The sequence below is a fragment of the Rhinatrema bivittatum genome, chromosome 7 (assembly GCF_901001135.1).
Source record: "Rhinatrema bivittatum chromosome 7, aRhiBiv1.1, whole genome shotgun sequence".
NCBI lineage: Eukaryota > Metazoa > Chordata > Amphibia > Gymnophiona > Rhinatrematidae > Rhinatrema > Rhinatrema bivittatum.
In genome coordinates this window covers 291,584,642-291,656,730 of record NC_042621.1, presented here as the reverse complement: position 1 = coordinate 291,656,730, position 72,089 = coordinate 291,584,642, and the positions used below count along the sequence as shown (strand labels likewise).

The 72,089-nt window shown below is 45.5% G+C and overlaps 1 long non-coding RNA gene across 2 annotated transcripts; it reads right to left on the bottom strand.

Moving 5' to 3' along the window:
* Positions 1–17,520: 17,520 nt before the first annotated feature.
* LOC115095980 lies at positions 17,521–67,388 on the bottom strand. 2 transcript variants are annotated; one of them, XR_003857930.1, is made up of 4 exons: positions 67,207–67,388; positions 24,024–24,124; positions 21,370–21,448; positions 17,521–21,252 (listed from the first exon to the last, which is right to left on the bottom strand). It is a non-coding gene; the product is annotated as an uncharacterized LOC115095980 (long non-coding RNA). The 2 variants fall into 2 exon arrangements; XR_003857929.1 differs by lacking the exon at positions 24,024–24,124.
* Between the last annotated feature and the right edge of the window lie 4,701 nt (positions 67,389–72,089).

Below are 72,089 nucleotides of genomic sequence, written 5' to 3'. Positions count from 1 at the left end.
GGGAGGAGCTTAAGGACCTATGACAGAAAACACGCCAGCTCCTTTCCATAACTGCAAAGAGATTTAAAAAGCAAGTGGATAAAAAACACTGAATGACACCACAACCCAAGCCTGGGGATTGGTTTGGTTAAACACCCACAACCTTCGCCATGATTTGTGGGACTATTCCTCATTATCTGGCAGATAGAACCAGTGGCTTACCAGCTGAAGTACCCATCTGTACTCAAGATACACAATGTATTCCACATCTCCCTCCTCAAGCCTATACTCTTGTCATGGCTCTCATGACCACCGCCTAAGCTTGTGGAAGTAATTGCTGAAAAGGACACCAAGTATGAGGTACAGGAAATCCTCGACTCTCTGGTAGACCAGTCACACTCACCCTGGTTGAGGCCCAAAGCTGCCTCCTCCACCCCATGGCAAGAACGCCGCTGTTGCCTGCTCTCCTGACCGTGCTGTGCTGACGCCTAAGGCACACGAGCGCGCCACTGTCTAACCCTAAGAGACCCACAGCAGGAAACCTATAGTGGCACAGCTTGATGATGTCAGTGCAGGCAGGGGATTTAAACCCCAGCCGTGTTCCTAGATGCTGCCTCAACAATAGGTCCTCATCTTTGTGCCACTTTCATGTCTATAACTTTATCTTCACCTTGCCCTTGCCTTTGCCTTGCTGTGCCCTGGTCTTTGTCATGTCTGCACCTTTGCCCTATCTATGCCTTGCCTATCTCTCTTTCTTGCCTGCTCCATCCTGTACTGCCTGGTCCCCTGGTGTTTTGTCTGCCTTGTCTGTCTTGGCCTGACTTCCCGTTTCTGACCTCTGCCTTGGAGTCTGACTTCTTTCTGGTTTGCTGCCTGCCCTGACCCTTGGCCTGGACTTGGACTCTGTCTGCTTGCTGCCTGCTTCGACTCTTGGACTGGACTTGACTACACTCTGCAGGCTGCCTGCTCTAACCACTATCACTACGTAGACTCTCCTTATCCACCCCTTGAGGGACTCTCGCCCAAGCCCTGTTGGCCTCTGGAACCCAAAGGCTGAACCTGAGGGGAACGGGGCTGGTGAAGGTGAGGCTCCAGCTCCTGTTCCAGTAAGGCCATGTCTGCAAGCTGTCTGTGTGCACCTAATGGGCTCACCTACTAGGCTGTGTCAATCACGCCACGGCCTAACTGCTCACTAACCGTGACAGATCATAATGGTTACCGAAGCTAAATATAACATCTGATAGATATTGATTCTGCTGTCTGTCTTTGGCATGATTCTCTACAGCCGATGCCTTTACAGAAATTTAAGCCTTTCTTAGCTGTAGGTGATTTCCAATTGGTACTACAGACAATATCTTGTCTGTATTATTGCAATGCAATATATGCTGGTCTACTATGCATAACAATGAAGGCATTGGAAGTCATACAAAATGCTACTACCCAGACTGCAATGAGGACAAAGGTTCAGAATCATATTTCCCCAATCCTGACCTCCCTGCACTAGCTTCCCATACAGTGGTGGATAAAGTTTTAAGATTTTGATCATCATTTTTAAAGGCTTAAATGGTAATGCTACATCTAGTATTAACATGATTTGAAAATTTACATAACTTCTCATGCCTTGCAGTCAACAGGCTGTAATCTGCTTGATGTTTCTTCAGTGCACATGGTGAGACTGGCGGAAACTCGAGCTTGCTTTTTTGCAGTAATTGGCCCTATTATGCAGAATAGTCAGACAACTTAAGAGCTACAATTCCAAAAGCAGCTGAAAGTCTTGTTTTGCTCAGACTTTTCCAGGGTCATGAAAATAATTTGTTCCCTGAGAACTGGAGTGATTTTATGAGCTTAATAGTAATCAAAACAACTGTAGACTAGACTATTTTTGTGTCTGTCCTGTTTTAAACTTCGAAGTATATTTTGTTCATTATGTGTTTTAATTATGAATGGTTTGCTGTGTAACCTGCCTGAAATGGCAGATAGTGTAGAATAAAAAAAAAATCAAATAAATAAATATGCAAAGTGTGATGCAAATTTAATTCAGTCACTATAAATAATGTATTCTATAAATTTGCTGGCCAATGTGGTATATGTGTGGTATGCAATGTTGCTCACAAGTCTGTAGCTTCAGTGCATGGGGTATCAATCTTCCTGGTCCCACTGGTGTCCTTCTCCCATCATCTCATCTGATACCTACTATCCTGACTTTAACAAATCTTGTGCATCCCTCTTTCACGATAGTCTGTCAGTGTCTTTCTGATTATCTGGATGCCTAGGTGATATGTGATAAAGTACAGTAGAAACAAATGGAAAAGTATGTGTGTCCTTAACTTCTGCTAAAGTTCCCTCCCTCTTTAGTTTGCCTGCTAATAGGATCTGTTGCACTGGTTGCAAGGAAAGAGTTAAAGTTGCCTTCTGGGCAATGATTTTTTTCAGGCACTATTGGACTGCTTTGTAAAGCAGTGGCCCCCTCCCCTTATTAATTTCAGACAAGATGGGGAGGGGCACTGCTCCAACCGTTTTGCATGCCTTGCCTTTTGGTGATATATGGGATCACAGAAGTGGTCCTTCAGCAGGGCAGGGTTCAGATACTTTCACCTTGTCGGGAATCAGTGAAAGCTGCATATCCTGTTGGACCTGGCTCCTTACACTGTTTGGATTTCCTTAAAAACAAACAAACAAAAACCAACAACAACAAGCCGTGTGCAGTTGCAGAGCTGGGAACAGGTGGAGTCAGGTTCACCTAAGAACAAGCTGAATGGGAGCTGTTAGAGAGAGAAGAAGAAGGAGAAGTCAGACAGGTCTTGTCTGAAGTGTTTAGAGCCACAGTCAGAAGGAGGACCAATGAGTCAGCCATCAGAAGGCAAGCCCTTTGTCTCTGGGCTCCCCCTGGTCAACATTCTGCTGATCTGCCAGTAGGCAGGTAAGTTTCTGCCATCAGAGAGGTAAGGCCATAGGGAAAGTGCCTGAAAAAGAGAGTAAGAGAATGAGAGAGAGAGAGAGAGACTCCATTGGACTGGAGATAAAAGGGAGAGGGGGGAAAATTGCTTCCAGCCTCTCTTTGGCCCAGGAAAGACTAGGGGGCATTCCATGAAGTTAGCAAGTAGCACATTTAAGACTAATCGGAGAAATTTCTTTTTCACTCAACGCACAATAAAGCTCTGGAATTTGTTGCCAGAGGAGGTGGTTAGTGCAGTTAGTGTAGCTGGGTTCAAAAAAGGTTTGGATAAGTTCTTGGAGGAGAAGTCCATTAATGGCTATTAATCAAGTTTACTTAGGGAATAGCCATTGCTATTAATTGCATCAGTAGCATGGGATCTTCTTGGTGTTTGGGTAATTGCCAGGTTCTTGTGGCCTGGTTTGGCCTCTGTTGGAAACAGGATGCTGGGCTTGATGGACCCTTGGTCTGACCCAGCATGGCAATTTCTTATGTTCTTATGTTCACTTACACATAATCACACTCTTGCTACCTGATTGGAACTGGTGTGTGGGACTGAGCAGGAGATAGAGCTACTACACAATTGTTGAACAGAAACATTTAAGCAAGCAACTATGCAGTTCAGTCCTATAGTGGCCTGGAACTTGTGTTTCCTTCAACTAAGCCCCAGCATTAAAAAAAAAAAAAAAATAAGACTCAAGACTAATTAAATCCCAAATTCTCCCTATTTCTGTTCTTTAAACATCTTGGGTTTTTAGAACGGAGTCTATTTTCTTTCCATCATTGGGTGTAAGAACCTGATGCAAAGAGAATGCGACAGCTGCAGCCATCACAGAAGTGGTCCAGAGATTGAAAGCGAAGGGAGACCGTGAAGCCCGCACCTCCTCACAGAGTTAAAGAAATGGAGATTTCTGAGGGAATCTGTCAGCTGCAAGCAGTTGTAGTTCACGCACGTGATAGCACACGTGCAGTTAATATCATTCTGGGGATATTTATAATTCTAATTGGAATGAAGGAGATGGACAGGCGAGCTTTGATGTAAAGCAACCTGAAGAAAATAATACAATTCCTCTTTCAAGAAGGGCCAGGAAGTAATTTATAAACAAAGCAGAAAAGAAATCAAATTCTCTAAAGATCCCCTTCAGAGCAAGTTTCAGTGCTCCCCTATGTGGCTCTTCCACTCGTTGCCACTGTAAGCGAGTGTCCATGAGGCTTTTCTTGTGTCAGTCTCCCTCATGGCAAAGTTAAATTAAGCCACCCGAGTGAAGGAAGGAAGAAATGTAGGTCCCTGTGGGTCACGTTCATTCCTTAGGTGGACTCTTTATTCTGCATCCCGTCTGGTGACCCAATGTCTTAGGGTGCACTTCAGGCCCAATAAACCACTTTTAAACATTTTTTTTTGTGGTAGTTCAGCTTGCTCAGGACCCCCCCCCCTCCCCCCATTGCTTATTTTATCATCTGCCTAATTTCTAATTAATTCCCCGGCGGCAGTATGGGGCTGACACAACCTGGTGCCTGCTTCCGGATTTGCAGGCCCCCCAGGGACATTGCCACTTGGCTGCAGCAGAATCGGCAGCGGGACATCAATCCCTCTTGCGCCGCACTGTTCAGCCTTCCCTCCATCGCAGCCCAACACAATAGCAGCAGGAGCGCTCCCACCGCGCTGTCGCTGCTCTTCCCCCCGGCCGGACCGGACCTGCTCGGCTACAAGAGTGGCAGACTGCAGCTTTCTCTGCTGCTACTCACCTTCTGCCGACTCTGCCTCCCTTTTTTTTTACTCTTTGCTTGGGATATTAAAGCCCTAATTTTCTGGGGCTAGTGCATAGCTTAACTTCACGTGGTAGGGCAAATACAGTCCTGTACAGTCATGAGGCACTTGGAGCACTATCAGCACCCGTAAGAGACCTCCAAGAGTATTGGTGTGCCCAACACCAAGCAAAAACAAAAACAACACATTTTTAAATTTTTTCTTTCACTCTGATCACATTCCTCTGGCAATCTACATCTTATTTTTTGCCTAAACCCCACTCCTCCCAATCTTCCTTCTTTTCCTGAGTCTCCTTCCTTTCTCTCCACTGGCTACTGCAATCTTCCTCCTTCCCTTGCTTTCCTCAGCCATCACAATATTCCTTCTTCTTCCTCCCATCATAATGCAAGTTGCAAACTTTCTTTCTCTATCCCATCTCATGCTGGCCACCACACCCATCCCACCCACAGCCACTAAGTGGTGCCGTTGGCAGCTTTATACTGTTGGCATCAAAGGGCTCAGAGTAAATGGAGCTCACCAATGACTGCAGCAATTCTGGAGCTAGCATTGTGTGTGTGTGTGTGTCTGTGAGTGTGTATGAGTGTGTATGTGTGTGTGTGTGAGAGAGAGAGAGTGTGTGTGTGTGTGAGAGAGAGAGTGTATGTGTGTGAGTGTGTGTGAGAGACAGCGAGCAAGTGTGTGTGTATGTGAGAGAGAAAGAGCGTGTGTGAGTGTGTATGTGTGAGAGAGAGTGCATGTGTGAGTGTGTGTGTGTGTGTGTGAGAGAGAGCGTGTTTGTGAGAGTGTGTGAGAGAGAGAGTGTGTGTGTGAGCGTGTGTGTGAAAGTGTGTGTGTGTGTGAGAGTGTGTGTGTGTGTGAGAGAGAGCGTGTGTGTGATTGTGTGTGTGAGAGAGAGACAGTGTATGTGTGTGTGAGAGAGAGCGTGTGTGTGAGTGAGAGAGAGAGAGAGAGCGTGTGTGAGTGTTTGTGTGTGAGAGACAGTGCGTGTGTGTGAGAGTGAGAGAGAGAGAGAGAGTGTATGTGAGTGTGTGTGTGTGTCTGTCAGTGTGTGTGTGTGTAGACAGCATGAGGGGATGCAAAATGTATCATATCTCTTAAGGGAGGGAAAGGAAATAGAGGAAGAGTGAGGAAGGGAAGGAGGGGAAAGAACTAGCCCTAGGAATAACACCAACACAGGGAGGGAAAAGAGTCATGGAACAGGCAAGTTAATATATTGAGAAAGCTAAGCAGTATTGCTGCTGCTACTACTGCTATGTGTGGGGAATGGTTGAAGCATTGATCATAATTAGCTGGTAAGAGGCAGATTTTATGAAACAATAAGGAAAGGACCCAAGGGGAAATATGGAAATTATGCAGCAGCGTCGCAAGCATGCCCTCTGCTTCTCAAGCTTTTAGGCATCATCTCCTGCATTTACTTGACATAATAGATATCAAGGTTTCTGGCAGTTGCCAATGAACATATAGTATTACAGATTAATTTAGAGATTAATAACTGGGAAAACCTTTTTTTTTTAAATATGTTTTTGAAGATTGCTATAGAGGAAGTGTTAGTGTAAGTCAGTGACTTAGAGGCATTTATCAATGTAATTGTTCTCCCCCTTCTTAGCTTAGGTTTCATTTTTAGTTACAGTTGAGCAGGGGTATCATTTGCTCTGGGCACGTGGGGCTTATGCCCCACATCTCTTCCTTGGTGCCCTGAGTTTCCAGCTGTGGGTGGAGCAGAAGAGGCCTGCACGGTCGCTGGCGGGCAGTCCAAGAAGAGACCCTGCGTGGCCCCCCCAAAGTTTCCATCCAGCAAGGGGCAGATAAAGAAGCCCTGCGGGGACACCAATGTTCCTGACCAGCAGGCGGCTATAGGACGAGGTTATTTAACTCGTCACCTGGGAGCCTATCAGACAATGTTGACATCTAGACTGGTGAATGGTAAATGTTTGTCTCAGAGCCAGGGTTCAGTGGTGCTTGCCTTGTACCAGGTAGTGAACCAATATATTACCTATTCATCCCTTTAGCCAGTAACAGGCAAGGGATCCAGTATTGATAAAGATTTATTAATCAATCACACTGTCTCTTTGAAGTCTAGGGTAAAAGGAGAGGAGATGGCCTTTGTCCGAGGGAGGGAGGCAAGGAGAGACAGAGAAATAGCCATGACATGTTTACCTGTGGGCTGCTGAGAACAAAAGACAAAAAATAAAAAAATAATAAAGAAAAGGCATTCCTTTTGTGCAGCAAGGTCTGTTTTTTTAGTGAGCTTAACTCGGCAAGAAATCAGTTTTCCAGATCAGAGATGAGTTCCTTAATGCAGGTAACCTGAATTTAATCTAAACTCTGGTTGTCATTGGCAGGAACGGCTGAGTTCAATTCATTTTTACATAACTTTTGGTTTTATTTCTATTTAGTGGAACAGTGCAAGGATGGTTTCCTACACTTTACTGTTAGGCAAACTGAGTTATAGGAAATAATCAGAATAACTGCCACAATTTCATTTGGAATAGAGAGGGATTTTTTTTTTTTAATTTCATTTCTGGTGAGGGTCAAGGTGATTTCCTGCTCAGCGTGAAAGAAGGTGGAGATGGTAACTTTCAAACCGGCGCATGTGCGTTGGCCTGTGCCCAGGGATGTGGCCATTTTATAACTTGGGCCCATATATGAGCGCGTGCTATCAAATAGCTTGGCGGAGCTCACTTGCGCGCCAAATTTTACGTGGGCGCGTGCATGGACACGCAAATCCTGCTTCTACCACTTAATTCGGAGGATTTTAAAAGTGGCTCTAGCCAGCATCATTGCCAGTTTACCAGCTAGTCCACCAGTTTGCCCAGTTAACATTTATGTCCTCTAAACTCCCCTGGCTTGATAGCCTGCACTCCCCCCCAGTCACCCCAGACCCTTTAAACCCTCAGAAATGGCTCCATCCTTTCATTTTATAACTTACGTATCATCCATAGCAGAAGTAACATCACGCGGCAGGGGGCCTCGACCTGTGCCGGGACGCATCAAGTATTTACACGCGCATCTCTTAGCCAGGTCCCCAAAACATCCACGCCAAGCCCAGAAAACGCCCACACCCCACCCCTTTGCGGAAACGTTTCAGATGTGCGCGCAGCGGGTTTTACACGCATAGCTGGGCGCTTTTTAAAAATACGGTCGGTGCGCGCGAGCCTAACTTCTTCGTGCATCCCCTAATTGCAGGCTTTTAAAATTCACCTTCAAGTCTTTATCTACCTTATAAATGGCCTGTGACCGACGGCCCGCAAATGCGCAGTAGAGACCAGCTCTACCGCGCATGTGCGGGCGAGCACGTCGCTCTGAGGCAGCTTCAGAAAGAAAAAAAAATGGCGGCGTCCAGTGGCAGCAGCGGGCGGCGGCGGCGGTACCGGCAGCGGGCGGCGACGGCGGCAGCGAGCGGCGGCGGTAGCGACGCGGTAGCGACGGCGGTAGCGGCGGTAGCGAGGGAGGGAGAGAGAGAGAGAGGGAGGGACGGACTGAGTGGGAGGGAGACGGAGAGAGAGAGTGGGAGGGAGGACTGAGTGAGAGGGAGGGACTGAGTGGGAGGGAGGGATTGAGTGAGGGGGAGGGACTGAGTGAGAGGGAAGAGGGGGGACTGAGGGGAGGGAGTGGGACTGGGAGAGAGAGGGAGTGAGGGGACTGAGGGAGAGTGAGTGGGACTGAGTGAGTGAGAGGGAGGGGGGAGGGAGTGACTGAGTGGGAGGGCGGGATTGAGTGAGGGGGAGGGACTGAGGGAGTGGGACTGAGGGAGAGAGAGGGAGGGAGGGAGTGGGACTGAGGGAGAGGGGGGGAGGGAGTGGGACTGAGGGAGAGGACGGAGGGAGTGGGGACTGAGTGAGAGTGAGTGGGACTGAGTGAGTGAGAGGGAAGAGAGGGGGGAGGGAGGTGAGTGAGACTGAGTGGGGAGGGAGGGACTGAGTGATAGGAGAGGGAGGGTGGGGAGGAGTGGGTGAGGGAGGGGGTGGTGAAGAGTGAGGGGAGAGAGAAAGAGGGGGAGGTGAGAGACAGAGGGATGTAGCCCGTTTTAACGGGCTTAACGGCTTGTTTACTTATATTCCACCTCTCAACCACTTCAAAGTGGATTACATTCAAGTACTGCAGGTATTTGGAGGGCACGGAAGCCATCGTGGGTTCTCTAAGCATCCGGCAACTGCGTCAACTCCCAAGGACTACAGAGAAGTTCATCTAAAGCAGGGGTGGCCAAACTCCGGTCCTCGACAGCCACAAACAGGCCTGGCTTTCACGATATCCACCATGAAGATGCATGAGGTATGTCTGCATACAATAGAGGCAGCACATGCAAATCTAATCTCATGTATATTTATTGTGGATATCCTGAAAACCTGGCCTGTTTGTGGCTCTTCAGGACCACAGTTGGCCACCCCTGATCTAAACATATTTAGCAAACACGTGAGACTGAACTGAGAAATCATTTACTACTTTCTGGCCAGAATTCTACTGGGATCTTTAGCGACATAGTTTTAACTTGATTGAACTGCGAACTGAAAGGGAATCAGTCATTTTGGTTTTATTAGTTGAAAAAAAATCTCTCTTTTCAATCCTTTCCTTTGATAATACATTTTTCTTTTACTATAAGAACTTGTGTTTTTGTATCTTATAGAGTATAATAGTCTGTCTTATAATTTACTAAAATGTGTAAATTATTGATCATTAACATGCATTAGCAAATGTTTTTGATCAAGTGTAAATAACAAGACAGTCTTGCATTTACTAAGATTCTTTATACAGTGTTAAGATGCACATCATTATTGTGCATTATAACCTTGTAGAGGTTGAGAACTTGCCTAGGTAGAGAACTTGTCTGTCAAGAATGATGCTGTGCAGTGTCTAGCATGGAGAGAGGTATCTCTGTCACTTGTGTGACTGGCAATCAGTATAGGTCTGTAGGAAAGAACCTTGAGAGTTTCCTACCCAGGAGCCTTACATGGCCATACCTGTCCTCTTCAGACTGCTGGAAGAGAGCAGTGTGATGCAGGATGTAGGAATCATGGGTTGACTCTAGGAACCTGAACTCCGTATTCAGAACTGCCCTATGCTTGTGAGGGTGGGGGCCTTATAAAATACTGATTTCAGAATCTTAACTACTACTTCCGCTAAACAGGAACCACTAGTGTTCTAAAATGGACTGGATAGAAGAAAGGAAATGGCTGGCAAGACCTGAGGAAGCCAAATCTTAAAATGCTTCCCTTGGTGCTTCTTCCCACCCATGTACTGGTACAGGGAGCCTCCATTTACTATTCTGTTGCCTGTAATGAGTGCTTGATTCAGGACAGAAGAAATCCAGCGTACACAGGGTTAATCTTCTCGGGGCTGGTGATGTAATACAAACAATGGAGCATGCTCAGGGTTCTAAAGGACATTGCTGATTTTGACTAATTAGTGCTTGCATACTTTTCCAGTATTTTTATGCGTGATGTCAACTGTCGCACGTTAATTAACAATATAGCACGATATTTAAATGCCATGTGAAATTTCCTGTGCTAACATGTTAGTGTAGTTTAGTCAACAGGCCCTTAAATGTGTGGCATGATAGTGAATGAATTGTCTTGTTTTCATTGTTTGCAGTCATAACTTTCCCTGCTGTGGCCTCCCTTCCCTATCTCTGGGCTGTGTTTGCACATATTTTTCCTGCTCATTTTCAAATTGAGGCGGAAATGTTTTACTGTCACCTAGTGTTATAATCTGCTATGCTGATGGGAGTTAGCAATCTGCCCACGTGAAAGGCCCCCGATTCAGTCCCTGACTGGTTTCCCGCCTTGGGCTGGGGATGCTGCAGAGACAGCACTTGTAGACTCTGGGGAAGAGGGCGTCATGGTCATGAACAAGAGAGGTACCTGGTGGCTGGAGACAGAGCCTATAAATCAGGATTGCTAAAGGAGAAAATCACTTACGAGATAGGGCGATAGATAATATACAGTATTTTCCACATGGACATTTCTTGTAAGGATAGTAAAAAAAAATAAATTTCAATATTCCCTTTTTTTCAGAGAATGTAAACAATAAAAGGGCAGTTTTTGAATGTGATTTACAGCACATTTTGGCAATAGTGTAAGCGTTCTATGGAAAAAGCCCCCACATTCAATGCAGTTTAAGGCACTCGTGCATGTCCACAAGGCATGTACAGTATGTTTATCAGTACGGAGAGGAGGTAATCCTGGAGGCATGGTTAGATCAGAGGAGGAAAGGTACACACATGGATTACTTGTTAAAAATCTATGTGGATAACTTTGAAACAAATGTGCATGGCAGCATGTACACATGTATATGTCTGTGAGCAGATATACGCAAGTATTTTATAACCCGTGCATACATGTTTCTCTACCCTACAACATATGCATGTATAATTTGTCCGCTTCCGCGCAAATACATGCAATGCATTGAAAACACGTATATCAATGTATTGAATGCACATTCTTTAAAAAATATACCAACCTATATTTTACTCACATAAGTCAGCCAGTTTTAAAACATGCACTCAAACATGAAATTAACCATTTTACCAATTAGTCCACCAGTTTGCCCAGTCCTCCAGTTCATCGGGACCTTCCTGGTAGGGGTGTGCATTCGTTTTGAACTTAAATGGAAAACGCAACTTTTTTTTTTTTAAATTTAAAAAAATGATGAGGCGTAAACGATCGGATTTCCAACTTATTCAACATAGCTATGTTGAATACGTTGGAAATCGCGATTGTTGATCTAAATAAAAATTTAAAACCCCTCACCCTCCTTAATCCCCCCCCCCAAGACTTACCAAAACTCCCCAAGCTGGCCAAAAGTTCCGTGAGGGTCCCGGGAGCGGATGCGTGGGGAATCACGTGACGTCCGCGTCACTCCGACGTGACGCCGACGTCACGTGGTCCATCGCGGTTCCGCTCCCGGACCCCTCGTTGGGCCCAAAAGGCACTTTTGGCCAGCTTGGGGGGGCCTCCTGACCCCCCCAAGCTGGTCAAAAGTGCCTTTTGGGCCGAACGAGGGTGCCGGAGGGAACTCGCGGGGAATCACGTGACGCCGCGTCACTCTGACGTGGCGCCGACGTCACGTGATTCCCCGCGGGGTCGCTTCCGGGATCCTCGTTGGCACTTTTGACCAGCTTGGGGGGGTCAGGTTTTGGGCCGAACGAGGATCCCGGAAGCGACCCCGCGGGGAATCACGTGACGTCGCGTCACTCCGACGTGACGCCGACGTCACGTGCTCCTTGCAAAGTTGGTCAGAAATGGCGTCCTGACCCCGCTGGACCACCAGGGAGTTGTGGTAAGTCTTGGGGGGGGGATTAAGGAGGGTGAGGGGTTTAAATTTTTATTTGGACATATGGACATATACTCAACTCATTGAATTCTGTTTATGTCCATATTGACCGCAAATGGGACCCCCTTTGGACATATGGACATATGAACTTAAACTTTTGCTCTGCACATCCCTACTTCCTGGTCCTTCAGTCTGAACTTGCCCCAGTTCACCCAGACCTCCTACCCAGTCAGTACTACACAATAAACACGTGTAATCTCACTTACACCAGATAATTAGTAGATGTAAAAATACTCGTGAGCTGACGTGAGTTGGTGTGTGTAAGTGTTGCCCCCCCCCCCCTGCAGGAATGCCTCTAGACTTCCCCTTTCTTGTACACATATATGTGCGCATGAAATTGAAAGTACATGCACATTTTTTACTTTTATAAAACACAGAATATGTGAATATGTATTTATATTTATTTATTTATTTATTTATGTATTTATTTATTTATTTAAAAATGTTTATATTCCGCCTAAAGCAATAAAAAGTGCTAGGCAGATTACAACACACAAATCAATCATTTATAAATGCATTCAATAATAAAATACAAGATAAAATAATACTAAGCATAAAACAATATTTCCTGACATGAGCACGTGAAACAATACTCTTACCAGGGGCAGATTTTAAAAGTCCTAAGCGCACAGAGCCTATTTTGCAAGCCCCGGGACGCGTGTATGTCCCGGGGCTTTGTGAAAGGGGCGGGGCGGGGGCGGGACCGAGGCCTCTGGCACAGTGGCCGGCGCGCGCAACCTTCGCCTGCCCAGAGGCAGGCGCAACTTCCAAAATAAAGGTTGGGGGGGGGGGGGGGTGGTTTAGGTAGGGTTTGGGGCGGGTTAGGTAGGGGAAGGTGGGGGGATGGAAGGGAATAGGGAAATCCATGAGGACTCCCCTAGGGCTCAGCGTGTGCAAGGTGCACAAGTGTGCACCCCCTTTTGTGCGCCGACCACAGATTTTATAACATGCGTGAGCAGCTGCTCACGCATGTTATAAAATCGAGCGTAGATTTGTGCACGCCGGGTGGTATAAACAGTTCAAGAATCAGTCTCTCTCTCTCTCTCTCTCTCCCCCCCTCCAACGGGATTTATAAATCCTGTTTTGGCTGTAACTCAAGGCTGTCACAGGCATAACACTGTAGTTCTTTCTGGTGTTAAATTGTGTTACGTTATTGCACGCAATATTAACCAGCCCTCATTTCCATTTTCTCTGCCCAAACTCCTCCCACTTGAATAAAATTTTCAAATTTGCATATGCACTTCGTGATGTGGTATTTATTGCCCTAACGCCCGCGATAACGCCATAATGCATTTTGATAAATGAATGATGTAATGTATTTATATGTAGTATTGTTTTAATTTGTGTATTGATTGTCATTTTTTATGAGTGTGTTTGGTATGCCGCGTCAAACATGTGATGGATGATAGCGGAATAGAAGCACTGCCAAATAAATAAATAAATCTTAAGCTTGCTGATTTTATCTTAAAGAATTGATGATAAACAACTAATTTTTTTAGAATAATGATGCCATTATTATAATGGAATCATCCATGACTGTACAAATTATACTTTGGAGCAAAAATTTTCAGATTTTTCTTCTTGAATGTTATTTTCATTAATGACGCCTCTGCCAAGTCATGACTAACACCCGATTCTAGTTTTGTTAGTCAAAGTTATATTATACTGGAAAGTAAGAAGCACCTTATTAGATTGTATTTTTAAAAATATAACATGCTTTAATTATGAAATAGGAGACATGCCTGTCTGTTGAAGAGTAGAGTAATGATGGGAAAATGCTGAATTGGCTTGTTTTTATTTTATTTTATTTTTTTGGGCTGTCAGTTTTCTCTTGTTCCATCTCAGTATCAACTGACCTCTTTGGGCTGCAGTGCCATAAGCCTTTATTTGCAACTACCTGGGGGGTTTCTGCTATTTTTACCTTCCTCCCCTCACACTCATATCTAGCCCAGCCATCACACTGACAGCCCTCAGCCAGAGGCCATATAGATGTTATTATTCCACGTGGTGGAAACTCTCGTCCCCGCTAGGACAATAAAATGCTGAATTGACTTTAGAGAGTTAACACACTGATTTTGACTATGTGAATATCTAGATCTATACCTATTACAGATATATATATATGCACAAAGAATATTTATTTATTTATTTATTTGGATTTTTTATATCCCACCTTTCAGCCACTTCAGAGTGGATTACAATCAAGTACAGTAGATATTTCCCTGAACCCAGAGGGCTCTCAGTCTAAGCTTATACAGTATGGGCAGGATTTTAAATGCCCTGCGTGCCAGCGTGCCTATTTTGCATAGGCACGCCGGCGCGCGCACAGCCCCGGGACGTGTGTAAGTCCCGAGGCTTCGTAAAAGGGGCGGGGAGGGGGCATGTCCGGGGCGTGTCCAGGGTCAGGTGGCGGTTCGGGGCAGGACCGGGGGGCATGGCACCGGCCCGGGGGCGTGGTCGAGGCCTCCGGACCAGCCCCTGGGTCGGGTGATGGTGCGCCAGCAGCCTGCAGGCGCGCGCAGATTTACGTCTGCTTTCAGCAGGCGTAAATCTGCCAACAAAAGGTAGGGGGGGTTTAGATAGGGCCGGGGGGGGGGGGAAAGAAAGTTCCCTCCGAGGCTGCTCCGATTTCGGAGCGGCCTCGGAGGGAACAGGCAGCGCGCGCCGGGCTCGGCGCACGCAGGTTGCACAAATGTGCACCCCCTTGCGCGCGCCGACCCCGGATTTTATAAGATACGCGCAGCTACGTGCGTATCTTATAAAATCCAGCGTACTTTTGTTCGCGCCTGGTGTGCGAACAAAAGTACGCGCTCGCGCAAATTTATAAAATCTGCCTCCCTATAGACTTGCACTATTCACTCCAGCTCAAATTCGTTTTCAGGTGAAGGGTGAACAGTGGTACATATTTGGATTTGCCAAAAAATAATCATTGTAGAAGAAAACATTCAGAGGATATTAGACAAAATAAGAAAATATTCATTATAGAAAGGGCATTTACATGCACAAATCCGGGATTTATGCGCGTAAATCCTTAAAGGTGAATTTTAAAAAGCCTGATGCGCATACTAATTAGAGGATAGGCGAATATGTCGGGCTCGTGCGTGCCAAACGGATTTTAAAAGCCGCCGAGATATGTGCGCATTTCCTGGAGCGTGCACATCTCGGAAGTACTCAAAAAGGAACGGGGCATAGCCATGGAGTGGGCGGGGCGCGGGCGTTCCAGGGCGGGCCGAGAGACGAGTGAGTATCTTTTTACATGCCTGGGCGTGTGATCGGGTCTAGTGCTGCGTAGCTTTACTTGTGCTAGGGACCAGTTGTAAGTTTTAAAAAAGTAAACATAGCGAGATCTGGGGTGTTTAAGGGGTCTGGGTCAAGCTGGGGGGGAATGCAGGCTATCTAAATAGGCCTTTTGGCATGACCTAGCTCATAACTGGGCAAACTGGTGAACAAACTGGTTAAACTGGCCATAGCCTGAGCGCACGCCCCTTTTAAAATTGCCCCATTTATGCAGTAGGATTGGAATTTGCATGCCCATGTGCACGCCCACTTAAAATTTGGCATAGATGGCTGTGTGGTCAGCCTATTTTATAACATGTGCGTGTATGTGTGCGTATGTTATAAAATTGCCAAGTCTCTGGGCGCGCGCCGAAGCCCACGCAGCAGTGTGCGCGCCCGTGTACCTGTCTGAAACTTATCGTCCCTATGTTAACGGGGCAAATTTAGTATAGTAACTTAAGCGTGCTGAAAGCAAGGCTCTGAGAGGATGGCGCGATCTTTGTATGAAGTTTGTGATAGCTGTTTGTCCTGGAGAATGGTGAGGAATTAGTTCCAAGATGCGACTAAAAGGGTTCATGTAGATGGTGTGCTTGGTAAAATAAGTGAATGGGCTTAACTGAATGGATAAGGGCTAGATTTTTAAAAGCCCAGTTGGATTTACGCGCACAGGGGGGTTACGCGTGCCGAGCCTATTTTGCGTAGGCCCGGCGACGCACGCAAGCCCCGGGATGCACGTATGGCCTGGGGCTTGAAAAAAGGGGTGGGGCATGGGCGGACTGGGGGTGGGGCAGGACGGGGGTGCGCCAGAGGCCTCCGTAGAGCCTCTAGGAGGCAGGTGCAACTTGAAAAATAAAGGTATGGGGGGTTGGAGGGAACGGGCAGCGCGCGCAGGCCTCGGCGCGCGCAAGTTGCACAAATGTGCACCCCCTTGCGCGCGCCGATCTCGGATTTTATAAGATTTTATAAAGTCCGACGTACTTTTGTTCGCGCCTGGTGCGTGAACAAAAGTACGCGCGCACGTAGATTTATAAAATCCACCCCTAAATTTGTTAGCAGTACTTTCAATAGATAACCGCAATACCTATAACCGTAATAACTAATTATTGCGGTTATAGTTAACTAATAACCGCAATAACTATTGAGTGACTTTCAGCACAATGTAAATAATTGCTCATCCTACTGTTAAGTTACTCTAGCTTTGTCTTCTTCTTCCCCCAGTTCTCGCACCCTTGTTTTATTGTAACTTTTTTTGCTTCTCTCCACTTGTTTAATGTTCAAGGCTTTTACACCCCCTGTTAACTGTAAACCAGCACGATGTGATTGTATCATGAATGCCGGTATAGAAAAGCTCTAAATTAATAAAATAGATAAGGGCCTCTGCTATGAAACTCACATTGCAATTTATTTTTTACTGTGCAAGTAGATAAAAATGTAATGTGTACAATAAAACACCCGTTAATGTGCTATGCAGTCAGTTTTACTGATTGCACGTTAAGCATTAGACACACTAGAGTGCACGGTAGCCAAAAAAAGCAATGTCATGCGCACTAGCTACCTGCTCAGATTCGCCATGATAATCAGCCCAACAGGAAAGGACTGGTTAGCAGGAGGGATTCCCCTATCCCCAACACAATAATGGGCCGATAGAGTACAGTGCGCACTGTTAGCCCGCATTTGGACGCGCTAGCTTTACCCCTTATTCAGTAAGGGGTACTAGCACGTCGAAAACACGTGTCCAACCCCCCCCCCCCCCGAAACTAATAGCACCGGCAACATGCAAATGCATGTTGATGGCCCTATTAGTTATTCTCGCGCTATCCAGAAAGCAAAATGTGCAGCGAAACCGCACATTTTATTTTAAAAAATTAACACCTGCCCAAAGGCTGGTGTTAATTTCTGCCGGCGCCGGGGAAGTGTACAAAAAAGCAGAAAAAACTGCTTTTCTGTACATCCTCCGATTTAATATTATAGCGATATTAAGTCGGAGGCCCCAAAAATTAAAAAAATTTAAAATAAAAATTTAAAATCAGCCTGCAGCCCGCGGGTCGGAAGATGGACGCTCAATTATGCTGCATCCATTTTCCGAACCCGTGGCTGTCAGCGGGTTTGAGAACCGATGCCGGCAAAATTGATTGTCGGCTGTCAAACCCGCTGACAGCCGCCGCTCCCGTCAAAAAAGAGGCGCTAGGGACGCGCTAGTGCCCCTAGCGCCTCTTTTTACCATGGGCCCTCATTAGCATATTCTTCCCTCCTGAATCGCGCGCACAGGAGAGCGACCTTTACTGTATCGGCCCGTATGGAAGGGATCTCTGAGTTCCTTTGGTGGGGAATGTGGGTTGAAGGCCCTTATTCTTGGTGAAAGGCAGGGTTGCGAAATGCCAAACATTTTTAGAGCCCAATCACCATATCTAGCCCAAAAGTAGCCCAGAACTCAAAAGTTGCAAAAACAATTTTTATTACGCACGATGGTACACAGATTCATGCACTGCATGCTGACAAGTTTACAGAATTAAATGTATATTAAAAAGTTTAAAAATATTGCTAGAAAAGTCTACAAAACAAGGCTGTCATGTTCAGTGTTGCCCTAACATAAGGCTCTTCTGAGAGCTGCGCCATTCAAGATGTATTAGAAGCAAGTCCAGGTTGGGGACTCTACCCCCCCCTAGGGCACTAAATATTCTTGCCCCAGCCCTGCTGACCCCTGCACATTCAGTGCAATATTTTAAAAGCAAGTGCAAGACATAGTTAAAAAAAACATGTATGCACTGTGCAGATGGCAAATTCTCGCACACAGTTTGGGTTTGAAAAGCGTGTGGACAAATATGGGGCATGGGCAGGAGATGGTTGAGGCTCAGCGGTGGCAGTCAGTTCTTGAGGTATAGAAGCACTCCCTAAAAATCTAGGTTGTCATGTTCAGTGTTGCCATTACATCTGTACATATCGAATGTAAAATGAATCAGCATAGATGTGTTGGCTCGAAACTGTTACAGCACAAATTTTTTACCGGACATATATGCATGAATGTGTAATATAGCCGCCAGTAGTTCTTGTTGCATCCTGTTTCTCAGTTTTGTTTTGATAAGGTTCATCTGAGAAAAAGTTCTTGCAACGGCGGCATTGCTGAAAGGCAATGACAAAAGTGATAAGGCAAAATGACTTGTTTCATATAAGTCATGTTCCTCTGCTGCATCTGAATCGTTGATGACATCGGCCCAGAATTTTTCTACATTCAAATCATGATATTAATTGAAGTTTATTCCACTGTTGTTCAAGTAACCCAAGGTTTTCTTTTCTAGTAGACAGTGACAAAAACGAGAGCTTAGACAGAGTTGGTCTTTTCAGACTGAGAACCAATGATGGGCTCAAATCAGCTAAGGATTCCAACAGTTGGACATTTGGGGGAAGTCTTTTCTGCATCTGCCTCAATATTTCAATGAGATAGGCTCGGCATCTTATCTTAATATCCTCTGCTACTGGAGACTGTTCCATATTCATGTCCACTAACATAACATGAAATTCAATCCCAAAATTAACTGCACCAATTGGTAGATGATTGACTTCGTGTCAATATCATAAGCTAGTACTGCTGTCAAGGTATTAACAGCAGCTAGCCGCATCACCCGCGCCATAATAGTGCGAGGCAAGCCTATTCATTCTTCAATCAATTTAATCAAAATACTTTTTTCAAGTTCGAACAGTTTGTTCACTCCTGACAGCTGGTTTAGTATCGGTCGTAGAAATACAAGATACAGCTTGTTTTCGGGTGCACAGTACATCTGAAATAGCAGTTCTGCAGTGTAATTCTTTTCTGTATCTTTCACTAGCTGAAAGTGAAGCTTTAGTTCTTCATACTGGTCTAAACGCATTGAACACAATGAGTGATTGAAAGCCATCTTGTATCAGACAACTTCAAAATCTTCAGGGCTCTTCGCCAACTTCTATGCTTCTTTTGGCGAACAGTACTAAGCGAGAACCAGTTGTATGTTTCAGATACCATGAATTTGACATTGCGAGACATTATTTTAAGAGCATATGAAGAACATAGCTGTATGGAATGGTAAATACACTTGATATGAACAACTATAGGATTTATCTCCCTGAACCTTGCTATGACTGAACTTGTATTGCCGGACATTGTTTTACATCCATCTGTTGCAAGCCCTATGCACTTATCACTTGATAGTTTCTTATCATTCAGGAACTTGATTAATGCTGTAAAAATTACTTCCGCTGTTTTGGTCTCTATCAAAATCATACCAATAAAAATAGTTACAACTACACGCATTCTAGAACTGTAGAAAAGAACCATGATGCATAGTTGTCTGCTTGTTATATTGGTACTTTCATCAATGATAAGTGATTATAGTACATCATTTAATTCCTGCAATAAATCTACCTGTATCGATGGACTGAGAACATGCTTAATCAAAGATGTGCATTTTGTATGATGGACTGTTAGGTCTTTTCCAGATATATCACTAACTAATTCCTCCATGTGATCTACTGTTGATATACTTGAATGGCATGCAACGTGCATAGCTAATTTAAGATCAGAAAGTTAATGCTATTATCAGTTACTTTATGATGTCAATGTTGCGGCGCAGACCCGTACCTGGCAATCGAGAGATCCCTCCCGTCATGATGCTCTTACTCCTTGTGGGCAGCGGTGCGCAAATCAGCTCGGCAAAGCTCCTCCCCTTACGCTGACGTCTCCCGAAGGACCCTGCGCCAGCGTGGGAAAATGGGTATTTAACCCGGCGTTTCAGCGCCAGCAATGCCTCAGCTACAGGCTTGCTTGTGCTGGTGCTTTTGTGGGAGATTCTGTATTTTTCTTGAGACCCGGACTGTTCCTTCGGATTGTTTGTCTGCTGCCTGCCTCGGACCTGGACTGCCCTTAGGATTGTTTGCCTGCTGCCTGCCTCTGACCCGGACTGACTATTGTATTCTGCTTGCCTGCCCCCTGCCTCTGACCCGGACTACGTATCGAATTCTGTGTCTTGGCCACCTCGGCCGAACCTCGGTGTGTACCTAACTTGGGTAAGGCTGTTATACTATCACGTGGGTCCACGAATCGTAACAGTCGATCCATATCAAAAAGATTTTGCATGCTAGAAAACACTACAGTGCTGCATTGCGGCGGTGCTTGTCATTTGAGCTGTGAGATGTCAAGTCCGTCCTATGAAGTACAATTTAAGATCTGCGTGCATGTGCACGTGTGTGTGCATTAGCTGGAGCACGCACATGGACACGCCGATTTTATAACATACACGGGTGTTACAAAATTGGTTATCTGCGTGCACGTGCTTGCATGATTTTATGTTGACGTGTGCATGTGCACACGAATGCCGTCTTGAGCGCATAAGTGGGGGGAATTTTAGTAGGTACGAGCAACGACGCAATAGACCTTTTTTTTTTCCCAGTTTGCCCCCAGTTCTCCCCAGGGATGGAGAGGACTTCCTAAAGCCCCTAGCTAACTTGCCTCTCTTTTACCCTATTAGCCCCTAGCCTTAAAACCTCGCTGAGCGGCCTCGTTTGTTTTGTTACACGACTTACACGCCGTCCATAGCAGAAGTTATGCAGTTGGGGGAGCCCGCAGCTACTTACACGCTGTCTTCCTGGTGCAGTCCCAGCCTGCCCATGTCCTGCTCACGCCCTGCCCAGACCTCATCCACGCCCCACCCCTTTTGGTGAGAAAATGTTTCATGCGTGTACCGGGAGGTATGCGCGTACCCCCCCCCGGCGTGCGCCAGGCCAAGCCATGCCCTTATCTCCCGGCTTTGGTGGGCGTAGGGCTTTTAAAATCGATCCGTGTGAGCATGAACTTGGCATCGCGGCATTTGCGGCACGCTTTTGGAGCTTCGCCTGGAACTTTCATGATCCGTCCTTTCAATGCGTCTTCTCTCTCCCAAGATTCACAATAACGCCTCTCGTAATCTGACCATTTTCCCACGAGAGGTACACTCAGCTAAAATAATAAAAAGAAAGGGTTAAATAAGAACAGTTTAGAAATTGTTTTGAAATTGTCAAAAATCGTACACTCATAAGCACTTATGACAGTGACATGAATCACAGCAGCTATTACCTCTCGGTTTTCAGTTTTCATCCAACACCTCCAAGTACTTCTTGCATTTTGACCATTTATCCTTGAGAGGTACACTCAGCTACAACAATAAAACCAAACAATAAATAAAGTGAAATAACAGTTTAGAGATTTTATTTAAAAATTATACACTCATGTAAGCGAATTTCTGTAAAGGTAGCAATAAATGGTGATCTGGTTGCTTATGCTAAAGAAATCTACTAAGGATTATCAACACACTTATAAAACGTTTCATGCTATTGTGCCTGCACAAATTAAAGAAAGGCTAAATCAAGTACAATATTCTGCAGACTGGAACTAATGGGTATATATATTGACTGCTGTGACACCTATATAACAATATATAACGTGACATGGAATTTTCATAATATTGTTAACTTCATACATAGGGGCGGACTTTCAGAGCCCTGCTCGCCTAAATCCGCCAAAACCGAGCGGATTTAGGCGAGCAGGGCCCTGCGCGCCGGTGAGCCTATTTTACATAGGCCTACCGGCGCGCGCAGAGCCCCGGGACTCGCGTAAGTCCCGGGGTTCTCCGAGGGGGGCGTGTCGGGGGGCGGGCCCGGTCGTCGCGGCGTTTCGGGGGCGTGTCGGCAGCGTTTTGGGGGCGAGTACGGGGGCGTGGCTACGGCCCGGGGCGGTCCGGGGCGTGGCCGCGCCCTCCGTACCCGCCCCCAGGTTGCGGCCCGGCACGCAGGAGGCCCGCTGGCGCGCGGGGATTTACTTCTCCCTCCGGGAGGCATAAATCCCCGGAGAAAGGTAAGGGGGTGGTGTAGACAGTGCCGGGCGGGTGGGTTAGGTAGAGGAAGGGAGGGGAAGATGAGGGGAGGGCGTTAGAGGATTCCCTCCAAGGCCGCTCCGATTTCGGAGCGACCTTGGAGGGAACGGGGGGTAGGCCAGCGCGGCTCGGCGCGCGCCGGCTATACAGAATTCATAGCCTTGCGCGCGCCGATCCAGGATTTTAGTGGATACGCGCGGCTCCGCGCGTATCCACTAAAATCCAGCGTACTTTTGCTGGCGCCTGATGCGCCAGCAAAAGTACGCCTATTCGCGTTTTTTGAAAATCTACCCCCAAATGTACAGAACATTTGACTAAAGAAACATATACAAAATGTTTTTTTGCCAGGAGTGTTGCGGTCCCAGTCGCGGCAGCCGCGACTAGGCCCTTACCTCCTTGGTCCCGGCCCATCTCCGAGGGTCTGCGCCCTGTTTTGCGGCATCCCCGCGGGGAGGACGCCACCGAGAAGCCCTGCCTGGACGCCTTCTCCCTAGGCGCGCGCGTGCAGTCCGCGCTTATGAAGGCCGTTTCTCGCCACGAGAAGCTCCGCCCTATCCATGACATCAGAAGCCGCGGCCTATGTAAGGCTGCCGCGGAGCCCAGGACTTTGCATTGCAACAGGGTTCCTTGCGGTTCTCAGTTGCTCCGTGCCCCGGAGTGTGCTATTGCATTAGCAGCTCCGTTCTTGCCTGAGACTTGTTTCACTCCGTGCCCAAGTCTTGCTTCTGTCGGCTTGCTTGCAGTAACCTGTTCTGCTTCAGTTCCAGCTTGGTTCAGTAGCCAGTCCTGCTTCAGCTCCTGTCTGGTTCCAGTAGCCAGTCCTGCTTCAGCTCCTGTCTGGTTCCAGTAGCCAGTCCTGCTTCAGCTCCTGTCTGGTTCCAGTAGCCAGTCCTTCTTCAGCTCCTGTCTGGTTCCAGTAGCCAGTCCTGCTTCAGCTCCTGTCTGGTTCCAGTAGCCAGTCCTGCTTCAGCTCTTGTCTGGTTCCAGTAGCCAGTCCTGCTTCAGCTCCTGTCTGGTTCCAGTAGCCAGTCCTTCTTCAGCTCCTGTCTGGTTCCAGTAGCCAGTCCTTCTTCAGCTCCTGTCTGGCTCCAGTAGCCAGTCCTGCTTCAGCTCCTGTCTGGTTCCAGTAGCCAGTCCTGCTTCAGCTCCTGTCTGGTTCCAGTAGCCAATCCTGCTTCAGCTCCTGTCTGGTTCCAGTAGCCAGCTCTGCTTCAGTTCCTGCTCGCTTCAGTCCTTGCCTGCTTCAGTTCCTGCCTGACTCCTGATCCCTGCCTGCCTGCTCCAGCTCCAGCCTCCATGATTTCCTAAGTCCCAGTGGCCGGGCTCCTCCCGGGGGAGCACCAGCTTCCAGAGTGAAGCTCACGTCCAGCTCCTGCCTGGTATCCGCCTCCTGACCTGTCACTCATCAGAGACTGTAGTACACCTCTCCCCAGTCTCTCACAGGTCGGCCCAAGGGTCCACTAAACCGTTCACTCACAACAAGGAGAGTGTCACCCATCCTTACCCCAGCATTGAAAAACCAAAGAGCCCCAGTGCAGTCCCCTGGAACGCGGGATCTCCAGGGAACAGGCCTCAGCCCCTAGGCCCTATCCTACCTGGGAGGCTCCGTGCTAGGTCTGACCCGGCTCCACTTGCACTGCTAAGACAGGCTTCAATGGCAGCAGCTACAGAGTAGGGAAAGGAGCCCCGAGAATTGGCAGTGATGAAAACTTTGTGAGAATACACCAACACCTGAGCACTTTGGACAACGGGTTTGATAAACTGACTTTCAGAATATGACTGGGAGAGGAGAGATTATTACTGTTTACTCTGTTCCTGTCATGAAAAAAATAAACAAAAAAGCCCCCCTTTGTTATACCTTGTCTCTTGTATGACATTACTGCAAGAACGGCGGCAGAGGTGGGGGCGTCGTCCCTCGCTGACCAGCACCCACTCTTCTTATACTTTCTGCTCCCACACCTGTGTAAAAATACAAGCAAGATGGCAGACGGCACAAGCGCTCCTGCTTCCTCTCACCCGTTTCCCGCCCGTTTCGCGCTATGCCGTCGCCGCCTGTCCCCCATGCTGTGGCTTGTGACGCATTAACGAAAGGGAAGCACTTCCGGCTTTAAGGCTGTTTGCCCCGCCCACTCTGATCCCCTTCCGGCAAGTCGCCCCCCCCCCCCCCCCAAAAAAAACCGCACACGCCGAAAAAAAAAAAAGTCCAAAATCCCGCAGCCAAAAAGATTTCCTGTACACGCTCAGAAAAAGTAGGCTAACTGCATGTGAAAACAGCCCATATGGTAACACTGGTGGCAGGAAGGCTGGAGCTCAGAAACCCCTTTTTCTTGGGGCCGGGGGTGGGTGGGGTGGATGGGTTGGGGACATCAGGACTCAGAGCCCCTTTCCATGTTTTGCTGGAGGGTGGGGATATCCCAGTGCTAGACTTTCCTTTTATTTTGGGCTAGTTAGCATGGGGATTTTTGGATGCAGTTTAAAGTTTTGGCATTAATGAGGCCATGGCGACTAATGACTGCGAAGAGCAAATCATGCTATTTATCATGTACAAGATAAGGCCTTATTTGCTCCCTCATTTAAGCTGGTTATGCACTATTTTTAGTACATACATATTAATGTGTAGTCTCCCCTTAGCAATAGGTTCACACTTCACAGGTTGCAGAGCACTGACCTATTCAGGCCTGAATTTGTACCATGGGGAGCCTGATTATGTAATTCATGCTATGATGAGCAGGGGCCCAAAGAATCATGGAACAAATACAGTCCACACGACAATAAAGTAAACCTTCCAAACCAGTATATAGCACTAACTGCCAGCACTCAAATAGTAACAACCCTACATATGAAAAGGCAACACAGCAAATATTACACTAGACCCTATAAGATCAGTACACCGCCCGTCAGGAAACTAGAACAAGCCAAATTGCTATAGAACTTGACATAGAAACTACATGCTAGCAAAATACTTTGTCTTGGTCACACATACAGAACACAGACAAACTCTCACCAAACACAGAATAAAAAGACAATAAAATATAAAGAGAAACATGCAGGCAAACTCAACTTGAATCTAGAACAAGCCAGACTTTGTATGCAGTGCAACAATGGAATAAAGCAAACATCAACATTCCACATAAAACATAAAAAATATAAAATATATAAAACTATACTCAGAGAAGGAATAAACATTCCAAAACAGCTGGCAAAAAGAATACCCAATAATTTAAAACTCTTATAAAAATTTTAAAAAATGTCCCAAAAAAAGAAGAAAATATTTCATAGAAACATAGAAATGATGGAAGAAAAGGGCCAAAATGATCTATCCAGTCTGCCCAGCAAGTTTATGCCAGTATCTGCTGCACTGTGCTGGTTAGCCCCATACTTATCATTTTCCCAAACAGTAAAAGTCAGGGTCCTTCGATGCTGCCTGAATCCAATTTCCCATACCCCTTGCTGTGGAAGCAGAGAGCAATGTTGGAATTGCATCAAAAGTACAGGATTAGTGATTAAGGATAGTAAAAGCTGCATCAGCAAGTTACCCCATGTTTATTTGTTCACCAAACCGTAAAAGTCGGGGCCCTCGTTGGCTTGATGTCTGAATCCAATTCCCCCTTTCCCACTGCCATTAAAGCAGAGATGGAGTTGCACTAACAGTATCAAGGCTTATTGGTTAAAGGTACTAACAGCTGCAGCAGCAAGTTACCCCCATGCACTCTTTTCTTTATTTCCATCCTCTAGCCTTTAGGGATCCACAGTGTTTATCCCATACCCCTTTAAATTCCTTCACCTTTTTCATCTTCACCATCTCCTCTGGAAGGGTTTTCCAGGCATTCACCACCCTCTCCATAAAGAAATATTTCCTGACGTTGGTTCTGAGTCGTCCTCCCTGAGTTTCATTTCATGACCACAAGTTTTACTGATTTCTTTCCAGTGGAAAAGGTTTGACGATTGTGCATCATTAAAACCTTTAAGGTATCTGAAGGTCTGTATCTGTTGCGTCCGTCGCTCTTCGACAGCTTCGCCCCACTTGTTGCACCCTTATCTCAGCTTCTCCCGCTTACCTGGGCAAGATGGCTACCGCAGCGTCGTCAAGTCGACCTCCCTGGCATCTCCGGAACAGCTATGGTGCAGCCATACGCCATTGCTCCTCCTAGTTACCTGCTAGGGTGCGCCCACTCGCGCAACCCATGTCTAAGTACGCCCAGTGGCGCGAACCTCGAGGGCGTTCCCTCATCTGACGTCACGCCAATTCGGGTATATCTACTTCTCAAGATTGCTAGCTCATTGAGTTGGCAAAGGCTCGAATAGACTCGAACTGTTCCTGTCTGCGCTACTCTGCCGCTTCCCTGCTGCCTGCAGGAAGCTCTCCTTCTGCCCTTCGGAGTTTTACTACTAACTTGGGTACCCACTCCTCGGGGGCCCTCTGTTCTATTTTCAGGTGCCATTCAGGGAACAGGTACTTGCTCCTCGAGGGCCTGCTCTCCCTGCCTCAGTGCCTGTACCTAAGACAGCTATCTGGTGGAATCGCATCCATAACAGCTAACACCGAGTGAGTACTCTAATATCTCATCTGTCTCATCCACAGGAACTCCTTGCTGTGGAACCCACTGACGTCACCAAGGAGAGAAGGGCTCCCTCTGCCGAGGTCCCTGAGACTATAACTCACCACTGCCACCTGGTGGCTCTCTTCAAGCTGTATAATAAAAGAGTTCAATTCTGGTGTTTTGTGTGTGGAGTCTAGCCCGGGGCTGTGGCTCCTCACGGAGCTCCTCCCCTGAATGGCACCTGAAAATAGAACAGAGGGCCCCCGAGGAGCGGGTACCCAAGTTAGTAGTAAAACTCCGAAGGCCCGCAGGTGTTTTGAAAGGGAAGCTCCTTGCTGTAATTCCCTTTCAAAATGTGGACCAGTGAGGAGCAGGTGGTTTTTTTTAATTCAACACTTTGCATGTTGCTTTGAATCCCAGCCCTCCTCTCTGCCCCCTTCCCCATGGCTGGTTGAAAACTGATGGAGCTATAGAAGGGGGGGAGGGGGAAGTCTGTCTGAGCTGGAAGCCCAATAGGGCAGGAAACTACTAAGCCCCAAAACAAAATGGTTATAGTGCCTCACTGTAATTAAGTCTTCGGTTTGACTCCACTAATAGTACCAAACTTGGTTATAAAGAGAATTAACCAGTGCATCAAGCAGTTTACTAGGGATGTACTATGGTTTCAAAGTGATAGGGAAATAACAACATTTGCCATATCATTCTGTTGTTTCTCATCCTAAATGATACAAAAAAACCCACCAATTAAATGTCATTTTGCTCTTTCCATTTTATTTATTTATTTATTTATTTATTTATTTAACACATTTATTTCCTGTACCTTCCAGAGTTCGAGGCATGTGCTAAAATGACAGAAACAAAACTCTCCCACCACAAAAAAAGAAAAACCACATGGAAAATAAAACTAAAAATGATAACAGTTTATATGGGGGCTATGCAATTGTAGCTTAATATTAAGAGGTTGCGAAGCCTCTTCCATAAAGGAGGACAATGCAGCATTCTCCATTTCAGGCATGACGTACTGAGTACCCATCTACAGAGCGGCCACCGATGCAGGCACTTCTGGAGGCAGAAGGGGCCCAAAACAGAAAATATTAAAGTCACATTTTCTCAGCGTGCTAAAAGGGTTTTTGTTTCCAGGGTCTTAGCACTGAAAAGGTTGAGGAACAGAAGAGCTTCGAGATTACTGAAGCAATTACCCATCTGGAAGCGTCTGAAGGAGGGAATGGAAGATGGTGCTTGACAGCAAAGAAGATGATGCCGCTTAACTTGTTACTGCGAAATAAAAAATCAGGTTCAATCAGAGCCCTGACACACAGTGAGAAGCGTGAGTGCGGAGCTGGTAGCATGGTGAGCGCAGCACAACAATTATCCGGCCTTCAGGGCCAAGAAGTGACAACTCTTGTTTTCTTGTTTCTTTTTCGATGTATTTATAAGCCACACTTTCGTAAATTCCAGGTGATATACAGTAATACAAAAATACATATCAGGCCTGCTTCACATATAATACAGTAATGGACTATGCAGCGAACTGTTCTTGTGATCTTTCATCTCCCACACCTGCCCCTTGACTTTATGAATCTTGTGCTCACTCGCCAACATAATTAATCTGCCTTGTTATTTGCTTCACTCAAGATTATAAGCCTAGTAAACAAACGAGCTTTCATTTTTATCTTGAATGATTGAAAATCAATAAATGTTCTGATATCATCAAGAAGTGTGTTCCACAGCTCTGGGTTTGCCAAAATAAAAACTCTACTACGGGTTTCCTCTAAATGAACAAAGTGTGTAGAAAGAATATTGGGCAAGTTTTGGCTTGAAGACCTTAGTGTTTAGAAGTTTTATATAATTTTATGTATACGCTCATATATCCTGGGGTATTCCTGCCTAAAATCTTATTGATTGTAGCCACAATATTAAACTTATATCTTGAGGCTATAGGCAGCTGTTATATGGTCTCTGAGTCGAGCCCATTCAAACCCTTGCTGTGGTGTTTTGCATTATCTGTAAATGCTCTAGAATCGGGTAAACCAAGTTACATGGCGTTACAATAATCCAGTCCCACTAGTACTGGAGCTGAGGCCAAATATGGTTTTACTTTACTTAAGAATTGAAGATTATAGAAGGCATTCTGAATTACCAATTTTACTTGCCTATTCAAGAAAGACTAGGTTCCAATAGGACAGGGGTAGGCAAACCTTTTTCAAAACAGGTCTGGGAGAAGGTCCCGGAGATCCTTGAGCGGGGAAGAGGGATCCAGGGAAGAGGTCATGGCTATTGTATACCTATTTTAGTCATATTTCAGGAGCGATTTGCCCTAAAATGTAAGGTCCTATTTTTCTATTTATTTTCTCACACATTTAAAAAAAAAAAAAAAATATCAACACAACTATTTCCTTTGTGCCCCTTCCCCCTAATCTCTATAAGGCCTGGATTTTCTAAGGTCGCAGAACTTAGAAAATCCGGCGGTAACGGGGACGGGCCTGCGAAAGCTGGCAGTGATCGCACCTCTGCGGTGCTATTGCTGCCGGCTTTCGCCCCCAATAGTGCCACCGTGAAAGGTGCTGCTATTGGGGGCGATACTGGCGGCGATAAGGAGTCTTACCTTTCACCGTCAGCGAAGTCATCGCGGAGTCCGCCCCGAGGCCGTTCAGACTCTTCCCCTTCAGGTGTGGACTCCACCCTGACTCCTCCCCTTTCAGTGTGGTCTCCGCCCCGATCTAGATATCGCACGCGAAAAGTCCCTTTTCGCGTGCGATATCGTTGGAAATGACCCCTAAATGTCTCTGGTTGCACGGTTGTATAGAGAAGGACCTTCTGCTCTTGCGCTGGTTTGCTTGGGCTGGAATACAAGAGGGAGCCCATGAATATGTCAGGCAACACTGGGAAAGAAGCCACTCAGAGCTCAGCGGCTAATCCTCATGCTGCTTACCTCCCTTGATATGCTAGAGATTTAAATTTACTCTATCAGTTAACTATAGCATCACTTTTCTTTCTTTCTTTCTTTATTAAAATGTATATACCACAAATCAATATTTCTAAGCAGATACTAAAATTACATTCATATAATCATAAAACAATAAAAACATAAAACGGTAGAACAAGGCATGAGTAGAAATGACATATAGGTAAAACAAAACAAAATGAACAACTCATAATAACAACACAGTGAGCTTGCACATTCTGCCATACTGCAATTTACGCCATATCTTCGCTACCAAAATATTCTTAGATGATTAGGCAAAAACCATTTTAAACTGGCTTCAATCCAGTAATACCAATGACATTAAAAGAAAATCTGAAACAGCTCAAACAGAACCCATATAAACTAATTATCAGCTTGCCATTTTAGCAGCCAGAGATCTCAGTTAAAATGTATTTTTAATTAAAAGCCTGTTGAAAAAGAAAGCCTTTAACTAATTTTAATAAGGACGATTCTTCTTTTACAGGTCTTGGCAAAAGTTTCCAAAGTTCACGACCTTAGGGCCAATGCAATATCTGTGCGCAGAAAACGGGCGCGCAATGCTGAGTGCCTGTTTTCCTAACACATGCCCAGCCACCTCTCCTGGGCACTCGATGCAATATTTGAATGATGGGTTGCGCTAAAAAGGAGGCGCTAGGGAAAATCGTACATCCCTAGCCCCTCCACGGCATCGGGTGCCCAGGAGAGGTGACTGTCAGTGCGGGTTGGGAAAACGGACGCTCAGTACGAGTGTACGTTTTCTCCTGCTGTTGCGTCCGTTTGGTCTCAGGCGGCTTCGACCCTTGTGCCTCACCTTTTTCTCTGCTCTCCCCACTAGCCTTGGGAAGATGGCCACCGCCGCGTCTGCAAGCCGCTCTCTCCGGTGTCCCCGGAACGGCTATGGTGTTGGCTTCCGCCATGTTCCTACGAAGGGCCTCCTAGGGTGCGAGCGCCCGCGCTACCCACGGCTTTATTCCAGCTATGGCGCAAACCTCGGGGGCGTCCCCCTCGAGTGACATCACAACATCCAGGTATTTAGCCTTCACTTGTTTGCTAGCTCGTTGAGTTAGCAAAGATTGGATTTGTCCGGTCTACGCTGCTCTGCCGCTTCCGTGCTGCCGCTGGAAGCTCTCTCTCTCTCTGGCCTTCAGGGTAATTGCTAACCTGGGTACCCGCTCCTCGGGGGCCCTTCCTCTTCTTTCAGGTGCCTTACTGGGATCAGTTACTCGCTCCTCGAGGGCCTGCTCTCCCTGCCTTGGTGTCTAGAACCATCTATTTCTGCCTGGTGGAAACCTTCAACATTACAGCTACCATCTAATGAGTAATCTATTCTCAGTCTATCTCATCTACAGCTTTGCTGTGCTGGGGAACCTACACTGGAACCTCCCTATATCATCTTGGTGAGATGGGTTCCCTCTGCCGAGGGTCCCTGGACTGCTACTTCAGGACCTGCTCACTACTGCCATCTCTGGTGGCCTACATCTCTATAATAAAAGACAATTCAGTATTTGTGGGTCCTGAGTCTAGCCCAGTACTGTGGTCCTTCACGGGGCTCCTCCCCATGGGCGTGGTCATCGTCCACAGTACCCAAGAATCCACTCAAACACTTCAAAACCATAACACTGGCACAATATACACGCACAAGATACATGACCTGGACCGTGCGTTTATATTGTGCGTTTATAGAAAAACCCAACAGGATAATTAACAACTTTGACAATTCCTCAATTTTACAATCTCTTTTAAAATGGCAGGTTATTCTTTTATTTTCCACTGTTAAATTACTGTTAATTTACTATCGCCTTTTTCTCCATTCCAAGTTGTATTATATCCCTGTTTTATTGTAGCTGCTATTTTTCTCTTAGCACTTGTTAATGTTCTTTTCATTATTTTCCTTTTTGCCACTCCTTGTTATTTGTAAACCGGCATGATGTGATTCCCATCGTGAATGCCGGTATAGAAAAAACTCAAATAACTAAATAAATAAATAAAATATTGGGTGCCCAGAATTATTCTTTTTTTACCCCAGACTTTTTTTTTTTTTTTGCCAGAATCTGCTGAGGATCCTCCTACTTAGTATCACTATGATACTAAGAGGAGGAATTACAGAAAGCAGGATTTTTTGTTTTTACCAGTAAAGCCCTTGAGCATGGCATAACGTTATGCCAGCACATCCAAAACGTGCGCCCAATCACATGTTAAGCTGTGCGCTAGCTGCAGTGCACGGTATTGCATCCACCCCCTTGTATATAAAAGCAACTGCTCCTTTGATTCGTCCAATATAATAACGTCTAATAAAATCTATGATTTGGATCTCAAGGGCCTAGAAGGATGATAAAACTTGAAAAAGGCAATAAAACTGGCAGGCACAAGGCCACAAAGACCATTGGAGATCAGCATCAACAATTTATATTTGACCCTTGTCAATTGTTGGATGTGCCGAGGAAAAATATTCAGTTGGGTTCATTCACTCATTTTATGGGCACCTAAATTTGTTTCACTAGTTTCAAAATGAAAAAAAAATGTGTTTTATTTGTTCATTCATTTGCCCTTAAAGTCTATGGGGGGAGCATTGCAGCCTATTTTGGGCTCCAGAACTGGGGTTTGCTCATCAATTCTAAGGAAACCTTTGGGAAGACTTCAGAAAGAGGAAAGAACTCCAAGGCACTGAGACTGTGGCAAAGTGAGACCAAAAGTGGCATGAATAGCCCAAGGCACCATAAAGGGGCAAATGGATGCCAGCAGGGGCAGGAGTTCTCAAAGGTACTGTCAGAAGGGCAAAGAAGCGGGAAGAAGGGAAGAACATCACAAGGCTTGAAAGGAGGGCATCAATAGCAGTGGCATAAACCCTAGAAGGCAGCACGAGAAGCAAAGTGGCATCAAGAGTGGCATCAACATCCTAAGACACCATGAAGAGGGGACGAAGTAGAAAAGGTGTCAGGAAAAGCCCAAGGCACCAATGAAGGGACAAAACAGCACAAAGAGTGACATCAACACTCCAAAGCACCATGAAAGATGCAAAGCAGTATCCCATAGTGAGAAGAGCACCCAAGGTGTAGAGTCTGGGATATGACAGCAAGGAAGAGTGACAGCAAGACCCTCAAGATGCAAAATACTGGGTTTGGCTGCAATGATGAGTGGAAGACAGACTCCTAAGATGAAGGATAAGGGGTATTGCAGTAAGGTAGAGTGGCACTGGAGATGTCTATCTTAAAGTGGAGGCACTTTCCACTTGTCTAATGTAGTACAAGAGAATGATCTTTGTCATTATCACTTTTGATAGAAGAGCCTTTATTTCATTCCCTACTTGAACTTCATCTTGCTGCTGGGTGGAATTTTGGGTTTCCTGTGAAATTTGCTTTCTGATTAAAACTTTAGCCACAAACTGAACGTGAAAATGGTCTCTCCACAGTTTGGCTTTCCTGGTAACTTGTAAAATTTGCTTTAAAAAAATGTTTTCCCCATAATCTATAACCAATTACAGTTTCTTTCCTTTGTTTATTTTCTGGCATTTTGTTCTATCTTCCTTCTGAAACCTTTACCACATTCTTTTTCTCTGAATGTTTTCTATTCTGCCTGTATTTCTTCCTTCTGTCTGAGGGTTTTTTGTAGATGAAACACCCCATTATAAGCAAGAAACAAATAGAAAAGAGGAAGGGAAGGAGAAACTTGTATTTTTTTTCTGTTTTCAATTTTTTTCTGGGGACAAAATAAAACACCTCAATATAAACAGCAAAGAAAAAGAGGCACCAGAACTCCCATTAGGCATGGCAGATAGGCATATAACAGCATGACCCCCAAAGTGGTATATCAGGGGCAAGATAGGTAGGGAGAGTGGTAGCAACAACATCCCTGAGGTGGTATAAGGGGCATGGTAGGTAAGCAGATCAATAGCAGCAAGTTAGCTGGATAATTTTAATCAGAGATATTCAGCAGAAAGTTTATCCCACTGACTATCTGGGACAAGTTATCTGGCTAGATTTGGCCGGCTATCTTGTGCACCCCCCTTGTAGCAGGCTTGAGCATTATTTGGAAAATACGCTAAATGACTAAATTAAATACATTTTCTCTTTTTCTGTCTGTAACCTTGGGGGATATAGTGATTTATCACTATGCTTTTCCCACCATATTTCTTTTGTATGCAAAGTCCACTGTTGCCAAATATTTTCTTGCCCTGGTAGTTTCCTCCTGCTCCTTTGGGATTTTGGCTCAGCTGGAAATGAATTCTATTGGGCTATGTGGTTATGAACCTTCATTCACACTATCAGGACTCCCCTCCTGCCCCCATTTTGTAACCCCAGCTCCTTTCATGTAGCTTAGCCGTCACATTAGTTATCCTCGGGCAGCAGCCCCAGAATTGAGCTTCCTCTGGAATCGGGAATGGATTCACCCTGAGTCCGACCAGTAAGAGTTTGCTGTTGAGTGATGGCCGATATTCCTTTCCATCTCCATTCCTGGGGGTACTGCGGGCACAGTGTCTGCAGCATCCCTAACCCCTAGCCAACCTGACAAGCAAAATCCAAACTCGGGAGTCAAACCCAAATTTCCCAAATGGCAATGCGCGGAACAGCAACTGAGAGACGGGGCTGGCCACGTTGTCTCCTATTTAGAGAGCAACTTGCACAGTCGTTTATGTGGCTAAATAGTGATTTAGCCCATGTAAATCAGCCATCTGAAAACTCTCCAAAACAGCTGAAAGTGTGAAAGGAGGCATTGCTGATGGTATATTTAGGTTGGGGGGTAGAAAATATACACTATAGATTGCATTTTCAACTATTAAAACATACATTTTCAGCCAAATTTTACATGGAGGCACCATACTGATACATTTTAGGAAGGGGAAGCATGCATATTAACAGTAAGACCCCTGAAGTGATATAAGAGGCATGGCAGGGAGACAGAGTGGCCGCAGCGAGACCCCTAAGGTGATATAAGGGGCATGGCAGGGAGGCAGAGTGGTAGCAGCGAGACCCCAAGAATGATATAAGGAGCATGGCAGGGAGGCAGCGCAGTAACACCAAGACCCCTAAGATGATACATTGGGGGATTCAGAAATTGTGGGTGGGGGAATTGAGACATAGAGAGTGGAGACATAGAGAGAGCAAAGGTTGGAGGACAACAAGGGGGAGAGGGAGGAGAGAGAGATACATTAGGAAGGGGGAGAGAGGAGGTAAAAATGGGGAGAGTGCTGTAAGCAAGAGGTGAGAGCACAGGGAAAAAGAGATGAGCCATGCTGAGGGAAAGGATTGGGAATGTGGGGGATCGTGAGGAAGATGGATAGAGGACCCAGGATAGGAAAGGAAGATGGAAAGGGTGAGGAGAACCAGGAGAAGGGTGGGATGGCGCTGGGTTGGGTGAAGGAGCATGGGGGGGGGGGGGCAGGTATGGCAGGAGATGGAGAGGGAAAGGGGGGGGGGGGGATCAGGAATGAAGCCAGGGAAATAATGGAGGAAGAGGGGGCTTGATGAGTGGAGGAGAGAGGAATGGGGAAAGGAGAGCAGGCAAGCAGAACAGGAAAAGGATATGTGAAGAATGGAAGAAGAAGCAGGGAAGCAAGAGAAGGGGATATCTGCCCCTGCTTCACAGTAAAGCTGACAGCGATTGCCGTTGGTGTGGATTGCAAACCTCTCTCATCAGACTTCCCTTCTCATCTCCTTCTGCTTCTTCTTTGGCCTCATTGGCTTTTTTTTTTTTTTTATTTTTATTTGTCCTCAGACCCCTTTGGTGGCAGCATCTGCTTCTTGTGCTTTCCCTTTCCCCCGTAAGAAATCCTCGGGCCTCGTCTGCTTCCCCTCCCTGCCTTCACGTTTTTCTGTTCTTTTATTGCTTTCTTTTTCCATAAGCTGTTTATCAGTTTATCCGCTCTCATCCTGCAGCACTGTGCTTCGAAAGTGTTTAATAAACACCTAATAAAAGAGGGGAAAAAAAAAAAAGAAAATTAAATTATAATGCCGAGGCGTGCGGATTTTCAGCTTCTCCGATTCCCTCTCCCCCCTCCCCACCCCCTGAAATTTCCTGTTAATAATCAACTGTTCTTGTTTTATTTAGGGGCTGCGTGACAGAAAATAGGCAAACAGAATAAGCTAAACCTAGAGGCGTCGTATACGCTTTATCGAGACCGAGAAACATTTGTTATTAAGATCGGGCCCTGTGCAGCACACAGAGAGAGGGGGTTATCGTCACGTGGCTCCAGGTACAGGCTGATCCAGTCCTGGCTGCCCCATTGGCTCTTGGGAATTGGAGTTCTGCTTTTCTTCAAGAAAGGGGAGGAAGCGGGGGGAGGTGTTGTTTAAAACCAGCAATGGTTTAGCCTGTCTGTAATCTGGTAAGTAAGAACATAAGGAGATAAGGAGTTGCCATACTGGGTCAGACTGATAGACCCAGCGTCCTGTTTCCAACAGTGGCCAATCCAGGTTACGAGTACCTGGCAAGTACCCAAAACATTAAACAGATCTCATGCTACTCATGCCAGCAGCAAGCAGTGGCTATTCCCTATTGATTAATAGCAGTTTATGGATGTCTCCTCCAGGAAATTATCCAAACCTTTTTTTAAACCCAGCTACGCCAACTGCCCTAACCATATTCTCTGGCAATGAATTCCAGAGCTTTATTATGCGCTGACTGAAAAAGAATCTCCAATTTGTTTTAAATGTGCTACTTGTTAACTTCATGGCGTGCCCCCTAATCTTTCTATTATCTACTTTCAGTTTTTTCATTCCTTTTTATTTATGCTTTTTTTTTTTCAAGTTGGTGACAACTGTGAATTCCTGATCAGAAGACTGGCATCAGCAACACTTGTCTGAAGCAGTTTTGGAAGCTATAAGGTTCTGCTTGGGTGTTTAGGACATCAGTGGACAATGTTTACCAGTGTGCTCTGCTGTCTATCGCTCAACCAATTTCTAATCCAGTTTACCGAGTTGTGACCTAGCAGCAGGTTGTTTGGCCTGCTTGCTAGCCAGTTCAAATCTTTTCTTCAATTTAAGCATGCAGGCCAAATCCAGCACTTCCCCCTGATCCGCTAACTGGTTACCCAATCAAAGGAATTGATGAGATTTGTCTGAGATTGATCTTTTATGTAATACGAAGATCGCTGTTCAGTGCTCTGGTCAGGTTTGGAATCGGAGTGAGCAGTTTATAAGAAACTGTAAATAAGCAAACAGAGGCCAATTTTAAAAGCTTTGCTAGCGCAAAAATGCCCGCACGTGCGAGTATGTGGTCCACATGCGAGAAATGAGGATTTTAAAAGCTGCGATTTATGTGCGTATATACCCGTGCGTGTGCCAAAGATAAGGGGGCGTAAAAGGGGAGGATTACGGGCAGGGCATGGGCGAGGCACTGGGGGGCCAGGGGCATTCCGGGCTGGGGCCAACACTTACACGCGTAACTCCGTATTTTGAAACCGGAGGCCGCAGCTCGTGTCGGCTTGTTGATCAGGTAACGTTAATGCTGCTCCCGATGAGGATCAAGTCTGTAGATCTCGAGTTTTAGGGCTTATAGGACAGGCTGAGGGATCCGGGTCAACTGGGGGGCGCGCAGGATGAAGAACCAGCGGGGTCTGGAAGACCTTGATATTGACTGGGCAAACTGGTGGACTAATTGGAAAAAGTGGGAATGTCTCTCGCATGAGCATGTTATAAAATCTGCTTATATATGATTGTTAAAGCTGGCAAGATCCTATGGAAGATACGTGAAACATAGAAATGAGGGCAGAAAAAGACCAATCGGCCCACCCTGTCTGCCTAGCAAGCTTCCACACTTATTTTCCCATACTTATCTGTTTCACCAACCATCAACTTCAGGGCTCTTGTTGGTAACTGTTTGATTCAAATTTCCTGCCATCCCCTGCCATTGATGCAAAGAGTAATGTTGGAGTTGCATCAAAGGTGAGCATAAGGCTTATGGTTAAGGGTTGTAACCGCCGCATCAAGCAAGTTACCCTGATGCTTGTTTACACAGATTGCACAGATCGATGCCTTGTTGGATGATGTCTGAATGTAAATCCTGTTTTCCTCACTTCCCCCTACCGTTGAAGCAGATAGCAACGCTGTATATGCTTTTAAAGCAATGTAGCAGGCTTAATTGGTTTAAGGTATTAACCGCCATAATAAGCAGCTACCCCCACGATTGTTTACCCAGATTGTGAAGTTCTGTCCTTGTTGGTTGTTGCCTGAATGCAAATCCTGTTTTCCACTTTTCCCCCTGCCATAGAAGCAGAGAGCAGCACTGTATATGTATTCAAAGTGATGTATCAGGCTTAATTGGTTTAGGGTAGTAACTGCCGTAATAAGCAAGCTACCCCCACGTTTATTTGTTTACCTAGATTGTGAAGTTCAGTCTTTTTTGGTTGTTATCTGAATGCAAATGCTATATGCTATATGTCCTACTTTAGCCCCAATTCCCAAGGCCCTTTGCCAATACCATGGTCTTAACATAACCATTCTCTACCAGCCATGTATCATAGTTCGATATATATATACCCTGGTTTGTTTCAACAGTTCATGATCCTAGTTCTGTATTCCTCTGTTTTATGTAATTGCACTATTTGAGGCACTGTTATTGTTATTATGTAAACCGTTTTGATTTGTACCCTGTTACAAGAAATTCGGTATATAAAACTGTTAAATAAATAAATAAATAAATAAATCCTCTTTTCCACATTTCTCTTTGCCATTGAAGCAGAGAGCAATGTTGGGGTTGCATTATCCGAGCAAAGGATTTTCTTGAGTAAGGGTAATAATCACCAGGTAGTAGTTAACATTCCAGCAAGCCACCCCTATGGCTCTACTCTTCATTCCCATCCTCTAGCCTATATGGATCCACAGTGTTTATCCCACGCGGCTTTGAAATCCTTCACAGTTTTAGTCTTCACCATTTCCTCCGGAAGGGCGTTCCAGGCATCAACCACCCTCTCCGTGAAGAAATACTTCCTGACATTGGTTCTGAGTCTTCCTCCCTGGAGCTTCAAATCGTGACCCCTAGTTCTACTGATATTTTTCCACTGTAAAAGGTTTGTTGTTGACCATGAATCATTAAAACCTTTCAAGTATCTGAAAGTCTGTATCATATCGCTTCTGCTCCTCCTCTCCTCCAGGGTGTACATATTTAGGTTCTTTAATCTCTCCTCATAAGTCATTTTATGAAGACCATCCACCTTTTTGGTCGCCATTCTCTGGACCGCCTCCATCCTGTCTCTGTCCCTTTGGAGATACAGTCTCCAGAACTGAGCACAGTACTCCAGGTGGGGCCTCACCAAGGCCCTGTACAAGGGGATCATCACTTCCTTTCTCTTACTAGATATTTCTCTCTCTATGCAGCCCAGCATTTTCCGGCTTTAGCTATTGCCTTGTCACATTGTTTCGCTGACTTCAGATCGTTAGACACTATCACCCCAAGGTCTCTCTCCTTCTCTGTGCACATCAGCCCTTCACCTCCCATCAAATACGATTCTTTCCGATTTCCACTCCCCATATGCATGACTCTGCACTTCTTGGCATTGAATCTCAGCTTGCCATATCTTCGACGACTCTTCCAGTTTCCTTAAGTCACGACTCATTCTCTCCACTTCTTCCAGCGTGTCCACTCTGTTGCACATCTTAGTATCATCGGCAAAAAGACAAACCTTACCTTCTATCCCGTCCGCAATCTCGCTCACAAAGATATTGAACAGGGCCCGTCCCAACACCGATCCTTGTGGCACTCCACTTAACACTTCTCTCTCTTCAGAGTAAGGTCCATTTACTGTTACGTATTGTCTTCTGTCCATCAACCAGTTTTCAATCCAGGCCACCATCGTGGCACTCACTCCTAAGCTTCTCATTTTATTCACAAGCCTCTTGTGCGGGACCATATCAAAAGCTTTGCTGAAATCCAAGTAGATGACATCGAGCGCTCTTCCTCGATCCAATTCCCTAGTCACCCAATCAAAAAAGTCAATCAGATTTGTCTGACAGGACCTTCCCCTGGTGAATTCATGCTGCCTCTGGTCCAGTAGGTTTGCTTCAGAAATCTCTTAAAATTAGGAGCATACTTATGTGCAGAAGGCGTATTTTAAATCATACGCTCACAAGTGTGCATATGATTTAAAATTGCAGCTTATCTCTGTTCATGCGCTGATACATGCGTATATGGGTGCATGTGCATTCATTTCAATAGTAGCCAGATAGTGTATTTGGACTTTCAGAGTCAAGACTCCGCAGGAAATTACAAAGTCATTGGACAGGAGGTAGTGTTCTGTTGTGGATCGCTAACTAGTTAAAAGGCTGGAAACAGGACTAAATGAATGGTTACTTTTCCAAATGAAGAAAGGTCGTTAGTGGAGCACCACTGGGATCAGTACTAGATCCTGTGCTGCTGTTTAACATTTTCATGAATGATCTGGAAAAGGGGATGATGAGTGAGATGATCAGATTTGTAGATGATAGAAAAGTATTCATGATACTGTTAAAACGTCAGCAGATTGCGAGGAACCACAAAAGGATCTTGTGAAGATAGGAGATTGGTCAACTGAATGGCAGATGAAATTTAATGAGGAAAAGTGCAAAGTGATGCACATATGGAAAAATAATCCCAACTTCAGGTACACAATGCTGGGTTCTGTACTGGGAGTCAGTAGCCAGGAAAAAGATCTTGGAGTCCTTGTGAACAATAAGTTGAAAAGCATGGCTCAGTGCACTGCGGCAGTCAAAAAAAATGCAATTTGAATGTTAGGACTCATCCAAAAAGGAATGGAGAATAAAATGAAAATGATCATATTGCCTCTGTATTGAGTCATGGTGCCTCTGAACCTTGAGTATTGTGTGCAAATCTGGTCACCCAACTCAAGAAAGACATAGCATTACTAGAAAAGATGCAGAGGGCAAAAAAAAAAAAAAAAAATGATAACGGGGATGGAACATCTCGCCTATGATGAGAGGCTATGCAGGCCAGCACTCTTCAGCTTGGAAAAGAGATGCTGAGAAGGGACGTGGTAGAATTGTATAAAATCACGAATGGGGTGGAGCAGGTACTATAAATAAAGAATAGCTATTTACCCTTTCAAATAATCCTAAAACAAGGAGATGCTCCATGAAACTAACAACTGGCAGATTCAAAAAACTTGTAGAAAGCATTTTTTTCACTCATCTGTTTCTAGCTGACGTGATCAAGGTGACGAGCATAGCAGGGCTTAAAAGAGGTTTGGACAATTCCTGAAGGAAAAGTCCATAACACATTATTAGCCAGGTAGACTACAGAAAACTATTGTTTTCCCTGCGAGCAAGTAACAGGAATTAGATCTACTTTATGGGATCTACCAGATACTTACGATATGGATTGGCCACTGATGGAGACAGGATGCTGGGCTCGATGGACCTTGGTCTGATCCAACATGTTCATAGGAAATTCAGTGGGTGTATGTGAAAGCTATCTGAGTGACAGGGGGCTTCGGGGATGGAAAATCTGGGGGCTATAATCTTCCTCCCATGAAGCACAGAGTACTGTATTTTGGGGAGTTGTTTTGAGAAGTCTGGGGAAGTTCTGACTGAGGAAGTTTTGTGGAAAGATTTTGAAGGAGCTAGAATTTCAAACTGTACTCAGAAAGGTCGTGAAGAAGTGTGGAGCTGAAGCAAGCGAGTGGGGGCTTATCTAGGGGCCAGAAGGATAACAAGAGGCCGGGTTCCTCCAGTGCAGGAACTAAAAAACCTGAAGTAAGGTGAAGAAGTTGTCTTGGGCCATCTCTGCCAAGGTTGTGAGTAAACTGGGAATTTTCAAGAGAGGCTTTGCTACTGAGTTACTGGGACTACGGAAGTCCTGGGACAAAGGAGCAGAGGACTAACTTTGGGAGTATACAAGATCTGAATTTTGGAGACTAAGTGGAGGAGGTTTGGACTGTGTACTTTTGTACCTGAATTTTCCTTCTGTTTTGTTGTGGATGCCGTTTTCTTCGTACTGGCTGAAACTAAGTATTTTATTTCAAGTAGATCATTTTATGTTTGGAGCAGCAATTTTTGTGTGGACATTGAGCTAGTTGCCCGGTTGGCCTTGCAGGAGGCCCTGCTCCCGATCCATGAGACCTAGAAACTGGTCCCCCACCCTCACCACCCTGGCTGGGCAAATCCATGCACTCTATGGCTGGGAAGGTGACCCCTGGCCGAGAAGGCGTTATACAGAAGTTCAAAATGTAAGTAAAGCAGTATAAAAGTTCAAACAAACAGAGGAAACAGTTCTACACCTAAACCAAGTCAGACAGTCCCAATGAGTCCATAGCAAAAAAAAATCTCAAGGAGCCCGTTTCTTATGCTGTTCAGTGAAACAGGTGGGAATTTGTTTTCTAATGGGTCTCCGGGCTTCTTTCCTCTCCAAAACCTGTTCCAAACACAGAACTCCTTTTCTCCCCAGTAGCAGATGGTATTTCTGTATCTGGTTGTTGCAGTTAGGATCTAGCCCGCAGGGCTAGAGAAAGTGATCCTCCTGAAACCAATGCAGCTTGATCTCTCCTGGCACCCACTCCGACCTCAAAACGCCACAGGCAGGAAGAACCCACACAAGTCCTCCCAGAAGGAGAGGAAGGAAATCCCCCCTTCTCCTCTCCAGGAGACTCAGAACCTCACTGCCTCTCACTTGCTTTCTCTAGTGCCTTGTGGAGACACTTCTATAGAAGTGGACCAGTGACTTAACCTGTAAGGGATGCACCTAGAAAAGAAATCACAAACATCTATTCACCCCCTGGAATCTCCCACTGCTTGCATTTTCCTAACTTTTCTCTCTGGCGAAGGCTTAATCCAACCTACTCTAGTATTGCTCCTTTGAGAAGACTGCGTGGCTTGCTGAGGTCTGCCAGACGTTTCTTGGGCCCCCAGAGTGATGCCTGGCAAGAGAGAATGTCCTGCTATGCCCTGCAAACCTGCTGTACAGCAACCATAAGTGGCACAAGAGAAAAAGAAAGGATGTTTGGAAAGGGGATACCTAGTGGACCGTTAGGCTATTCCTTTCAGCGCCTACGTTGAAAATGTATTGAACAGCTATCGCCTTCATTTCAAAGTGTCTGGAAAATGTGTTGGGGATGGAAAGCAAAACTGAGGCACAGACTACGGATCGAGTTTTTAGTGTTGCCTCTTGAAGCTGATGAAACAATCCAGTGATGGCATTTTCACGGGCTCAAACACACAGAATTGAAAATGAATCAGGAGAATTAAAAAAAAAAAAAAAAAAATATATATATATATATATATCTTTATATATATAATACATAGTGAAAAGTAGACTTGAAATATCTAAACTGTCAGCCGAAATATATCCCTGCTATTATATTTTTAGATGTGATTTGGAGAAATTCTGCTTAAACTGCACGGTCCTGAATACCTAAGCTGAAGGAAGCTCAAGAAAGGCTTCAACTGGGCAAAGAGGCCTCCGAGACATCTGCCAATAAAACTGATTGTCACAGTCAAAAAAATGAGCCCCTCAATTTGGCGTTTCATGGATCTGTAATAAAAGATGATAAAGGCCTTAAAGAGGATATTATCTACTCCTTCTGGCCCAGGTTGCAGGGCATGCTGCCACCAACAAGTCGCAAAGTAATTACATTTTGGCATGAACTGATCACTTGTTGTTATGACAGGTATTAAAAGCATCATTTCAAGTAGCAGAGCGAACATGTATCAGGCCAACATCGCTGGTGCTTCTTTTAATTTCATTTCTGATTCCTATTCCATCTTTCATGACTGGTCAGCTCAGTGTGCTGACAGATAATCAGCTTCGTGGACCCTTGGTGCTGTGGTGAGGTTGGCTCAACCTGTAGGGAAGACCCTGCAGGTCCTCACTGACAGCTGGTGGAACTAGGCTAGGATGAGACAAGGCAGGAGCTTCAACTCTACCAGCCCCTTTCCCCTTAGGTTGAGCCCTTGGGCCGGCAGGTCTTAGGCAAGAGTCTCTTAGGTGATGCAAAGGGCAGAGATCCAGAACCAGGCTAAGGTCAGAGTTAGGTGGCAAGCAAGGGTAGACGAGGTCCAGGCTATGGTCAGTGGCGGGTGGCAAACCAGAGTAGTTTAAGTCCAGGTTAAGGTCTGAAGTGGGTGGCAGGCAAGAATGGTCAGAGATCAGGCGTGGGTCAAATCCAATAGTCAGTCTGAGGGGCAGGAATGGGAGACATGGAAAAGGACTGAGACAGCAGGGCAGGATGGAGCAGAGTAACTGGATGAGAGAAGGCTGGAGAGACAAGACTGGAGAGACAAGGCAGGAACAGCAAAACGAGCAGCAACTCGCTCTACAAGGCTGTAGACGACCCATTGCTGAGGTGAGGTCTGGGAGACTGCAAGGTCCTTATAAGGGCTGGAGGAGATTTATTTATTTATTTATTTTGAATTTTTTTCTATACCGGCGTTCATGTACCAACCAAGTACATATCACATCGGTTTACATTAAAACGGAAGTTGCATAAGAGCAATACATGGAACAGGGGATAAAATGGAACTTGGGTCCAAGAATATAATATCTGGGTTAAATACAAATTGATAAAATAACATTCAAGAATAGCGACATAACGATAGTAACATCAGATAATGACAATAAATTAAACGGAATAATAATAGCAAAACAAGCAAATGATAAATATTTATAAAAGAAATCGGGGCGTACTTTGAGCTGTCGTCAACTCTGGAAGGAGCAGTAAAAAGTCCAGACCGAGTGTCGGTTATGAGAGATAACAGATGTCTAAGGCGGGTGAAGGGAGAGCGGGTATACAAAAGAGGAGAGATGTTTATTTGGAGTGGTCAGGGAATTTCAGTCTTTATATGGAGTAGGGATGTGAATCGTTTTTTGACGATTTAAAATATCGTCCGATATATTTTAAATTGTCAAAAATCGTTAGAGCCGCGATACAATAACAATTCCCCCGATTTATCGTTAAAAAATCGTAAATCGGGGGAAGGGGGAAGGGGGAGGGCGGGAAAACCGGCACACTAAAACAACCCTAAAACCCACCCCGACCCACCCTCCCGAACCCCCCCAAAATGCCTTAAATTACCTGGGGTCCAGAGGAAGGGTCCCGGTGTGATCTTTACTCTCGGACCTCCGTGCGTTGTAGAAATGGCGCCGGCGCTACCTTTGACCTGTTGACAGGTCAAAGGTAGCGCCGGCGCCATTTTGTTTTTTTGTCCCCCGACGTCAGGAGCGTAGGAGATTGCTCCCGGACCCCCGCTGGACCCCCAGGGACTTTTGGCCAGCTTGGGGGGCCTCCTGACCCCCCCAAGACTTGCCAAAAGTCCAGCGGGGGTCCGGAACGACCTCCTGCAGTCGAATCATGTTGCCGTACGGCCGGCGCCATTTTGCGCAAAATGGCGCCGGCCGTACGGCAACACGATTCGACTGCAGGAGGTCGTTCTGGACCCCCGCTGGACTTTTGGCAAGTCTTGGGGGGGTCAGGAGGCCCCCCCAAGCTGGCCAAAAGTCCCTGGGGGTCCAGCGGGGGTCTGGAACGACCTCCTGCAGTCGAATCGTTTTTCCATACGGAAAAACGATTCGTGGTAGGAGATCGCTCCCGGACCCCTGCTGGACTTTTGGCAAGTCTTGTGGGGGTCAGGAGGCCCCCCCAAGCTGGCCAAAAGTCCCTGGGGGTCCAGCGGGGGTCCGGGAGCGATCTCCTACGCTCCTGACGTCGGGGGACAAAAAAACAAAATGGCACCGGCGCTACCTTTGACCTGTCATATGACAGGTCAAAGGTAGCGCCAGCGCCATTTCTACAACGCACGGAGGTCCGAGAGTAAAAGATCACACCGGGACCCTTCCTCTGGACCCCAGGTAATTTAAGGCATTTTGGGGGGGTTCGGGAGGGTGGGGGATTTATTTTAAAGGGTCGGTTTTAGGGATGTTTTAGTGTGCCGGTTTTCGATTTACACGATTTACACGATTTACACGACATTTAAAAAACCCAAACTGCGACGATCCGATTCCCTCCCCCTCCCAGCCGAAATCAATCGTTAAGACGATCGATCACACGATTCACATCTCTAATATGGAGTAATGATGTCATTTGGGGCCCCACAGCCTGTTTCCCACCGCAGGCCCTTTAACTCCTAGAGGGAGCAGGGCCAGGCGAAGGATGGTGGCGTCTGAGTCGCAGATGAGAGGGTTGGCATTGGCATTGTTCTGCCGCATGGAGTGGGTCCAGGTTGTATTCGGGTGCATGCGCCGGCTCGAGGGGGCCATCCTGTGAGCCGGAAAACATAACAGGCTTATTCAATGTGAACATTTCTTTTGCAGCACCGTGGAGGGAGTCGAGAGCCGACTCTAAACATCATGCTGAGCCACTTAATGGCGCGCACTCTCTTTATTACAGACAGAAAGTTGGAGGGAATCCAAGAAGGAGAACTTGGTCTCCGGAGCGACTTAACGTTTTCATGAAGGTCAGGATATTTTTTCACGAGTTATTCCAGAGCATGGTTAGATTTATTCCAAGAGAAGAAGTGGTATTTTCAATTCCCAGGCTGATTTAGGAGGGGATTTAAAAAAAAAAAAAAATAGGACAGACAGGATATATTATTATGTTATAGTAAGAAAAATGCTTCAATAAGAGCAAAAAAGTGAATATATTTGATCTTGTGCCATTTAATTAAGCACTTAAAAGGCTCAGACTAGGGGAAATGTCAGTAATATTTCTTGAAGGTATAGTTAAGCTCTGAAAAGAAAGGAACTAGGAAAAAGTGAAAAGGGTGTTACCATATGTACATCGGAAGGAGCACTGAAAAATGTTTATTTACTTCCGCCAAATATACACGGTGGCCTGAGAGCAATTTCCTATGTAGCCCCACCTTCGAGCGCTGGCTACGCCTGGGTGGGTCCATAAAAAGAGAGTGAAAGTCTCTTAGGGGACTGGAACTACTCCTGGCTTGGCTCTTTAACCTCAGTCTCCTTTTGCCAGGGTCCGGGTCCGTGGTTGGGTGAGGGAAAGGTCATCCTCCTTTCAGGGCCCCGAGTGCTAAGGGTGCTCTCGCCTCTCTAATCTGTATCCCTGGGAGAGACGCCTCCTTTTCCTTCGGCTCACTGTGGTCTGTGTGGCCCTTCCTTACAGTCTCTTCCCCTCGATCGGGGCACAGGGTCTCAGACACCAGGAAGAGGGAACGTCCCCCCCCCCCCCAGGGTTTGAATGGGTGGGATCCCTCGCTGGTGGAAAAGGGGAGCACCCCTTCCAAAACTGGTAAAACCGGCAAAGCAGTCACTGCGCAGAGAGTCCAACCCTCTTTCCCCCCCAGGGGATGCGAAGACTCCAGATGGGGGATCCTCCAGGCTCTTAAACCTGCTCTTTCTCACCTCTGTTTCCTAGGCATGTCACAGCGGGGCAGTTCTTCCCTACCCAGGTCCCCCCCCCCCTCCCAAAGAGAAGTGCCCCCCAGACCTCTCCCCGAACAACACCCTGGGCACGCACAGTCCTCTTTACAACAAAAGGTAAAAATCCCCCCCCCCCCCAAAAACAAACCAGAGACTACCACCCTGCTGCACCTAAGGAGTGGGTTGCAGGAGTGGAGACCCCCGACCTGATCTAAAAGATCCCAGGCAAAGTGGAGCCCGGGCCGCCAGGTAGGCCAAAAACTCTTAACGCAGAGGAAAAAAACTCTCCAACCTCCTCCAAAACTCTCAACTAATACCGCCCTGCCGAGCTGTCTGCAGAGAACTGCTTATAGACCCACAGAGGGGGGCCGTCCATTCCAGCATCCTCCTCAGAGGGAGGGGGCTGCAGCGAATGGATCCTCCTCCAGATGTTCTCTCTGACTGCACTATCTCCAGCTGAATAAAGGAGTTTGCCCAGAGCCAGCTGGTAGTGTGACCGCAGGGTCCGTTACACCTATGAAGTGCGATACGATGAAGCAAATGTATAGCCACGTGCCACCACATTCTGTCTGTCACCCCTGTTCCCACCGGGGCCACCTTCCCAGCCTTGGGGAACACCGGGGTCGCTCTCCCAAGGTAGGGGAAAAATTCCCCGGGGCCGTGAGCTTGGGGGCAGGGTAACCTGCAGGGCCAGAAACTGGGCCATGGACACTCCCAAGGAATAAAGCAATGGCCACTCAAAAGCTGTGCCCCAACATAAAGTTACTTTACTGCATAAGTTTCGGAATAAAAGATAATGAGGCAGCTTCACAAATGGCCGGTCCACTGAAAATCACAATGCTCTTCAAATCTTCTCTCCCCACGTCCTGCAAAATGACCTATTTTATCTTTGGTTTTCTTTTCTTACACAGTATCTTCTTTGGCCTAACCTGGCCCTGTGTTTCTTTCCATTCCCGGTTTTAAATTACTCGCAAGATCTTGTGTCCTGATCAGCTCAAGGCATTATCCCGATGAGCTGTCGACAGCATTCTCCCAAGCCCCGTGGCAAGATCCTGCTGGCACAGTGTAGTCTCCTGGGCCAGGCAAGTTATCCCAAGCAAATAATAAAAAAAAAAAGACTGTCCTTCAGGCTTCCTGAGAGTCTGGAAGAGAATCTCTGCCCAGCTCCTGCTTCCATAACCCCTGAAACGGTGGGAGAGGATCGCAGTTACGTCCTTTGTCTGTACCTTCACTCATAAGAGTCAGGGTTTTTATAACCTTCTCCTAAACCTAGCCCAGAGGGGCTGTACTCCCCACTGTCTATCAAACTGTGCCTGCAACACCCCCTGATCAAAAGATGACCCTTCTTCAATGCAACCTTCTCACGTCCTCACTGCAACCTTCTCACGTCCTCCTAAGGGAAATCATATAGGCCTAACACTTAGGCCTATATGATTTCCCTTAGGAGGAAAATCTCCACTTTAAACACAGTACATCCTAATCCTATACACACTGCGCCGTATCCACTCAGTGGCATAGGAGTGCCACCTGTGTGTCTTATCAGCCGCGTGGAATGCTATTGAAATCGCATTGGTTAGAAATTGCATGACTGTAAACATTCTTCATGAATTGTTTACAGCATGGGAAGTATTTTCCCAATAGAATTCATACCCTAATTAATGTCGTAAACATTACTAGCAAGAAGACAGGGGATTTTATGCCAAGTTTATTGCAGCAAGAGTCTACACACCATGAGGGGATTTTTCAAAAGACGCACACATAAAAAAAAAAAAAGCATATATGTGAGAAAATGCTATTTTAAAAACCGCAACGTACACGCATAAATCAGGGGCAGTGAGTAAATCTGTGCATATAAACAAGGGGTGTTCCGGGGAGGGGTCGGAATTTATGTGCCTAAGCAGCTGTTTTACAACCTACCAAAGTGACGCGCGTAAGTCTTTTATTAGAGTATATTTACTTCTGCTCGATATCTGTTGTAAGTCAACAAATGACTGCGTGGGGGTCTGGGTGACATGGGGGGGGGGGGGGGGAATGGGAGGGACTACAGGCTGAAGGGCATGGCGGACCTTCACGAGCTGCAGGTGGACTGGGCAAATTGGTAGACTCATTTGTAACACTGGGTATTTCATTGTCGTGCTCATGTTAAAAAATCCTCTGACTTACGCATGTAAAAGCCGACTAATGGGGGATGCAAATGTGTCTAAATAAAGTGAGAAAAATCTATTTGCGCATCCCTTTAAAATTCATGCGTATGTCATTGGCGCTCACTTATCCAGCTAAATTCTGACTTATCTGGCTAAGTAGAGCTTTTAGCGCTATTAGGACAAATGTGAACTTATTCAGATAAATAGCAGTTTTTTTTAGACTTTTCCAACTATTTTACATACCCGGATAAGTTTGAAAAGTGCTTCTTAGATGGACAAGTTGAGTTTTTCGGAGTTGTCCGGCTATCAGCCATTACTTTGCCGCATAAATCGGAACTTATCTGGATAAATGCCTCTACTTTTCCGGATCATTCCAAGCTTGCGTAGCTCATTGTTTTTACAAATGCGACCATGTTTGCTTGCATATGTACTTGGATTTTGTAACCTGTGCATATCATGTGCATGCAGGTTATAAAATACTGTACAGTAGTAAATTTCCATGCGTCCATACACGTGCTTAGGGGTGCACACGAGCAGTTTTGAAAGTTATCCTCCCTATGCTCATCCAAAAATAGAAAAGTTGCATGAAAATTTGATAACTTTTGCTTCCAGTTTTCAATATATTTTGAAAACACTTCCAGTTTTCTCATCATTAAACAAAGTCTAAATATTGTGAGATTCTTCTAATCAGTTCAGGTGGGAATTTTATGTAACATAGTTGACTGTGAATTTCTTATATTTCTTTAATATTTGATGATGACTTTACTGTCATGCATACTTCAGCTTTAAACTTTGCAGCTACTAGATTAGTTGGCTCTCTTTATACACAGGATTCTGTCATTGGAGATAATAAAAGACAAATGGAATGTTAAGAGCTTACACACGAAAATATTTCTATTTTCTCTATACGCTGTGGAATATATTTGGTGGAAGTGACTAAAAAGTTTTCGGTAGTTCTTCCACTTGGTGCACTAAAAATCCGAAAGGTGAATTTTAAAATTCTGACACGTGCCAAAATTAGGGGCTGCGTGAATATGTTCCACCCAGCACACACTGAGCAGATTTTAAAAGCCGGCCGGATACGCACATATTTGCCGCTGAGTGCACAATTGAAATGTTTTTTTAAAAGGGGCGGGGAGAGGTCATGGTCTGGGCATTCCAAGATTCTAACCTTAAAATTTTTAAGTAAATACTTACGCACACTGGTGCACACCGGGATCCCCTGCCGTGTAACTTTACTTCTGCTAATGGATGACATGCAAGTTGTAAAACAAAAAATTCTGTCAGATTAGCGGGATTTTAAAAGTCGGGGGCTATCAGGGGAGAAGGGAGGCTATTAAACTAGCGGGGTTTAGAAGTCCCTTAGCTGGACGAACTTGCAATGAACTGGGAAAATGGCCAACGGCGTCGGCACACGTGCCTTTTAAAATTCTTCACTTACGCGGTAGAAGCGGCATTTCCTCTTAAAATTGAGCACATGTGTGCGCGCAGTCAGGCTATTTTATAACATGCACGCATATACGAGCGTATGTTATAAAATGGCCGCGTCCCTGGGCACGGTCCAATGAACGTGTGCACATGTGAGCCCGCGCATCGCATTGAAAGTTACTATCCCTGTGCCCATTAGTGATTTGGGCATTAATATCTCGAGTAATATTTATTTATTTATTTATTTAGAGATTTTTTATATACCGCGGCACGTTAAAAACATCACCTCAGTTTACAATGAACAATAAATCAGCAACAGGCTTTACAATTAAATGAAATTAAGAGGAAACATTATAAATCCCACATAAAACAAAACTATTAAACCAATGATAATCATATTCTACAGTTGAGGCATGCCTAATAAGGAAGGGAGATCAGAAACAGGTACAATAAAACTTAGCAACGAGCAATTCATTAATATGGTGTGTGGATATGGATCTGAAAAACAGACTTTACAAAGGGTGAGTGTAGAGAGGACATTTAGATACAATAGATGAGCAGGATTTATGGCAAGATTTCTATTTGAAGGCAGATAAAGAATTTTGAGTGGAACAAGCGATCAGCATTTCTGAATAGGAGATGCTTATTGAGTGTAAGCTTGTTTGGATGTTAAAATCAGTATTTAATGCTTCTAAGAGTCTATGTCTCTTATGTTTTCCTGTTCTACTTCCTATCCTCTCAGTTAAATCTTTCTATAGCATTTTATTGGTATGGAAGAAGTGGTTTGCTAAAATGGGAACCTTCTAGAATTTGGTGAGGTCAAATTTAGCAAAACAAACAATACACTTCAGCGTTCAGGTTCTGCTAACTTTTGTTTTCTTGTAGTTGATACTGGTGAAGAAAAGAGCCATGATAAAACAATGGAAGATCACTCTCAGTGGCTTATTTATCCTTCAACAGCCTCTGACTGCTCCATTCTCTAGACATTTCCTCTTCATCTGATGTTAGAAATGGAAGATAATCCAGCAAATAGCATAAGTCGGTTTCTGGCTTGAAGACGGCTACCATTTCCAAAAGTAATTATCATCAAGTAGTGGCAGCCGATGAACATGTCTATGTAGAGTTACCACCCGAGTCTATTTTTGGAGGTCAGATTGATACAGCCCTTGTTTTGCTCTGTTGCATGCAGGGGCTTGGAATTTTAAGTTTCCCATTCATTTCCCTAAGAAAATCACAGCTACAAGTTCATGCATGCAGTGAGGCAAAAACCAGGACCGGATCAACCTGTCCTCCAAAGGTGGAGCCAGTAGGGAACCCTTATGTCCTCTCAAATTCTCTGGAGTTTTTTTGAGGGTTATTTCCAAGGTTGGTAGGCAGCCTCCAGGTCCCACAGACACCAATCCGCTTGGGTTTTCAGGCTATCCCTAATGAATATGCATGAATAAATTTGCATACAACGGAAATTAATGCACATGTAGATCTCTCTCATGCAAATTGATTTGGGATATTCCAAAAATCCGAGCTGATTGGTGTCTATGGACTAGAGGTTACCTATCCCTCCTTATTACAGATAACTGAAATACCACATATAGGATGCTAATACTAAAGTTTTCATGCAAGAACAAGTCACATGTTTCATAAACAGTAAGTGCCACATGGCAGTGTCTGCAATAGAAAGAAATATTTTGCCAGTGGTTAATTTATATGTTGTTGATAACTGACAAGCTTTCTCCCTCATGAGCTAAGAGAAGGTGAAAAAGCAATACCTTGCTGACCCTGAATTATGGACTTTTTTTGTTTAAGTATTTCATTAAAAAGAGCATGTCACAAATCTAAACACTGAATGAGAAGCCATTGTTCTTTTTTTGTTTTGTGCAAGCAACTAAAGTCCAGCGAAGCGCGCGAGGCGAGAATACATTTTCACACAGCAGTCAACCTCGGCAAGCATTTGTTGTGTGGCCGCCTCTTTCTCAGCCTCAGCCATTAGCATGCGGCTTCCACTAGGCTGAGTAATTTGCTCTCAGCACGCATTGCTTTCTCCCAAACTGGGAACATCCTGGAGGACACTGCGAAAGATGCACTGTGGTGGGGCTGAAAGAAGCCTCCTGCAGTGCGAAAGGGCAGTGCTTCAAGGGGCTTGCTCTGCCAGGCGGCGACGAACATCTTTACTTTTAAACTTATTATTCTGTTTTTAAAATGTCCTGGGCAGCTTCTCTGTGGCTATAGAAGCTACCAGGATGGCACGCGTGACAGTCCACTGAGACTGCTTTCCGACTGGTCTAAGCCAGGGGTAGGGAACTCTGCTCCTGGAGCACCACAAGCAGGTCTAGTTTTCAGGATATCTGCAATGAATATGCACAAGATATATTTGCATACAGTGAAGGATTTATTATGGTGCCTAATGAGCACATGCACATTGCATAATTTGGCATGGTTATTTTATTTACTTATTTGCTTTATACTCTGCCTTTCAGACACTTCAGAGGGGATTACGTTCAGGCACTGGTTAGACTTTTGCTAACCCTATTCCAGGTTAGAACTGAGGAGTGTTAGAAAACCTGATCAAGGAGGCCCTGCCATGTCAGTTAATGCTATAGTGCTGTTAATCCCTCACTTTCATGAGCACATATTTATTTATTGTCAAACTTTTAAACTTCCTTCCAACAAAGAACTTAAAGATATATATATATATATACAATGCAACAAAAAAATACAAAGTTAACACTTTACCCTCTGTTACATCAGGTACACACAGGGACGGTAACTTTCAAACCGGTGCACATTTGCACACCTGTGTCATCCCGTGCTCAGGGATGCGGCCATTTTATGACATTTGCATATATGTGTACTTATGTTATAAAATAACCTGGCCGTGTGCACATTTGCGCCAAATTTTAAGCGGGTGGGAGCATGCGTGTGCAAATCCCACCCCTACCGAGTAAATCGGTGGATTTTAAAAGGCGCGTGCTCACGCCATTCCCAGTTTAACGGTTCCTCCGCCAGTTCATCTCCCCCCCCGGTTGGATAAGGGTCTAAACTCCATCCTGTTACCCCAGACACGTTGAAACCCTCAGAAATGGTTCAAGCCTTTTATCTTTTTAACTTGCACGTCATCCATAACAGAAGAAACGTTTCGCAGCAGGGGACCTATGGTGCACGCTGGGACGCGTTAAGTATTCATGCCTGCATCTCTGGCTCACCCCCCGAAAACGCCCCCGCCCCGCCATGACCAGGCCCACTCCCCACGCCTTTTTGAAAAAAGTTTGGAGCCGTGCGCACTGCGGGAGGTACACGCGCATCCGGGAAACTTTAAAAATCCGCTCAGCGCGCGCGTGGCTTAACTTATTCGCGTCTCCCTTAATTAATGAGAGCGCTGGGCTTTTAAAATTCACCTTTTAGACTCTGGGGACAGTGAAATAACTACAATAACTACAGTACCTGAATGTAATCTGCTTTGAAGTGCCGAAAAGCAGAATTAAAAAAAATAAATCTAAATCTATAAAAGTAACAAAATTAACATAGTCGAATTACCAACTCATAGACATCCAAAGTGATAATCTGGCCAGAGACTTAAAAACAATTCAGTAAATTTCCAACACAAAGAGAACTCATTCAAATTTCCTAATCAGGATTCTCGTAAACGGTAAGTATACCTGTTCTTAAAACACAATAACTAACCTAACTCCTTTCCTAAAAAACTGCTCTATGAAAACCTAAGGGCTGGATTTGAAAACCTGTGTGCACGGGGTACATTTGTGCGCGCTACCCGACGCGCACAAATGTACACCCGATTTTATAACATGCGCGCGCAGCCGCGCGCATGTTATAAAATCCGGGGTCGGCGCGCGCAAGGAGGTGCACACTAGTGCACCTTGCGCGCGCCGAGCCCTAGGGGGAGCCCCGATGGCTTTCCCCATTCCCTCCCAGGCCGCTTCCTCCGAGGCCGCTCCGAAATCGGAACGGCCTCGGAGGAAACTTTCCTTCCGCCCCCCAACCTTCCCCTCCCTTCCTCTATCTAACCCGCTCCCCAGCCCTACCTAAATCCCCCCCACCTTTATTTTGTTATTTACATCTGCCTGCCGGCTGCCAGCACCCAATCCCCTGGCACGGCCGCTGTGCCAGAGGCCTCGGTCCCGCCCCCGCCCTGCCCCTTTCACAAAGCCCCGGGACACATGTGCGTCCCGGGGCTTGCGCGCGTCGCCGGGCCTATGCAAAATAGACTCAGCGCGCATAACCTTTTAAAATCCGCCCCTAAGTGAACTACATTAAAATCAACATACCCTTAATTTACCTGACAGGCCAATATGCTCATTCATAATTACAACATAATAAAATACTAAAAATAGTATAAAATGATGCAAACATTATTAACAGTACTGAGAATTATTTGTTTGAAGCACAAGTATTACATTAAGCAACCAGTTAATGATCTTGCCAAATCATTATGCACACCATAGGTTATACGTTAATAGGGACCTTCGTTTTCAGTTTTTATTTTATTTTCCTCGGGAATTTCATTGTTATGACACAAAAATCAGTGGAAAAATGACTTGGTTGTACTAAACAGGAGAAAAATGAGTGGAAACGTCATTTTCAGTTATCCGTCTAAGGGCCTCATTTTCCAAGCTGCTCGCACGCGATACCAGGATGGGGGCGGAGTCGGCCCCGGAAGAGGAGGAGTCGGGGCGTCACCGGGGCCGACTCCGCGACGACGGCGCGCACAGCGAAAAGGTAAGTGCCTTTTCGCTGCCTATTTCGCTCCCAATAGCTACACCTCCTATGGTGGCGCTATTGGGTGCGAGACCGGCAGCGATCGCACCGTCGCGGTGCGATCGCTGCCGGCTAGCGCAGCCCCGCCCCCCGATTCGGCCCCCCGCCCCTCATCTTCTAAAGTATCGCAGGCCTGAGATACTTTAGAAAATGAAGCCCATAATGACTTTTGAATCAGCCTCAGAATATATAACAACTAACCTTCCATGAAAAACAAATATCTCCCCTGACTAGTAACATCCATTAAGTGTCACTGTAACCTAGCAAACCTGTTGTGACACAAAAGTTTTTCCTCTGAGACATCAATATTTAATATAAACATAGGTAATTAAAATTCTTTTGTTTTTCAAAACAACATATGCTTACCTCCATTTGGTATTCCTAACTTTCAAAAGGAATTGCATAGAACGGTCAAATGTCCCTTTGGCTTTTTAAGTCCGCTTTGTTGAGCAAAGTAGACAACGATTTTGAACTATAACTCTTTGTTATCTTTATTCTTGCTGCAGAGGAAGAAAATAATCTAACTCAAATACTTTTAAGTCACTGACAGACCGATGCTATACCGTGATTTAACCCATGATTGGACGCGCGTTTTGGATGCGCATCCATACTCCCCGATGCAAAATGTAGGTTAGCATGTCCAAAACATGCATAGATGACAGTGCTCATCACATGCAAATGCATGTTAATGAGGCTATTACGGATTTCCCCTCCATGCAAAAAAAGAAATTTGGGCCAAAGGTGCACATTTTTACTCTCAAAAAAAGTCTTGAGGAGCCCTGAAAGTGTACAGAAAAGCAGAAAATACTGCTTTTCTGTTCTTCCTCTAACTTAATATTGTGGCGATATTAAGTTGGAGGAACTAAAAAAATGAGAAATGTCCCCCAAAAAACAAAAGTGTGCCAGCGGTCAGGTTAGGAAAACAGACACTCTACAATTGAGTGTCCATTTTCCTAAGTGGCTGACAGCCACTTTCTCCCAGGCGTCCACTGCCGAGGAGGCACTAGGGGTGTGCAATTTCCCCTAGTGCCTCCTTTTTACTGTGGCAGCCCATTTGCATTTAGCATTGGGCACCCTGGAGAGGTGGGTTGGCATGAATTAAGAGAATGGGTGCTCAATCATTAGCCTCCTGGGTGCTAAGGTGGGACAAGGTGGCAAGCAGACCAGATGGAGGACAAATCATGATGAAACATCTTATTAATAGCATATAGCTGTTATCTGGATCAAGTGATGCTGATGTCCTTCCACTGAAAGGTATGTGCATGTGCAAGAAACTCTCTATTTTATCTCTAATTGTTTGTAGAGAAGAATCTGTTTGAGAAGCCCTCTCAGAATTTGAAAAAAAAAATGATTTTATAACATTGGATTTGACACTGGTAAAGGGCTGCTTCTAATTTTTTCTGCAGTGGTTCTCATTCACTGTGACAGAAAGACAGAGCCAGTGTCACAGCACTTTCTCTATTAACTAAGAGCTAAGAGAAACAGATAAGTATGAGAGAAAAAATGTGTGAAGCTTGCTGGGCAGACTGGATGGGCCATTTGGTCTTCTTCTGCCGTCATTTCTATGTTTCTATGTTTCTATGTAACTGTGAGAAAATAAGAGCATGGAAATTGAAGCAGTGCTTTTCTCTCAGTCTTTCTGAGTGTCTAGTGCAATGCAGTGAGGTTAGCACACTGTGAAGTGAAGATTAAGAACAGTCTTGCCAGGTTGCCAGACTTATTGGTTCTGTTTAACTTTCTAACAGTTTTTATTTTGTGTACATAAAAAACTGTGTACACATTCAGTCAGCAGTGTACAGCATACATATATACACTGTATGGGCCGGATTTTCAAAAGGTTACGCGCGTCAGGCCTATTTTAAAAAGGCCCGGTGACGCACGTAAAGCCCTGGGATGCGTGTAAGACCTGGGGCTTTACTAAAGGGGTGGGGCATGCGTGGTCCGGGGGCGGGGTCAGGCTCCCGGCTCAGCAGCCATATTTGCTGCTGTGCTGGGGATTGTGTGCTGGCAGTCAGCCGGCAGGCGCAAAAGGTAAAATAAATGTCGGGAGGGGGGGGGGTTAGAGTAGGACTGGGGGGGGAAAGGTTAGGCGAAATGGTGGGAAGGTCAGGCTAGGGGAAAGGGAATGGGGGAAGGCAGTTCGGCTTGGCACGCACAAGGTGCACAATTTTGCACCCCCTTACATGCGCCAACCCCGATTTGATAACTTGCGCGCGCAAGTTATAAAATCGGGTGTACGTGTGCATGTGCCGGGTAGCACGTGCACATGTACACCCATGCGCACACTTTTAAAATCTACTTCTATATGTATCTGTTTGTGTGTGTATGTGTGTGTAGAGTCAGACATTTCTGAACACGGTAGAGAGGTACTGTGACCATTGGTACAGTATCAATAAATAGATTCCTTTGTGATATCTAAATCCCCAGTAAGCACTTCAAATTCCATCATGCTGCTGAGAGGCAAAGTCAGCTGAGGCAATGGAAGCCTTGCCAAGGGTATAGGATTTCCTGCAGAGCCAGCTCAGCATAATAGCAAAAGGAAGTCCTATACCAAAATTGAAAAGAGACATTTTTAGCTGAAGAATCGCAGGAATGGAAGACAGTTCAAAGCAGAAATAACTAAAATTCGGGGAGCATGTGCCATCACTACCTGTTCTTCTTCCTCTTGTTTTGGAGCAGAAGGAAAAGTCAGGAGAGCCATCCAAGGCTGGCAGTAGCAGGGCAGGAGTGTGGACTGGGGCAGAAGAAGTGCAATAGCCAAAATCAGTAGCACACTCTTCTACATTGGATACTGCTTCTGAGGTATTATAGGTAGTATTTTCAACAATTGATTATGAGGAAGAATCTTGTCTGGAATTCCCTGAGTCAGAAATTGAAAAGCTAGTAGCTAAAGAAAATTTGGGAGGTTTAGTCAGTAGCATTTTAGCCTCTTAGTGCAGTGATGGGAGAGATAGATGATACTGACAGTGCTGAGAAACCCTCCATGAAGAGCAGGTAACACAGTCAGAGAGTGTGGGTGATGCCCCTGCTATTTTTTTACAGGGTTCACCCTCAATTTCAACTCCAGTGCCAGCAACAGTCACCAAGGATACAGAGAAGAGATCACAAAACACATCCCTGACTTTAAAGTGAAAGAAGGCTCACGTTTGCTCGGTGGGTCTTCAGTTGTATCAGTTGATATGCAGCATCACCTGCAGAAGCAGCATCTATTAGCATTAGTATCAGGGGAGAGTGACAGTGCTAGCCTGGGGGCCCCTTTGCCACTCCAAGTAAAAGCAATAGAGAAGAAATTGAAAAAGGGAAAGCTTTTTCCCAAGTTGATCCCAGGGCTCCTTCTAGTAGCCAGGTGGCATGCCAGTAGCCCCCAGCAATGTGTCCACAGTGGAAATCCACTACAGAGAAAATGGGATGGTATTCTGTATCACTATCCCAGTGCAAGAAGCAGGCAGCATCAAACATAGTAAAAAGGAACATCAGGGAAATGATTGCCCTGGATGGCTGCAGGCAATGGAGAACATGGACTTTAAGAGTCCATTGCATGTATTAGCCCACATTTACAAAGGGTCCTTCAGGACTACATTTAGTAGGCAGGTAGTCCCCACCCTGTAAAACTAGTGTCACAGTCACATTCAGGCACAGCAGACTAAGGCAGAGGGGAGTAGCATGCATTTCACCAGCGACATCTGGATCAGCACAAATGCTAGGCATGCGTACCTCTCCCTAATGGCAGACTGGTGGGGCCAGGCTGAGGCAGGGGAAGGCAGCAGTTCTAGCAGGGGACAACACAAGAGGGTGCAGACCCAGGTAATAGATAGCTACTCTACCTTATGTAATATTCAAACAGGCATAAGAAAGATGCTGAAGGTTTGGCAGCTAGACCGGAGTTTCAGAAGTCTTCAGACAGGTTTCTTAGTGACGGTGTGAAAAATATGAAACGGGCAACAAAGATAGGGGCTTTCAGGGTATCTTTTGCTTTGCACACTTGCTGATCCTGGTAGTGAGGAATGCCCTGGGACTGGTGCTTAAGGACCATGGGAATCTGTTCATGAAGGACCTGAGAGAAAGGTGTGAAATCAGAGCGGCCTCGGAGGGAACTCTCTTTCGCCCTCCCCTCACCTTCCCCTCCCTTCCTCTACCTAACCCATCCCCCCCCCGGCCCTATCTAAACCCCCCCCTACCTTATCCATGGATTTACACCTCCCGGAGGGAGACGTAAATCCACGCGCGCCAGCGGATTGCTGGCGCGCCGAGACCCGACCCGGGGGCGGTTCCGGAGGGCGCGGCCATGCCCCCGGAACACCCCCGGGCCAGCGCCACGCCCCGGGCCCGCCCCCCAAATGCCGTGCCACACCCCCAAACGCAGCGTCACTCGGCAATGCCCCCGACACACCCCTGACACGCCCCTTTTCAGAAACCCTGGGACTTACGTGAGTCCTGGGGTTCTGCGTGTGCCGGCGGCCTATGGAAAATAGGCGTGCCGGCGTGCAAGGCCCTGCTCGCATAAATCCGCCCGGATTTACGCGAGCAGGGCTTTGAAAATCCGCCCGTAGGCTATTATCCAATGATGATCACTAGTCTTTATCATAATTTCCAGCTGATTGTCAAGTTTGTTTACCATGTGCTTGGTGAAAATCCCACATGAAACGCTCTTTAATATTCTCTGCGAAGCCTACTCTTTCGGGTAAAAGGAAAAACAAACCAAGTATCCTGGCCTTCCTTATGTATTAATCCTAGTCTTAATCTCAAACCCAGACTTTACCATAATAACCTCTTCTGGTGCCTTGGGTTTTTGATGTCATTCTTCCTCATACATCAGCCCTTGAGGTATATTTTGGGGATTTTTCAGCTACTCTTCTTCCTGTGTTGTTCTGCTCCGACAGTTTCTATTTTTAAATACTAGCGTCACTGCTGCTGCTCTTGCTGCTCCATGCCAGTCTTGGTATATTACAGTTATGTTCTCCTCTGCTCTGATTTGTCTTCTTGGTCATTTCCAAACACCCCTACCCTATGGCACTTGTCGACTTTTGGTCTTACCCTGGCCATCTGATGCTTTACACAGGCCTTACCCATGCAGTTATCTTTAGCGATTTCATGCCCTCTTGGACAGTTTCTTCAAACTAAGTTTCCTTACAGTTGCTGCAATTCTTGGTCTCATCCAGTATTTATTCTTCAATCAATTGTACCAGAGCAAAAGGGAATGGCTTCAGAAGAGCAGAATTCAGAACCAGGACCACGCTTCTTCACGATTACTACTTCTGATGTTGTGGAATCAATTTGCAAAAATTGATTCTGAAGAAGAATCATATTCTGGATTCCCTGAATCACTAGACATTAAACAGCTAGTGGCTAAATAGCATTGGTGCCTCTAGCCAATAGCATCCTAACCTCCAGAGAAGATGAACTCCAAGCCCGAATAGCCAGCTCTTTCACCTAATGATGCTAAATGGACATGACATCAGACCTTGTCCAGAGATTTCCTCTGGTTTTTCCCTGCCTAGGGCTTTTTCCAATTTGATTGGGGCTTTTTGCCTCTCATATCAAGCCTTGAGGTATTTTTGCTACTCTGAGTTGCTGTTTTGCTCCTCTCATGATGCTTTGGGGGTCTTCATTCCAATATTTCACTTGCTTTTACCCTCAATCACAGCCTTGTAGTAGTGGCGATGGTGGTGGTGGTGCGGGTTCTGCCTCTTTTGGAACTTTGTTCCCCCTTCATGGTGCCTTGAGCTGTTGATCATGATTTATTTTATTTAATAGGTTTAATAAAGACCGTTTTTGCATTCATTAGTTAACTCAGGAAGGCATGGATCATATGAAAAACCATTTAATTTTGCCTTGGTAAATATGGAATCACCTTCTAAAGTTACTGTAACCGTTTCTTCAGATACTGGAGGTAATCTGACCAAAGAATGGATCAGAGAGGCAGAAGTCTCCAGCTAGTTCAATTCTTTTCTGACTGAAATAACCAGCAAATGCATCACATTCTATGGAAACCTCCTGACCACCAGAAGGATATTAAGGCGGTTGTAATACATATTTTTACTATTCCAAAGAAAACCTTTTGGATGATTCTTTGATATGATGATGGTAATATGCCTTCTTAGCTGCCATCACAACCTGGTGGAAATTCTTCAGGTACGATCTCAATCTACATCTTTCAGAAGGATAGCTGTGTTAGACTGGTGCTGCAAAAAAATGACACGAGGCGGGTGGCACCTTATAAACTAACCAATTTGTATTGAGGCAGGAGCTTTTGAGGACAAGAGTCCACTTCATGAGATGTAGACTCTGCCTTTAATGAAATGGACTCTGTCCTCGAGAGCTCATGCCTTAATAAATTGGCTAGCCTGTAAGGTGTCACCCGCCTCGTGTCATTGTATCTTTCCCTATCCTCCATTAGGAAGGATTTTTGCCATAGCGTCTCTAGTTGTCCTGATAGTCTTTTCATTTTTCTCATCTCTTCATTGTACCTACTAGGCCTGTGCCTAGGGCAGCAGAAATTTGTGTGTGTGTGTGTGTGGAGGGGGGGGGGGGGGGGGGGGGGGGGAGTATGGTAGCAGGCTGGCTGAAGATTTCCTGCCTTCCAATAACAATACTAAGATAGTGTAAAACTACTTTAGTTTCATATTGTAATATAAAAGATGGAAATGTTTGCCAATTTGCTTCAGAATTTTAAAATTTTTGCCACAGGATCTATCCTGGGCTGCCTCAGGAAACTAGGGGGGACTGTGGTTTTAGGCCTTCTGCCCCTTGTTGTCCAACCTTGGGTCAGGGAGAGGAGAGGGGGGTGATGGGGGCGACAGCACCAGCAGTGCCTAGGGGTGCCAAAATCCTAAATCCGTCACTTGTAATCCTAGTTTTTACAGGGCAAGAGTGTTAGCTGCCTAAGGAAAGGCTGAATTCCAACCATCTACCAAAGCATAAACTAAATAACCAAAGGTTATTAGATTGATACCTGTTAAATCCATTTTTTTTGTCCTAAAATGTATCTGCATTTCTTCTTGTTTTCTTTTAATTAATCCCTTATCTTCCAAACAGAATGATATCAGTGAATGGTCTGACCATCCAAAAGGGGTAATGGGTTCATGAACAAAAATCAGGTCAAGAGTATTTTCTCCTATATGAGTTGGTCCCTTATCCCATTGGCTGAAGCCGTGTAAGGCTATTAATTCCAGAAAATCCACAGACACAACCTGTAACCTCAGAGGTTGCTTATATATTACTCTATATTTGTATTAATAATTAATTGTGGAAGATCTAGTAATTAAATTTATGTATTTATATTCCACCCTTCAAGCACTTCAAAGTGGATTACACTTGGTTACTGCATTTCCCTCTCCCCAAAATTTTGAGCTCATATGAATCTTGATAGACTAAAGCAAATCCAATACATTTTTATCCCCTAATTTCCACAGCAAACATTCAGTCTCAGGTTTCCTCTTACCCATCAAGAAAAACTTCTTAATAATAACAGCAACATTCTATCCCCCTCTCTGAGAGACAAAGCTGGCAGGAGACTGTACAACCCCTCAAACACATCCAATATATCCGAAACATTAATCCAGGTCTCTGTAATGCACAATTTTTATACCAGAAAAATCAAGCAGTCAAGCAAATATTTAGAATTCCTTGGTAAATTATAGCAATAGCACACAGTGTAATGAAAAGCGGTTATTGAAGGACCCTAATAACACCCACACCGGTGAAATAAATTACACCTATTTGGTGGGTCATACGTAATTATCAGTCCAGAGAATAAGACTTTTTTTTGTTTAGGTTTTTAGTTATGCAAATTAAACCAGCACTTTCCTGAGAAGGTACATTCTCCAATACAACTGCTGTAGTTAACCCGACACGATGTCATGTTTCGAGGCACGGCAGCTCTGCATTAGGGGCTCAATAGTGCTACGATGTCACGGTTTTATTTGCATAACTAAAAACCTAAACAAAAAAGGATTATACTCTGGACCAGTGATTGCCCAGTGTGGGTGTTATGAGGGTCCTTCAATAATTGATTTTCATTGCACTGTGTGTCATTGCTATAATTTACCAAGGAATTCTAAATATTTGCTTGAATGCTTGATTTTTTTTTCTGGTATTACATTAGTACATTTTGCCATCTGACTCTGCTTTTTTGAGTAATGCATAATTTTATAACTGCCCGGGTAGGACTAAAATCTGAGGGGTAATTTGTAACTACAATCTTTAGCCCAAAATTTCAAAGACAGAATTATATGCAAAAATCAGCTTTTAAAATGTGCAGGTTATCCTGGAACATGTGTACACACACATACGCATACCTTTCAGATGGGTATTACTTTCTGCCTGCACATTTACGTGCTACTTTCAAAAATTGAAAGTACATCTGTAACTGCCTTTCTTGCCTCAAACTCCACCCTCCAGAATGCCTCTTGCTAATGCAAATAAAAGTACCCATGAAATGAGGCTTTGGGCACACTTTGCATGCACAGCACTGTAATAGAGTTTGAAAGTGCTACTCATGTGCGTAAAACAGGGTTTTATGTGCAGAATTTGCTGTGAAAATCAAGCCCAAACTATCTAAAATTCCCACCTAAAAACAAACCTTTTATCAGGTAGGATTTAGACCTCATTGAAGATGCATTAAGAAGATTAATTTTTATAGATGTCCAGTTATTTTGTTCTTTCTATTTTCCCTTAATGAAATGACTTTCTAGCTTGGGTGGCTTACAAATTGTAGATGAAGGATACTTTTGTGATACAAAATTACTGTTACCCAGCACTACTTTCTGTTACAGTAGGGTTTTTTGTGTGCCCTTGGGCCTCGGCCCGACCCCAGATGAATCCAGGACCAAACCGAGGGTTGGCGGCGTGTCCCTGCATGGCGGAGACACGGTCTTACCCTCTGCCAGGCCTGCAAGCTCCCAGAACCAACCAGATGATATTGGTAGATGAACAGTCCTCCGACTGTTCCAAGCCCTTTCGGACCTGCCGCTTTGGATCGGCATGGAGCAGCAGGCCTGAGGATGAGGGCAGACGGAAGCCTTGTGACACGAAGACTTGAGACTATGACTGAGGCGAAGACATCACAGATGAAGGACTGATGCGACGGCATCTCAGACGAAGGACTGATGCGACGGCATCACAGACGAGGCGAGGAACTTGGCAGAGTCAAGATAAGACAAGAAGCTGAGGAGGTCAGACATTGGCACTGTCTCTCAGGGTGCCTTACACAGCCCACCTTCACGGGCGGACCCAATGGGCTAGTCGAGGACCACCCTGTCCCACTGCACGCCCTACACAGTCCGAGGAGGCTGGTCACGGACCACGCTGGGAGCGGGACGAGTGCAGGAAGGAATGCAGCCGAGGCGGATCTTCAATGACGTAGCCGGTGTCATCCGGAGAACCACAAGGGCTGGCAGGTCAGGAAGGCTCAGGAGCGCAGGACACAAGTCCACTGCAGGCAACTCCAATGGTGAAGACGTGTCACCTGGAGAACCAAAGCGCCGGCAGAACAGAAGGCTCAAGAGCACAGGAGAAGGATATCAAGGAACCTGGAACATCAGGAAGCAAGATATCGGATGACGAGACCTCAGGTGACAAAGACATGGCACAAGAAGCAGTGAGACTTGGAACTCCAACGAAGAAACACGAAGGAGCGCTGGAGGGCCGGAATCTCCAGGAGTGAAGTAACTCCGATGCAAGGCAGCCCGTTTATAGGGCTGGTACAGGAAACTCCATAGGTGGGGCCCAGGGCATATCCGGCCGTGGGCCCTTTAAATCTTACAAAGAGGGGCGGCCGCGCACCTAGAGGGAGGAAGCAGGAAGCTGTGCAGGACCGTGGACAGTGGCCCTGCACCGACGTCAGTGTGGCAAGGCAGGGCTGGGCTGAAGAGCAGGCCCCGACGTCAGCAGCGGCTCCTGCCGCTGCCGGAGGATCCAGGGGCGACTCCGGCCGCCAGGCAAGCTTGAGGACTGCGGCCTCTGGCCGCGAAGATGGCCCTGGGATCGGCGGCGGCTCAGCCGCGAAACAGGCAGAGAAGTCCACGGCTCTGGCTGCGGCAAAGCAGAACATGATGGGCGGCCTCTGGGCTGCAAAGGTCAACAGAGGCCGCGGAGAAGGCCCGATGTCGGCGGCTTCCGGCCACATCGGGTGAGGCAACAAGAAGCAAGGTGAGTTGCCTGCTCACGGGGGGGACCCGCGGGCAGGAGCCATAATACTTTCATGTTGGAATAATGGCCTTTATCTACATGACCAAGGGAACCTTCTGAGCCCCAACTCATCATGGGTGGCAAGATGTTTCTTGCTAAATGTAAAAACCAAATAAAGAGAAGGAAATTGCAATATTGATGTACGTATTAAGAGCTAAAAATGTCTGTATGAGTTAGTGACCAGCCTAAGGATAAACATCAACAAAAAAATGTTAATTAAAAACAGGATAAATCATCAAAAGTTGAAGTTCATACACAAGCCGTAAGCCTCGCAGAATTCCACAGCATAGAAAAAAACTAAAACTGATTATTTAGCCAATGAAACAATAAAGGTTCATACTGCAAGCTGAATCAGGCCTCAGATGTTTCAGACGTTCTGACACTGGTAATGCCACGAAAGCAGAATCACCTCCCGACCCGACCGTATCCTAAGAACATAAGAAGAACATAAGAAAATGCCATACTGGGTCAGACCAAGGGTCCATCAAGCCCAGCATCCTGTTTCCAACAGTGGCCAATCCAGGCCATAAGAACCTGGCAATTACCCAAACACTAAGTCTATTCCATGCAACCATTGCTAATGTCAGTGGCTATTCTCTAAGTGAACTTAATAGCAGGTAATGGACTTCTCCTCCAAGAACTTATCCAATCCTTTTTTAAACACAGCTATACTAACTGCACTGACCACATCCTCTGGTAACAAATTCCAGGCCTAGCGTCCTTCGGGTCTGGTGCAAGGGGAGAAAGCAGCAGAGGCGCCCCCCACCACTAATATTTCCTACACTGTACAATTATGGATAGGAAAAAACAGCAGCGGTGCTCCAAGAGAAAATATCATCCAATTAATGATCATTAAAGAAAAACAGAAGAACTAACACCTTCTCTTGCACTGCTTATTATTGCAAAGGACACCAGCAATTAGTCTGTCAGGGCTAATTTCTCTGGCTCTAATGCCTGTATGTTTAATGATCATTGCACATTTCTCTATAATACATTGTAGCATTTCAGATTCAGTGATTTAACTGTTTAACAGAGCTGTGCATGGGAACATTTTTTTAGTTCAGTTTATTTATTTGGTGAGCTTGGCTCAAATGATTCATTTTACTTGGCTCTCCCTGGGTTAAGCAGCCTGGTATCTATTTACCTTTTGGGATCCTGTCCAATAATTGTGACCTGGGTTGGCCACTGTAGGAAACAGGATACTGGGCTTCATGGCCCCCTCAGTCTGACCCTGTATGGCAACTTCTTATGTTCTTATGCTTGCTGAATCTGAACCTACGCATAGCTTGCTCCTCTGATTGATCCATAAACTGTGCCCAGTCCTGTATACTCTCTTGTAAAGGGTATCTCATCTGCCTCTTTCTCCTCTGTTCTCTCTCCCTCCTCAAGACTGTGGTGCCATGAGTATCCACAAGATTGTTTTCATAAAGGATTCTCCACCACTGACTCCCACACCCCAGGATTGCCCAGTCTGTCCTATGTTAGACTCATGTTTTATATAGTTTCCACATTACTAAGTTACCCATGTTAGATGCATGTTTTATATGGTCACCACGTTTCTCTGTAAGAAATAAGGGGCATTTTGCATGCAAACCGTGCCCTTAAGGCGCCCACATTTTTCACGTGTACTTTTACTTGCAAAGGTGCATATACCCACATATGTGACCTGTTTATAAAGCTCAGATTGCGCACAGTCAAATATGCACGTACCTTTGCTTTTTTCCCCACACGTAACCTTTCAAAAATTCACCCCGTCGTGTTCCTTCCTCTTGGGCACCCCAATGAAAATTTATCTTGGAATGAACTGAAAACTGTGGCTTTCTTTCCACATCTTTACTCGGTAGGAGTTCATGTACCGTGCGGCCCTTGCAACCAAGCTCACGGAACAGTTTCATCTGTAAAAAGAAAAAAAAAAAGCAGTCAATACTTCTGTTTATGGCTTCCTGCAGATCGCTTCCGAAAATGTTAGCTGCATTTTCCGCCCTCTTTCTGAAACCACTCTACGCAAACTGAGTGTGTTCCTCCCTACGGAGAAATCCCCACCTCCCGGCTGTTTACCTCATGTCATTTTGCCGTAAGCGTAGCCCAGGCACAAAAGTGTCCTCCGGTTGGCGAGACAGAAGCGAACTCCTCCAGCTAGGCGTGACATGACCTGCGGTAACCACTGACGTGGGAGCCGCTGGGGTCCGAACAGTGCATATTTATCTACCCGCAGGCGCTTTCGACGAGCTGCGTGCCTTTGTTTCCTTAACTCTGGCTGGCCCTTTTCCGAACACTGTCAGGATCGCACAGACCGGGGAACGGGAAATGCTCAGGAAATCAAATTAGCGCATCTCGTTAGCTGGGGTGACTTTAGAAAACGACCAAGGCAAAGCAGCACCTCCGAAGAGTGAGAGCAGAATTGAATTGTGTGCATCCATTTAACGATACCAGATTTCATAATTAGGAGCCCTGGTACCTAGCTGCCTTCCTGCAGTGATTCCGGCTTATCTGGATAGATTTAAGCCACACTGCAGATTGTGCACTTGATGACTGTAGTGGGAGGATAATTTCTATAATCTACATAATGAAGGTCAAGGGCAATAATATCCCAAGAAGAACATTCAGCGAAGAGTCCTTGTGCTCGGAGAATACCAAATTATAGAGATTAAAAAAAAAAAAACAAAAACTACTCATGCCCACTTTCCCTTTTCACTTTGCTGTGCTCATTCTTAACAAATTCAGGATTCTTACCAGCTCTCCCGAAATCCTTCTAAGGTGCTAAGTAATGCCATTAAACAAATGCAAAAAAAAAATCCCTAAAGGTGCCCCTCGTTTCTCTGTATTAATTAAAGAATCATAATCTGAGATATATGAGAACCCTTCTGATGGTACCATACAATGCCCCTCTCCAAACGCATCCACGGATCGGGGATCACTAGCTAGAGAGGGTTCCTGCAGTCCTTATTAAGTGGGTCGTCCAGTGCAAGTTACCCGGATAAACTCCAGGTAACTTCGGCCATGATATTCGGCAGGAAATGTAAGCCGCCGCCGAAGGTACCCGGTTGGCTTTAAAGTTAACCAGGCACAGCAAGACTTGCCAGCTAAACGGAGCTGGGAAATGCCGAAGCCCGGAGCGCTCCTGGGCAAGGCTCCTCCAAGCCTTAACATCCTCTCGCCTGCTGATCTTCCCTGGGTCTCAAAACTTCCAAGAGTGAAATATCTAGATCCTGAGCCCCAGATGATCAGTTTCTTCTCCCCTTTTCATATTGTCTGCCTCTTTGACTTCCTGCATGTTAGTCCATAGAACTGATGTTTAGGGACGTGCATTCATTTTTAAGCAAAACAAACAAACAAAAAAAAACACCACCATTTTTTTTTCATTGACTTTGGTTTCATATAATCAATCAAAAAAAAAATAAATCAGAGGGGAAAACAGAACAACAGAAACATTATCCCCCCCCCCTGGCCTTCCCCATATGCCTTTTCCCACCCCTTCCTGGGGTGTGCAGAGTAGAAGGGGTCAGGAGTGATCCCAAATTGCTCCTGCCCCGCTGGGACCTGATTTGAACATAGCAGCAGCTGGTGCTGAGATCGGCGCCATTTTGTTGTTTCCTGAAGAGCTGTAAAACAAAATGGCACAGGCTACTGGTGCTGTTTTCAAACTGTGAGCTGGTAGGGAACCTTCCTGCCCCTCTCTACATCAGAGATCCCCGTGGAAGTGGCAAGTGTGAACTGGAGGGGGGGGGACGGGACATTTCTTTTTTTTTTTGTTTTATGCAGACAGCTTGCCAGTCTTCCACTCCCCATCTTAGAAGATGTTGACAAGAAGGTCCGTTTTTCAAGGACTTGCTAAGTGGGTAAGAGAACTGCTTCATTTTAGCCAGTTATCTTTAAGGACATTTTTGATGAAGACTGACTGACTAGATTTTCTGCTGAAACTCCACCTAAATATAGCCAGGATAAATTTGTCCAGCTAGAGATAGGAGAACTATTTGGGCAGCTAAACTCATCTGGTGAGTGCTGAAAATCAGTGCTAACTGGTAAAGCCATGAGCCCACCCTGGGAATGCTCCTGGAGCCTGGCCTTTTTTGCCCGGCCAAATTTTCCTGACTTGTGAATTTGGAAGGGGGAAATTTAACCAGTCAGTGTGTGCGTGTTGAGGGAGGGGGGCTGAGGGTGGAGGAAGTGATTTTCAGAAACCAAGCCATAATTGCCTAAACCCAAAGTTAGACAGTGACACCTTTAGAAAATTGGCTAAGCTGGCTCCTTCCCAGAATGCCCTTGCTCCACCTGCCACCTAACTATTTAGCTGGCTTAAGTTATCTGGCTAAGTGGGCGGCTATTCATCAGGGCCGGATATTCAGCCGCCATTACTTAACCAGATAAGTCCTAATTTATCAGGCTAAGTAGCGCTGAATATTGCCCTCAGGGTGTCCGACTACATCTCTGTTTCAGCCAGTATAACTGGTCAGAGCCTCAGACTTAACAGGGGGCAAGACTGAATTAATTTTCCTTTCTTCCTCTCTGCTTTCTTGCTACATCTCCTTATTTCCCTCTCCTCTCTATTCCTCATTCTATCCTACATTTTCATAGGCCAAGCTCCTTGACATTTCTTTTGCCCATGCTTTTCTATTGATTTAAATTTAGCTCATATCATTTTCACTGGTAGCTCTCTGCTTCAACGGCAGGGAAGAAAGTCTGATACTTCACTTTCAATGCATATCCGGCATAACTCTCTGCTTCAACAGCAGGGGGAATGAAGAAAAGTGGATCTATATACAGACAACAACCAAAAAGGATTGGATTATTTAGTCTGGGTAAACAAATAAGCATGGGTGTAGCTTGCTTATTGCGGCTGTTACTACCCCTAACTAATTAAGCTAGATATTTCACTTAGATGCAGTTCCAACACTGCTCTCTCATTAATGGTGGGGGTGGAAGGGAAATAGAACCAAAAGGTTACTAAGAGCCAAGAGTAACAGATAAGTATGAGAGAGAAAAAAAAAGTGTGAAACTTGCTGTGCAGACTGGATGGACCGTTTGGTCTTCTTCTACCGTCATTTCTATGTTTCTATGTAAAGGATGGACTTTTCCATCCCCTGAGGGCTTACAATCTAAGGACCTGATTTACTAAGCTTTTCCCTCCTTAGGCTCAGAACAGAGAATAAAGCCTCAGTAAATCAGGCCCTAAGCCTGCACCTGAGGCAAGAGCAGGAGGGGGGGGGGGGGGGGGTGTGAGCCTGGGGCTGAACTGATCTGAAACATGAAACAGCATTCACCTAATCACTCAACATTGTATAGGCATCAGCATAAGTGTAAAAAGACCATCACAACACCCGATGGTGTATGGGCCAATTTTGATGTCAAAAGCTTACACAGGTCATCAATAATCATAGGTCTTGTAGCACAGATGCTTTTTTGTCTGTTTTTTTCCTATTCCATTTTTTCTTTTGCACATAAAATATCAAGAAAAATCACTCCCCTCTGTAGTGTTTTACTTCTTTTTCTTGAATGTGAGGATCAAACATTTAACAGCGGCATTCGACAAAAACACGACATAACGTTATGTTTCAGACTCATTCTGCGTCAGAGGTAGACCTTATGCTCGATGACGCTCTTTACTCTTTACTCATTAAATTGAAAGCAAGAGAAAAAGCAAGGTGTAAATCGTACATTTCCATAGAACAATCTCACCCACATTGCGCTGTACGTTCTTACTGGCATCGCAAGTCTCTCTGCTCATCTCAGCTGGAATTTGTGAGCGTTCTGCCATTACTAAGAGATTTTATAAGGAAAAACGTAAAAAGATGATGACGTCACTCAATGTCAACACGCTGTCGGGTGTATAGCCAAACCATCAAAAAGTGGAGCTGTCAGAATCGGGCATGAATTTTATTGCAACGTGAACAAAGATGGATCTTCAACATGAACTCTATTTTTCCTCACGGTTTCAATAGCGACATCGAGTAGAATCTTTGCTTGTGATGTATATTTTTTGACAGCTCCACTTTTTGACAGCTTGGCTATACAGCTGACGTTGAGTGAAGGAGTAGTAAAGAAGAAATAAAATGCTATAGAGAGGAGTGATTTTTCTTGATATTTTATGTGCCTAGGAAAAAATGGAATAGAAAAAAAAACCAGCCATAAAAGCATCTGTGCTACCAGACCTGATGACCCGTGTAAGCTTTTGACATCAAAATTCGTCTGTACGCTGCCGGGTGTTATGATGGCCATTTTTACACTTATGCTGATGACTATACAATGTTAAGTGATTAGGTGAATGCTGTTTCATGTTTTGGATCTATTTGGAGCATTTCACTTTGGACTCTTGTTTTGGGTTATTGCTGAAGTGATCTGCCCAGGGTCACAACGCGTTCCCTTTCCTACGCTTCCCACGTTTGTGTGCCCACCCTCTAGCATCTATCCGATGCTGCAAAAACATTCTTGGTGCAGCTAGAAAGCAGGGCTCTCTCCAGTTTTATTGTACAACCATTATTGGCTTGTGTTAGATGCTTTGAGTGGTGAGACGTGGAAGATATAATAATAAGAACTGACAGGAAAGAGAAAATCCCTACTGTGTCTGACACAGTCAGGGTCAGGAAAATGGAAAT